This window comes from Culex pipiens, chromosome 2, assembly GCF_016801865.2.
Source record: "Culex pipiens pallens isolate TS chromosome 2, TS_CPP_V2, whole genome shotgun sequence".
Classification (NCBI taxonomy): Eukaryota; Metazoa; Arthropoda; class Insecta; order Diptera; family Culicidae; genus Culex; species Culex pipiens.
Genome location: NC_068938.1, coordinates 63447776 through 63501356, shown reverse-complemented (window position 1 = coordinate 63501356; position 53581 = coordinate 63447776). Strand labels below are relative to the sequence as shown.

Genomic DNA, 53581 nt, shown 5'->3' with positions numbered 1-53581 from the left:
GTCTGGCTTTAACTGGGCTGGAAAAGAAGCGCTGTATTGATCGAATGAAAGCGAAAGTGCGCGTTATAACGATTGAGAATCCAACCAGTCAAGAGCAATTTGTCTCAATTGACACGAGTCGGACACAATCTGGTTGATGGCGGAAGGAGTTACAGCAAGTGGCGCTAAACCCAAAGTCATGGACATCTGGTTATCAATTACATGAATTTAAGATCTTTCGATTTTTAGAGACAATCATAGTGAAATTTTGGAATTAATTAAAATAATCAATCAAATTTACCAATAAACTACAATTATAAATAATGCTATACATAATTCAAATGTTTATTCCCAACTCATACGATCATGCCGTAGCACCTGCGTGAAACATTCCACTCTCACGTGAGAAATTCCGCGCAGAAGCGAGTGCAACATTTTCAGTTCTGCGCTGCGATATGTGCGAATGAAAAATTTCCATGACGTCACGTTTGAAAATCACACACATCCATTGCGGCTGAAGCATGAATGAGAGGTGTCTAGGTATGTGCAACATAAACATTGATTTATTTCCCATGTGTGAGTATGAAATACGAATTGATCGAATTATGAATATTTTCCTGTAAGAAAAAAATACATTTTGATTAGAATCTACGATGGTTTTACTCTGAGTACTTAAATTTAATCTGATAAAGTGAGCAAACTTAAATTTAATACTGTCTCACGTTATCGAAAAAAAAGATCATCGGTCGTAGCATGTGCTGATCAGCGTAAAGCTCTCCATTACATTCAGTTTGCGATGAATGAAAAGCTGGCCCGTCTCATTGAGAAATTGTGTGGGGAGAGCAAGAAAAATATCACCCGCTAGCTTTTTTAGAACAACGCAATACCCCGTAAAGTAGGCAACAAGCATTCGTAGAGATGAGTGAAAAAGCTTCACACAGAAAAAATCGAGCAGTTGAAATGAGAGCAGCAGCAAAGCAGCAGAAGACTTGGAGGAAAGCGTGTGATTGTGTGCTGAAAACTGCTTACAAAATAATGTTATTTGTTCTATAAAATAAATTATGTAAGTGGAACTGGAATAAACTAAATTTTAAATAAACTACTTTGGTCGTAACAAATTTTGAGTACTTTTTTGCAAAATTAAAAAAAAAATAATTCACAATTAAAAAAATCCCGGTCATTTTATATCAATAAAGTTATCGTACCCAATAAATCAACAAATTACAAATAAATTTGTTGAAACTCTAGTAGCGTCTTTTTAACCTTGAGTGCCCCAAGATACTTTGTTTCCTAACCATCTGTTAAATCAATAAGAACTGTACAAACTCACAGAGTGTTCAAGTAAGAAAATCAGAATATTTTTTTTATAGTTTATAGTTTAGCAAAGGAAACTGCATGAATACTAGAAAAAAATATCAAGCGATCGTAATTTTAGCAGTAAATGGCTTCTTTATTTATATTGTTCATTTGATTTTTTGTTTATTATATTTGATATTTCATTGTGGCATTTTTCAGATGATATGTTATGGCATTTGAGATCTGAATTCAAAAGTCTGCAAAAAAATTATAGGAAAATTTCTCAGAGATTTAATTTTTTAACATTGAAACCCGATCAATATCGTCTGTTCAAAAATTAAGGCAAACAAAATAAAATAGAAAAATATTTACAGAAATTAAAAAATAAAAGAAATCTAATTATTTATTTAATTGCTGTGTGCTGGGAACACTTAATTGCCTAAAAATCCCTTCGTAAGATACCGTTTTTATTAATATTAACATAAAATTTATTAAAGCGGCCAAAACTATAAAGAGATTTGAATGGATAAACCAATGATGCAAAATACTTTCTTTGGACATAGAAAATCCCACCAAACAGGTTCAGCTAAACCAAAAAACTAATTAATCCACCTATGTGGTTGATGCCTTCCTCACTCTATACCAACAATTGGCGGTTCGATGGGATTGGACCACATTTTTATCTAGTTTTTCTTAAGAATATCAATAAAAAGTGCATAAATATCACTTAAGTGGCCAAAACTTGAGACAAGATTGCCATATTCTCAATGTTTTGGACTCATTGAAGAGGTCTTTTGATTACCTAACCAACGGTGGGTCGGATGATGGATCCGGACATAGCTTAAACACATTTTAGTGAGATCTGGCATCAAAAAAGCACATAAATATCACTTAAGTTACCATAACTTAAGACAGGGTTGCCAGATTCTCAATGTTTTGGATTCATTGGAAAGGTCTTTCGATTACCTAACCAACGGTGGGTCAGATGAATGATTCGGATATAGTTTAAATACATTTAAGTGAGATCCACATAAATATCATATAAGTGGCCATAACTTAAGACAGGGTTGCCAGATTCTCAATGTTTTGTACTCGTTAGAAAGGTCTTTCGATTACCTAACCAACGATGTACAACATGATGGTATTTGAATCGATTTCCGATCACTTATCTATCATCCGGATAAATACAAAAACTAACTTAATCCACCTATGTAGTTGATGCCTTCCTCACTTTTTACCAACAATGAGTAATATGAATGGTTTGGACACATATTTCAGTTATTTTTTTTAGATCTAGAAAAATAAGTACACAGATATAACTTAAGTGGTCATAACTTGAGACAGGGTTGCCAGATCTTCAATGTTGTGGACTCGTTGGAAAGGTCTCTTGATTACCTAACCAACAATGGGTCGGATGATGGATCCGGACATCGTTTACATGCATATAAATGAGATCCGGATATATGTGAAAACACATATTTATACATAACGTTTGAACTAGTTATCGAAACTTCAAACAATTCAATAGCGTTGTAAGGGACCCTATACTAAGTCGATTGCAACTGGTTTGATCAAAATCGGTTCAGCCAGTACTAACAAAACTCAGTGAGAATTTTTGTCACATACATACATACTAAGTCGCACATACACACACACAGACATTTGCTCAGTTTTCGATTCTGAGTCGATATGTATACATGAAGGTGGGTCTTTGAGCTTTTAATAAAAAGTTCATTTTTAGAGCAGGATTATAGCCTTACCTCAGTGAGGAAGGCAAAACACATTTTTATACATAACTTTTGAAATACTTATCAAAACTTTATAAAAATCAATAGGTACTTATGGGACCTCGGTTCAGCCAGTGCTGAGAAAACTCAGTGAGAATTTTGGTCACATATACACACATACACACACACACACACACACACACACACACACACACAGACATTTGTTCAGTTTTCGATTCTGAGTCGATAGGTATACATGAAGGTGGGTCTACGAGCATTCTGAGAAAAGTTCATTTTTAGAGCAGGATTATAGCCTAACCTCAGTGAGGAACGCAAAAATATAACAATTATGACTAAGCCAAATTTTTTTTTTACATTTATGGGTTGAAGATTTTTCGCAAAAAAAAATACGAATATAATACGAATGCAATGGTATGAGTCATACTTAGTGGTAGTGAAGTGCTCAAAGTACCGCAAGAAGCAGTTTTCAACAAGTTTTTGGAAGTTTAAAAAGTTAGTTAACTATAATCATGAAAACACTTATGAATATGATTAATTCGGTTCTCCCTAGAGTCAATACTTTCTCTATGAAAATTAATTCGAATCGGAAATCGGACTGCATTATCTGATTTTTGGACTTTGGCACAATAAAATCAATTGAAATTTGTTTTTAAGTTATAAGTTAAATGTGTAATTGAAACAGAATTCAGAATTATCTTCGTATTTATAGGATTGTTCAGTAACAAATAATTATATTTTTATGCAAAAATCTATTTTTAATGATTTTGATGCATATTTGGAACCCTAAGAGCAAGTTTTTCGCCAATTAGAACAGGTCGTATCGATGTGCTCCACTATGAGCTATGAGAAAAAATCAAACCAATCCCGAATGTCTCTGGCACATTTTAAAGTACTTCAAAAAACCTTTCGAATTTACTTAAGGAATTAGAATTGATAATTTTTTACGAAAATGCAAGCAATTTTAGGATTTTTCATGTTTTTTGGACCTTAAACTTCAATGCTCTTTTTATCCCACTTCCCTTTGTCGTAGAGGGCTCATATTTCGCATGAGTTCATCTTATGTATAGACAAACAAACGCTGAAAGTTCCATCAAAATCGGAGCACCTCGATAAGACCTCTAGAACAAACCGAGTAAAATCTACAAAAACTGCCTCTTAAATATTCTACATAATACAATCCCGGCTCACTTTGATGCATTTTTGGAGTCATATTTGAGCTTATTGACCCAAAATAAGATATCATTAAAAATGTGATTCGATTAACTCGATTAAAATAAATACAACATTTTCACATGCACAGTAAAAAAAAATCATGGTAACAGTACATCTGGGAAGGGGTACATCTTTTATGTCAGAAAAAATGTATTGAGGTAAAATTACTTCATAAAAGAGGTGATATTAAACCTTCCAAAATCACACCTTCAAACATACATTATTTTTTACTGTGTGCACATTAGTAAACTTGCTAAAATATTTATTACAATAACATTATAACTCACCTGCAGATCGGTAGGTTTCGCCTGTTGCTGCTGTTGTTGCACATTTCCAGCAGGCTCCACCTTCGCTGGCTTTTTTTTTTTTTTTTTTCATAAAATTATTTTTATTAGGTCCTTTTCGGTACTGGGACCTGGTTAGGACCGAGTCGGCTTTTGTAATTACATTTGACTTAATAATTACAGAGGATCTTGTGTGTAAATGTTAGTGGGAGGGGAGCCGATTACCCGCGGCCTACTCGGGGTTAGTAGGGAAGGGATTGATGTTAAAGACAAGGCGTGGGATGGGAAGGGGGATTGTGTAACCTTCGCTGGCTTTGCTTGGTCCGTTTTTGTCTTCATCGTAACCCAAATAAACTATTACACTATTTTAAAGAAGTCAAAACGAAGCCCCGGTCCCAAAATTAATTCACACTCAATTCACTCAACCAAGCATCGATTCATCCGTCCAACTAAATAATAACACTCCACTAACCAGCGATCGTCACGGTTAAGGCCAAGGTCTTTTGGGCAGTTTTGCGCACACTTTTTTTTTCGTTCAGTCTCGATCAACACCAAAGACCGGTCCGCGGCCAAGTGTCCTTGGAAAAGGTGCCCAGTTTATGACGGTGTGGTGGCGCCCCCTCAGAGTAAATGAATTTGCACTAAACTGGGCACAAGCTAGTTGGGTGTTGCTAACTAGAACAATTTCTCACTAATCGCCGCTTGTGCTGCTGACTGGATCACGTTCCGAGAGGTACTGCCCGGGGTTGTTTGTACGGTTGGACAATGTAACCCCCCTTTTTCGATCAGTCAGTCAGTATTCGTCAGGAGTGCACAGTCGAGTGTGCATAACCCAGTAAGAGGTAGAGGTGGAGGATCGTTAAAACGTGAGACCTCATAAGCTGACGAGAGCCTTACCATGGCCGGACGACCAGTCGGCAGCTGATCCGCCAAAAATGTCCAACGACGAACAGTGCTGGTCACCGCGGCAACGCAAAACATAAAAGGAGGGTAATTGCATTGATTTTGAACGCAAAAAGCAAAAAGCAAAAAGCAAAAAGCAAAAAGCAAAAAGCAAAAAGCAAAAAGCAAAAAGCAAAAAGCAAAAAGCAAAAAGCAAAAAGCAAAAAGCAAAAAGCAAAAAGCAAAAAGCAAAAAGCAAAAAGCAAAAAGCAAAAAGCAAAAAGCAAAAAGCAAAAAGCAAAAAGCAAAAAGCAAAAAGCAAAAAGCAAAAAGCAAAAAGCAAAAAGCAAAAAGCAAAAAGCAAAAAGCAAAAAGCAAAAAGCAAAAAGCAAAAAGCAAAAAGCAAAAAGCAAAAAGCAAAAAGCAAAAAGCAAAAAGCAAAAAGCAAAAAGCAAAAAGCAAAAAGCAAAAAGCAAAAAGCAAAAAGCAAAAAGCAAAAAGCAAAAAGCAAAAAGCAAAAAGCAAAAAGCAAAAAGCAAAAAGCAAAATGCAAAATGCAAAAAGCAAAAAGCAAAAAGCTGACGAAACATAGCTAACAAACCAATTATCGAGCCCATTACCATCGCAAAAATGTTGCGCCGGGTATTGCGCATTCCAGCTGCTCGTTGAATTGGCAATCCTTTTTCCTCTCCCCATTTTGTGTGACCGACCAACCAAGTGGCATCCCCGGCGGTTGGTGGCAGCGCTGCAATGTTGTTTACCTTCATGCCCATTTGGAGGAGATGTACGAAAATTTACATTTTAGATCACACTAAACTAAAGGTCTCACTTTTGTGAATGAAACCCGGCCCGGTCGCGGTGCTGCCGGTTCGCTCGATGGGTTTCGATTCTAATCCACGACTGTAAATCCATGCTGAATCGCAAATAAAAATCGTCAAAATTACAGATTATACATTGTCATGTATTTTTTTTTTCAAATAAATAATGTATTTATTTATTTTCTAATCATGCAATTACTTTGATCTTAGAATAATGTTGAGGAAAGATCAATTATTTTCAATTTTGGATTTTTTGTCGTCTGTTCTGGACTAACTAGTTTATTTTTCGCAAACAGTGCCCGCAGCGCAAAATCATGGGAATAGTTATGTTACAAAATGTTTTTGTTTATCAGCGATGTCACACTGGTCAACGCTGGCTGCAGAGCTTTATGATTCGCGATAATTCACCGGCCGGCACGGCATAACGCGGTCGGTGGCCAAATAGTCATTCAATAAAAAAACGTAATGGAATGAGGAAAGGCTTTAATGGGAGGAGATTTATTCAGTCCATTTCTGGCGATGATCATCGCTATCGCGTTCAGGGCCAGTACCTACTTTAGTGCAACGAGAGAGTATATGTAAATTTGTCACTGAAAGTGGTGATAATGTTGACGAATGGTCGTTTTTACTTCCGTAATTTTGAAAGGTTGTTTCTGGATGGTTATTTAGAATTGTTTGCAAGACTATGTTTTGCGTATTTAAATTGAGTTGAAAATATATGAAAATGTTCTAAGAAAGCTATATTTTAACATTCGAAAAATATATGTTTTACAAAAATGCAACTTGCAATGGTGATGATTTGGAAATTTAAGGTCAAATCAACAATAAACCAAAAAAGTCATTTTTGAATTTCGAACAGAACTTTTCATTTCAAAATTTATTTTGAAGTAACTTCTCAGGATAATTTTTTAACAGTGTAGTAATGATCTACAAAGTTGCAGAATAGACAATAACCTTACCTGTTACCATCACGAGTTATTGAAAAATCGATTGTTAAAAAATGATCGTAAACGGACAAAGTTTCACACAAATCGAAGAGGTGTCGGGGCATCTCTTGCTGATTTCGTGTAAGTTGGCAAGGGACCATTCATAAACAACGTGGACACTTTTTTCGAAATCTCAGGCGTCCCCCTCCCCCCTCTCGTGGATAATTTCCATACAACACAAATCTGTTTTGTGTGGAGCGTTGACAATTGCTAAAACCCCCTCCCCCCTAAGGTGTCCACGTGGTTTAAGGATGGTACCCAAAGAAAGACTAAGGGTTCAAGAAAAAGAAAAGAGAAAGAGAGAGAGAGAGAGAGAGAGAGAGAGAGAGAGAGAGAGAGAGAGAGAGAATGCTATCGCTGGGAATCAGAAGACACAAGAAGAGATCTCACAAGTTGTAGTGACGGTCGCTATACTCTTTGATGTTTTGGTGCAGAGATTATCAAAAGATCGCTTCTTCTATCTCTTATCTGCTACACTGCCCAGTGGGATGGCTCGAGATGTTCGCAATTTAATTATGTATGGGAAAAAATATTAATCCTCTTTATTTTCCACCAAATTTTTAAAAACCAACACAATAGCGTTAAAAGTGACAAAATTCTCTGAAACTTCCCCGAAGAAAGTTGGATTGAAAATTCAATTCAAAATTAAAACTACAAAAAAGTAGGTTTTCCCATGATAATTTCCTAGTGTGACCATCCCGGGAATTCCCGGGACAAAAATCCCGGGATTTTTCCAAAACCGAGAATTCCCGAATCCCGGGATTTTCTATCATTTGTCCCGAGAATTCCCGAAATTGAAAAAAAACCATATTTTGGTCTGGAAATTCAAATTTGGTTGTGAAAATAGTAGAACAATAAAATCAATAAAAAAAAATTGAATTCAGCAAATATCAGCATTAAATTGGCTTTTTAGGAAAAAATATTATAATTTTAATTAGCAGGTCCTCAAAATGCCTAGTGCTTTAAATGTTTTCTCTTTTATTTTATTTTTTTTAAAGACTATATTTTAAAGGATATATTTACGTATATTTTTGATTTAAAATTAAAAAAAACAATCTCATATCAAATTATTTATAATCAAAAACTGGCATCTAGGGCAAATAAATACAAATGTAACGAATAAAGACAGCTATTAAAGCAAAAAAAATAATTGCATGACGTTTTGGATGACTTCGGTTAAAACAGGAACAGAACAAAACAATTTGTACTTCCAAATGTATTGCTCTAAATCTCCTGTACCTATTTAGACTGTAATTCTTATTTTCCCTCGGTTGGCGGTAGTAATTTTGTTTTTTAGATTTAAAATAATTTTTTTTAAGCTGTTTAAGTCATGTCCTATAAAAAAGACAAAAAAAAATTTCTTTTAGGCTATTTTAAAACTGTCGTCTTTGTTTAGATTGAAGTGAGGATTATCACCATTTGATATTATTAAGCTAATTCTATGATTTTAAGCTTGAAAACATAACAAAAATATAATGAAACATAGATTTTATTACTCATTCAAAAATTTCCCGGAATCCCGGGAATTCCCGGGATTCCAAAAATATTTTTCCCGTTTCCCGGGAAATCCAAAACCCGGGAAAATTGGACGCCCTAGTGTGGACGCAACCAATCGATTACAAATGTTGAGTGGCTATTTTGTGGCCCAAAACGCACAAAAAAAAATTGTTCTGGTTTGATTTGATCTTTTTTTAAATTATTCATATGATGACGAGTAGCATTGTTCACGGATATATGAAAAAGACAAAAGTGTTTAGTTTCGATTGCATCAACCGGAATTTTCAAGATTAATAGTCACAGAAGCTAGCCTGAACATTTGAGCTTATTTGGATAAGGTTTATTTACTCCAGTTTTGATCTGCAGTTAGAATAGAATTTTTATCATTTATTTTTCACTTTTTAACGTTATTTCTAGAAAGTTTTCCTCAACCCGAAAAAAATTTCTCGTCTTAGAGATTTCTGATAGGTTTTGATCTGGGGAACAACTTTGTAGAACATTGTATGTAGCTCAAATTTTCAGACTTGCTTTTGGGACTATAGCGCTAGAAAATTCCGGTTGATGCATATATTTTTCATATATCCGTGAACCACTCTGATGACGAGCCAGTCTAATACTCAGTGACATTTTTCAGAACTTTTAGATGATAATTGAGCGATATTTGTACCTATTTTATCGTGGTTACATTATTTAAATATACGTATAAGTATACTTTTCACAGGATTTGCCTATTAAATTTGTAAAGAAAAAAAAGTAAGTTTGTGCTTTTTCTTTTCTTTATTCAATAGTTTTGGTGCAAAACTATTTCAAGCAGGGAATAAAAACATTACAAACTGTGTAAACTATAGATAGTTACATCGTGGTAGTACCAATAGCGACGTGTCGTGTATTCTAAGTAGGGTACAATTAATCGCTGTCACATCCGTGTGGTTTTCCATTTACAGCTAAAGTTACAACTATTAGGTCATCTTACTTGTTTGCTCTATCGATTAAATATCAAATTTAGATTCTTGATTTATTGGTACCATCAGTACCTTTAGAAATATCTACGTTTATAATTGATTAAAGTATTTAAAAAAACAAACACTGTTACTAATAAAAATCTTTTCAACTCCTCAAAAAAAAAACACATTGGAAAAAAAAGGTTCATCTATAATTGTGTTTTAACGAAAGTGTTTTGTTTTCAGTAGAATTTGTTTCTGTCTTTATTATTCATTCTTTTTTATGGAGGTTAATTATATCTATATTTGATATATTTGATAATAATATTTTTATAGATCTATTAATTGTTTTGATAGTGTAACTTCATGATGCAAAGTGAATATGAAATACCGTGAGATCATACTTTCCACAGAGCGCTGAATTTGTGCAAATTTTAACAAACAAGCAAAATTGACTAAACCTGTAGCAGTTTGACACAGAAGCTCTTCCTCGCCAGAACATGCCGAGTGCAGATCCCCGGAGGAGCACGTGATCTTGCCTTGTTGTTGTCGCTGTCGCGAAAATTGGCCAGAATTATTAGATAATAAGATGATCGCGGCCGAGGACGATAATGAGATCGCCTTTCAGTGCGGACAGCTAGAAGTCATATTCATTTGATCAGGAGAACGAACGCGGGCCTGAAGGAAGAATCTCCAACTGGAAAGTGTATGACCCTGGCGAAATTTCACTCCAAAATAGCTGAGTTTTTTTCTCGAGAGAGTGACATTCAAGTGTCGCAAATTTGGTTTATGGTCCGGGAGGAAATCCTTATTAACGGATAAGGGTGTTTTGGCTGCATGAGTTATGGTGCACTTTGGGAAATTTGTCTATTTTTAGTTTTAGGAAAGAAAATGTACTCTATAAAAAAATTATTTTACTGAAACGAATGGTTTCGTACCAAGAAATTTATCAAAATATTTCAACATGTTTTAAGATATCAACAAATACTCACAGTGCCTACAGAGTTATCCAAGTGCGTTTATTCAATTGGGATAAACGCGTTGGAAATTGAAATTGCCTTCGAGTTACTGGCTGTCCTCAGCATCAGTTGCCAAGGCAAGTATGACTTGGACATCGCACAACATTTTGTGCAAGTCCAAGCCGGTAGGATTTATTTTTAGCTTAACAATTTGATCTACTTGAATCTGGATATGTTGTTTATCTTCTGTTTGATATCCAGATTTCACGGAAATTCTCCAGGAATTTTCTTGGAGATGAACGTGTTTTAAAGCTGTTACAGATATCACGTACTGATTACAGCGAATAGTTTCCGAATACGTCAGTTTCACTTGCTGATGAACTCTTTCTCTGGAAACATGTGCTTTAATGCACTCAACCCAAGAGAATGCAATGTAGGAAGCACGTGTCTAACCGATAATGCACTTTGGAGGGGTGACGATGCACTTGAGTTGGATCTGGATTTCCAGCTGAGAATCCCTGCCAACTAATAACGTTTTGATAAAGACAAGACACCTTATTGATTCCCGAGCAGACGGAAATAACTTGGGAACAACATTTTTTGATATTTGAAAATACTAGGCCAGTACCATTTTATGTTATTTATAACAAGATTTGTTATTCGTCTTTATGATTTTTTTGTTATTGGATTGTTATTGTAATAACAGACTAATAACAATTTTAGTTATTCTTCGAACAAATCTTTGTTATTATTTTTTGTTATTTTAACAACTATTCCGACCATCCCAATAACAGTTGGAGGTATTCATAACATTAAATGTTATTCCAAGGTTGTTTTGGCTTTCAACCAATATCAGACCAATAACAAATTTTGTTATGATATCATAAACTGTTATTAAACCCTTACGCAAAATTGAATTTTTCAAGATGATTCCATAACACTTTCTGTTATTTTAACAGTATTTGTTATTGAAATGGCATGAATTTTGTTATTACCGTCTGCCCGGGTTGGCTCTTCAAGCTTTCGTTTTATATTTAGTCCAGAGAAGTAAGAAAAGCTCATTAAGGGCCCTGAATTCCCAGGTTTACAGTTTAAATAATTTGTTTTGAAACGCAAATTTGATCTCTGTTGTGTTGATTGATATTGTTTAAATACTTTGAAGAGAATTTCAGTTTCTTCAAACATCAAGCTTGTTTTAACTTCTGATAACGACAGTCTGTATCTTATTTTTGTTATCAAATATGCTTAAAAACGTGCTTTCAATTTCACTTCACGGAAGCAAATTGATTGTTTATTTTAATCACATGTTGTATCACTCCTATCCACTAGGCATTTTCTCTGGGAGCATGTGCTTGGTACAAGAAAACAATCGAATAAAATGCAGCAAACAATCCACTTATCTTTCAAGTGGACGATAAAAGAAAGTCTAAGGATGCCAGCAAAAATTATTATTTGGATAAATATTTAGGTCGGTGACGATCATAGAAAAATGCAGCATCATGAAATAAAGTTTGAAAACACTTGAACACAATGTTCGGTTTCAGTTCATCGATATTGTTTTGAGCGCATTTCTCGAATCATTCCGGTCAATAACAGATTAATTTTTATATAAGTTAAGCTTTGAATGAGTTCTTCTCACATATTGTTTTCGAAAAACCTATCCTATAATATGTTTTTGCTGATTATATGAAAGTTCAAATGTAAGAAATCAGATTTTTTTCCATCAAATCTATCAAAAAATCTCTATTATCTATTATCTTTAATTTTCATTAATATAGAATTATGTATAAGGACCATTAAATCAGTTTTCTTATCTGTACCTAATATTTTATATTTTTCATAATGTTTAATGCAATCAATGCAATTACAAACTTTTTTCATAACTTTTTTTTCCACTGTATCAATGTAGAGTTAGACGCATCTGGCAGTAACAATGAGGCGATTTTTTTTGGTAATGAATACCTACCTATATTGCCTAGAAATAATCATATTTTGGTAATGTTGAATTAACAATAGTTAGTTATGCTGAATGTTATTACATTTCATAAAACCTTTTATTTCAACCATACAATTTTTATTATTGATTATTTCAGTAAAAACATAATTCCTCAGACAATTTATATTTTGAATGATTTACAATGTATTATAAAACATCAAAGTGTCTCAACAAACTTGAAAAAAGCGTATTTTCTGCAATTGTTTTGTATTTACACTCTAAAATCAAACTAATATGAATAGTTTTGCAAGGGAACGTCCAAATTTGCTTTTTGCTTTTTGCTTTTTGCTTTTTGCTTTTTGCTTTTTGCTTTTTGCTTTTTGCTTTTTGCTTTTTGCTTTTTGCTTTTTGCTTTTTGCTTTTTGCTTTTTGCTTTTTGCTTTTTGCTTTTTGCTTTTTGCTTTTTGCTTTTTGCTTTTTGTCAAAAGCTGCTTTGAAGCTTAAAATTTCATACAAATGTTGGCTATGACGGGCATTTTTATTGGAGAAAAACCTAGTTCATCATACTACATTTTTAATACGTGAGCAATTCTCTGAGATTTCGGTCATTCGATTTTTTCTGTATTTTTTTAAATCCGACTGAAACTTTTTTGGTGCCTTTGGTATGCCCAAAGAAGCCATTTTGCATCATTGGTTTGTCCATATAATTTTCCATACAAATTTTGCAGCTGTCCATACAAAAATGATATGTGAAAATTCAAAAATCTGTGTCTTTTAAGGAGTAGTACCCTAGTGAAATTTTGATAAAGTGCACCGTTTTCAAGTTATAGCCATTTTTATGTAACTTTTTTCAAAATAGTCGCAGTTTTTTATTTTTAAAAATAGTGCAAATGTTTGCCCACTTTTGAAAAAAAATATTTTTGAAAAGCTGAGAAAATTCTCTATATTCTGCTTTTTCGGACTTTGTTGATACGACCCTTAGTTGCTAAGATATTGCCATGCAAATGTTTAAAAACAAGAAAATTGATGTTTTCTAAGACTCACCCAAACAACCCACAATTTTTAATGTCGATATCTCAGCATTAAAAGTGCATAATATTGAATGTTTGGTCTTTTTGAAATGTTAGTCTCGATTTAAAAATTCTGAAATTTTTTTTTTCGAAAAGATCTGAAAATTTTACGAATGTTTCATATATTAACATTGAAACTCGGACCATTTGTTGCTGAGATATCGACATTAGAAAATGTTGGGTTGTTTGGGTGAGTCTTAGAAAACATAAATTTTCTTGTTTTTAAACATTTGCATGGCAATATCTTAGCAACTAAGGGTCGTATCAACAAAGTCCGAAAAAGCAGAATATAGAGAATTTTCTCAGCTTTTCAAATTTTTTTTATTCAAAAGTGGGCAAACATTGGCATTATTTTAAAATAATCAATAACTGCGACTATTTTGAAAAAAAGTTACATAAAAATGGCTATAACTTGAAAACGGTGCACTTTATCAAAATTTCACCAAAGTACTTTTTGATTGCAAATTCAATTTTACATCAAAAAATGAAATTGAAAATTTTTTGCGACCAATATTTCAGTTTTTTATTAATTGTATTGATTCAAAAAATCATAACTCGGTCAAAGAGTTTTTGCCCATTCTGGAAATTTCTGAAAAGTTGGCGTTTGATGCCCTCTAAAACATATCAAAAAATAAAAAATAAATTAAAAATAGTGTTTTTTTGCAAATCAAGTTTTAGTGACAAAAAGTTAAATAAAAAATCACCAAAATTTTTTTTACCCTGTATCATTTTTTTTCAGTATATGCCATATCTATACCTACAACTTTTCCGAAGACACCAAATAGATCAAAAAAATCCTTCAAAAGATACAGATTTTTGAGTTTTCACATATCATTTTTGTATGGACAGCTGCCAAATTTGTATGGAAAATTATATGGACAAACCAATGATGCAAAATGGCTTCTTTGGGCATACCGAAGGCACCAAAAAAGTTTCAGCCGGATTAAAAAAATACAAAAATTAAAATTAAAGAAAAAAGACCGATTCCGTAGAGAACTGCTCACGTATCATATAGTTTGATAAACTGGCTTGATGTCGATAGCGTTTTCAAATCAGAGAATCCTTGAAGTAAAATGTTGGATTTTGTAAGTACAGTAGCTCTGCAGTTGTTCTATAACCTGATGCCTCCTTTACTCGGCGGTCCCTTCGATACCACCGCATGGAGAGTCGTACATTTCTAGATTTTCCCAACATTTTTCCCGGCTAGGGGAAAAGATTTATTCCCGTGATCAAAAAGGGTTTCTCTCTCACCAAAACCCAATCAAACGGTGCATTTGAACCACCCAATACAATATCTTCCATTCATTGCTGCTATCTTTTCCCAATCCACAACCACTCCGCACCGCCGATCCAGATAAAGAGTTACTGAAGCTATTAGCAACCAGGCCTCAAGTACCAAGCGCCAGCACCTGCCGTGCGTCGTCGGCGCTGGATGTCGCAGTCAGTCGGTGAGTGTGTATCATAACATAAAACAAACTATCGCGTCCGGTCGCAACATCAGTCGACCAAGTGCAGTCGACCAGTTCGGAAGCAACACGAGTCGATCTTGCGATTTGCGCGCGCGCTTGGATTTTGATTTGAACCTTGTTTTTTGGCACTAAAACTGTATACTAGTTGATTTAGTTGTTGACGAAGGATTTTGTTTGTGGTCGTGAATTTTGCACACTTTAGTATTGGTTTAGTAGCACCTTAGATCGGCAACACCGTGCTGGTTGTCGCTAGTGTTTGCAGTCGGCTTGTGGTGCAGTTCTGAGTGTACCTCCGTCAGGACTGGCCGCGTGACAATTTTGGCCACCTTTAGTCAGTCATCTCGTACCCGTCAGTTGGCCGCAGATCGTCGTTGCGGTCGGATCGTACACCTCGCTAAGCTTAAAGGTTCCCGGGACTATCCTACCGTATAAATATCTCGCAGTACTCGTGCTCGCTCAAGTGTATCCCCTTAAAGTTGCAAGAAATTAAGTGGAAAAGTACCAAACCGTCAAAGGTCTCCAAATTCAACCGGAGAAGTGTTTCATACCAGTTGCTGCAAGTAGTCGTCCTTAAAGGTTCAAACGTTAAACTACGGTTCTAGGGTGAACCAATCTTGATCGTTCGTTACCCCCGAGGAGTTTCAACCAAGTTCAACAAAACGGCACCCGTTCCGGCATCACCACCGGTCGTTACCTCAGTACGGAACAGAAATCGAGCATCGGGCTGAGCCTAAACGCCGAATTTCAAGGTGAGTTTTGTTTTGGTTTCGAAGTTACTTATATCGTGAGGTGAGCTGATTGATGGCTCAAGTTCATGCTCAGAACTGGTGGCAGTTGAACTTGTTTTGAACAGCTGACGGTGATGGTGACGATGATGCTTGGTGGTTAGCCAGACTTGCCGGACCTGTGTCGGTAGTGACGAATTAGATGCTCGAGATCTAATCGCGGGGTGTTGTATTTTTTTTTTTTTTGCTGTAGTGTTTTGCTCGTGGGAAGCTGGTTGGGTTAGTGGGGTTTTAAAGTGTTTTATATCTTTGAATACATTTGCAAATGCAGTTTTGCATACCGACATTCCTCGAAAAGAGGTTCTATAAGCAAAGTAAACATTTTATTCTGATTAGTTCAGAAGTTCAATCGTAACGTTGAGTAAGCTGATACCAAGAATTTTAGTGAACTAATTCGTAACGTTGTATTGAAATGTTAACGCCATACGTTTTAAAGTGGTACTACTCTTCTCCCTATGTAAAACAGCAAACCAGCGTCAATTTAACGTCTTTTTGAGAGATTTGAAACAAACGAACATTAACTTAAACTTGATAATGATAATTTTAATTAAATCAAAGAGATGGAGCAACCAGTTTTCATTTCCTATACATTTTTACAAATTTTGAATTCATGTTTTTTTTGTTTTTGATTGAATTTATTTTCTTAAATAGATGGAGTTATCTATTTATAAGTTACATTTTTTGCTAGTGAACTTCTCTATTCCATCAACGGGAGAGGAAGGAGAGGAGGAGAGGAAAGAAAATCACTCTCGAACTTACGAAACAACCTCAACCAGTAAACCAGCAAATTGATGCTCGTGTGCTCTCTTGTACTATATTGATAGAAATCTCCGCAAACTTAGCACAAGAAAGAACACGGGCATTGAAATGTAGACATCTAGAAGTGAAGGAATATTCTAGGGTGTCTAACATATTTTTTAAATCCCGGGAATTCCCGGGATCCCGAAATATTTTAGGAATAATTATTGCAACTTTTTTCAATAATCATGGAAATAGCAAATTACTATTCACTGATGATAATTTAGACAGCAATCTCAACAAGTACAGCAGTTTTTGAATATCATAAAATCATGTAATTGTATAATAATTTTGGAAATTTTTGTGTACTTTTTGTGCTTTGCATTTTAAATCTTCCACAGTTCTTTATCAAACATGATTTGGATTTAGTTTAATTATTATAAATAGATTTCTTTTATTAATTTTTTTATGACTAGGAAGGCTCAAATTTATTTGACATTAGTCTTTAAAATTGTCTAAAAAAGCCAAAAAACTAAAAGAAACGTTGGCAGATGTTAAATTTCATTAAAGTTTAGAATTTAGTTTTCCTGTAAAACAAGTTTTTTTTGATAATCTTTAATCTCCATTTAAGACATTACGACCAACTGGAGCAAATTGTGACTACAGTCTGAATAGAGACAGTGGATTTTACAGCAAAATTGAAATTCGGTGTTCTAATTTTGATATTCTGGTAATATTATAACCGAAATTGTTCAAAAATATGACTTTAACGAATGTCCCAATTCGTTACATTTGTCTTGGTTCTCCCCAAATGCCGGTAACTTGAGCAAATGATAACATAGGAAAAGTATATTGAATTAAAAACTTTATCACACATAATAAACATAAATAAAATACCCTTTTAAAAAAATAAATTATAGAGAATATATTCAAAGAAGACCTTTTACTGATCTCTTTAAAAGAATTTAACAAATTTTCCTTAAATTGGCCAATTCATGCTGATATGAGCAAATTAAAATTAAAATGCTTTAAAAACCTGTCGATTACTAGGAATTCATGTGTTGAACTGTTTTCATGTCCATATCACAACCATACCGAGAAAAAATATAAAAATTCTTTGGATTCGGGAATTCTCGAATAGACGCACCACGGATTCTTCTCGATTATACTGATTTTTTTACACTTATTTCATGCATGAGAAAGAAGACCCAAGTAGCAAAAATTTTCTTTAAACCTTCTTTAAGAGTTTGAAAGAGTATTTTATTTTGCCGCGGTCCAAATTGCTATGCTGTGGCTATCTTGAAGAGCCATTGTAGAATTTCTGAAAGTTTGTGTGACTTGGGAGAGACAAGATCTCTTTTGAGTTGCATTTTTAGATTCTTAATCATTTTCTTTACATATGAGCAATTCTTTGAGATTTCGGTCATTCGATTTTTGTTTGTATTTTTTAATCCGGCTGAAACTTTTTTGGTGCCTTCGGTATGCCCAAAGAAGCCATTTTGCATTATTAGTTTGTCCATATAATTTCCATACAAATTTGGCAGCTGTCCATGCAAAAATGATATATGAAAACTCAAAAATCTGTATCTTTTGAAGGAATTTTTTGATCGATTTGGTGTCTTCGGGAAAGTTGTAGGTATGGATATGGACTACACTGAAAAAAATGATACACGGTAAAAAAAAATTGGTGATTTTTAATTTAACTTTTTGTCACAAAAACTTGATTTGCAAAAAAACACTATTTTTAATTTTTTTTTATTTTTTGATTTGTTTTAGGGGACATAAAATGCCAACTTTTCAGAAATTTCCAGGTTGTGCATAAAATCTTTGACCGAGTTATGAATTAAAATCAAATTTGCAACCAAAAAGTACTTTAGTGAAATTTTCATAAAGTGCACCGTTTTCAAGTTCTAGCCATTTTAGGTGACTTTTTTTGAAAATAGTCGCAGTTTTAAATTTTTTTAAATAAGTGCACATGTTTGCCCACTTTTGAAAAAAATATTTTTGAAAAGCTGAGAAAATTCTCTATATTTTGCATTTTTGAACTTTGTTGATACAACCTTTAGTTGCTGAGATATTTCCATGCAAAGAATTAAAAACAGAAATTTTTTTGTTTTCTAAGTCTCACCCAAACAACCCACCATTTTCTAATGTCAGCAACTATTGGTCCGATTTACAATGATAAAATATGAAGCATTCGTAAAATTTTCCGATCTTTCCGAAAAAAATATTTTTATTTTTTTGAAATCAAGACTAACATTTCAAAAAGGCGTAATATTGGATGTTTGGCCCTTTTGAAATGTTAGTCTTGATTTGAAAATTTTAAAAGTATTGTTTTCGGAAAGATCGGAAAATTTCACGAATGTTTCATTTTTTAACATTGAAAATCGGACCATTAGTTGTTAGGTTATTTGGGTGAGGTCTCAGCTTTTCAAAAATATTTTTTTCAAGAGTGGGCAAACATGTGCACTAATTTCAAAAAATGGAAAACTGCGACTATTTTTAAAACAAATTTCCTAAATATAGCTATATCTTGAAAACGGTGCACTTTATGAAAATTTCACTAAAGTACTTTTTGATTGCAAATTTGATTTTACATCGAAAAATGAAGTTGAAAAATTTTTGCGACCAATATTTCGATTTTTTGAAAAAAATAGTGTTGATTCGAAAATTCATAACTCGGTCAAAGATTTTTTGCACAACCTGGAAATTTCTGAAAAGTTGGCATTTTATGTCCCCTAAAACATATCAAAAAATAAAAAAAAATTGAAAATAGTGTTTTTTTGCAAATCAAGTTTTAGTGACAAAAAGTTAAATAAAAAATCACCAAATTTTTTTTACGTTGTATCATTTTTTTCAGTGTATTCCTTATCCATACCTACAACTTTGCCGAAGACACCAAATCGATCAAAAAATTCCTTCAAAAGATACAGATTTTTGAATTTTCATATATCATTTTTGTATGGACAGCTGCCAAATTTGTATGGAAAATTATATGGACAAACTAATGATGCAAAATGGCTTCTTTGGGCATACCAAAGGCACCAAAAAAGTTTCAGCCGGATTAAAAAATATAAAAATTAAAATTCAAAAAAAAAAAAAGATCGATATCTCATATTTTAAAATATTTATTTTATTTTTATGTCAATTTAAATGCATTTGGAACGTAAAGTTTTTTTAAAGTTATTTCCGTTGTTTTTCGGAAATTTTGAGTCTACAAGCAGATCTTACCCATTTATCAAAACCATGAAAAATATGTTTTCTACAAAAATATCTTTTCGGGCTAAATTTTTAAAAGTACTTTCAAAAACAAAATAATTATCAACCGAGATTTACAGGACCCTAAACCGAAATGAATGGACAAAAAAATCGCTGTGTGTTTGAAAAGAAGGCTTTATGGGGCATTTCAAAATGCACTTAATTTATGTGAAATGTCCCAGGAATCCAGTTTAAATAACTACTTGCACTGCAAAAATCATCTGAGATTTGGACCTTATTAGTATTGAAACTTATGAGATTTTATAATAAATACTTAAGTGCTCATAACTTTTGATCCTGAATTATCTATTTAAAATCTATGAGCATGTTTTGATATTTTATTTAAAAAAATGATTTTTAGTTATCTAAAATGAAAATGTCGCATGCGAAAAATAAAAAAAAAATAAAAAAATCTTATTGAGGTATCTGAAGAAGGAATTCCACTGTGCAACACACGAAATACATATTTTCTTACCAGACCAGTTTAATTGACGTCATTACGAGTGACTTGTTCTGTTCAGCTTAAATACACATTCATTCTTGTTAGACTTTGAATTCTGTTGATTAATTTTTTGGTGGAAAATCATTTTGTCATTTGCATTAAATTTCAATATTACGTGCTCTCTTGCCTTATAGCTTTCACCTAAAAATAATATTTTTTTAAATTCAAGAATTTCCTAAACAATCTCCCATGTAACTTCACAAAATGACCAAATTGTGTTTGGATTTCTTATTATTTGACCTGATAGATGGGTTTGTTCAATTATTCAAATCACTTATTTCAACTTTAATTTTGGAACACTGAGATATTTGTCAGGTGATGGACTCGGTGTCAGAAAGCCAACATTAGGTGTTCAATGCAATCATATGCTGGACCCTTTTGTGGGATTTTATGCACAAATTCAAATCAAAACTGATGACTCACAATTCTCAGCCAAATTTCTCTCGCCAACTGCATGATTTTATGATTTCTCTCTTTACCGGCTCTTAAAAACAAAAATAATAAAAACTTGCCAAAATGCCAACCAGCAGAGACCACATTTGCATATCATCCAACTTTGTAAAAACGGAAGACGATACTAACACACAATCAAGCGGTACTTCTGCCTTGTTATCTTCATCTGTGTCTGAAATAAGAAGAAGTAGATAATGGATTTTATTGTTTTTAACCCACAGCCGAGATGAAAGAACTCACTGAAAATGTTTATTATCTGACAGTTGCCACTGGTGTTATTTTCCACCTCAACAGAGGAGCAGCAGCAGCGAACCTTATCTCGGAATTGTTTTGATGAACGCATGACCGACCACCTCTATTCAGGCTCAGTTCGATAAAACTGATAAAGTGATGGAAACTAATATGTTTAATTTTCATCCAGATTCGCCCTTCAACAGCTGCTGCTACCGATACGTCAACAGCGCACGTGGTATGCAATGCTGACACCTTATAACAGGTAGAAAGGCCTTTATTTGTCCTTTTGCAGTGGGTTTAGCTGAAAAAGCGTACATGGTGTTATTAAGCGTCAATTACCCTATTTGTGGTTAGTCGGAACGAGTGCACCGTTCAGGAGTACTGCACAGTGTTTGTGACCTTATCGGAATCCAATCAGGTGGAAAATCGTTTTATACAACAGTGGCATCAGCTTGACATTATGATACAAGTAACTTTTCAAGCATTTTTTGAAGAAAATTTTAGTTTTCGTAAAAAAAAGAATGTTTTTTTCATGTCTCGATTATCCATAGTTTCTTTGAAGACCTTGGGATAATCGAACTTTGGAAATGGTCTGAACTGTGTTGCATTCAAAATTCCGAGGACATTCCACTTCTGAGCCGTTCATGGCAACATGTAAATAATGATAAGAACCACACTTGATAAAGTTTCCACTGTGGAAATTTCAAGCAGTTCACCCCCTTGGAAGCCACTTGTGGCAATCAATCTGGAGTACCGTCTAACTGTAAGTACCCATCAATATCAACAGGTGATAAACTGCTCCTTGGAGTTCAACGATGCCTGAACTGCATTGAACCCCTCCCGGTACGATCGCTCTTTCCCACGACGATTAGCACCTGACCGTGCCAAGTTTAGCAATCGCTCAATAATTCATATCGTTATTATGACAAGTTGTGCAAACTTGTGACCAGTTGAGTTCTACCTGAGGCACATCGGATCACTGGCAGATGACATCAATCGTGGTTTGGGATTTTATGGGCATCCTCGGTCGGCACGTGCTGATCGCCAAGAGCACACGAAACGCTACCTGAGCTCGTATTGTGGTTGCTCGTTAAAGTGGGGGATCATTAGATATTATATACTTGTTTTAATTTATGAATTTTTAATTCGGGATGCCTGCCAAGGTCGGAGTGCCAAAATTTTCTTGTGACCAATGGGCGGTATGGTTCCGCACGAGGGATGCTTTAAATTTACTTACTTATAATGAAATTTGAAGGTTAAGCAATTGTGGGTTAAGCGGTTTATTACCTTTAAATCAACGAGTTTATGGTCAAACCAGTGGCGAGATGGTCGTAAATGTTTGCTGTTGCAAAATTGTTCGTGACTATCAAAGGATTTCACTCAGAAGATCGTCTTGAGGGTTGTTGTGAAACATATACACCACGATTTGTCCTTATGAATACTAGGAAGCGAGAAGTTGGAATTTTGCAAATGTCTTTAGTTATTTAAATAAAAATTAATTTGAAAATAAATCATTAGATGTCCTCATTTGAAATTAAATGCTGGAAGTCTTCAAAAGACTTAAATAGTCTTCAAACGTCTTCAATTGTCTTCAATCATCTTCAAATATTTTAAGACGTTTTCAAACGTTTTAAAATTTCTTCATATGTCTTCAAATTGAGGTCTGTGGAGTCGAGTCTTTTTAAGAACTCGTAGTAGGAGTCACAACATTTTAAGATGTCGCAGTCAGAGTTGGCTAATTTTTAACAAGTTTGTAGTTGTCTTTGGAGTTGAAGTCGAAGTTTATGTAGTCGGATCTTTTTACAAAGCTAGAGTTGGAGTCGCTGAATTTCGATAAGCCGGAGTCAGAGTCACTATTTTTTGAAAGCCGGAGTCGAAGTTGGAATTTATAAAAGCGTCCAATTTCTCGTCCCGGGAAAAAAATTCCCGGGAATTCCCGGGATTTCCCGAAAAATTATAAATTCCCGGGAAACGTAATATCCCGGGAATTCCCGAAATTCAAGCGAAAGTATACATTTTCCTTACTTTTTGGTCAAAATCTTTTTAAAATTTTCATAAAAAATAATGAGAGAACCTAACTTAATTTTATTCATTTTAATCTACTGTGCATATTGAACTGATAAGAAAAAAATCAGGTTTATTTCAGGTGTATTTCAGATAATATTTATTGTAAAACGGGGTAACAATGATAGGATTTCATTTTGTTTTTATATTTTTTTTAACTGGTAAGGCTTGTCTCAAGATTGTTATTTTGTAAAACATGTACTGGGGTAGGCCACACAAGGTCCATGCACTATTGTTGGAAAGAAATGTTTTTCAATAGTATTTGAAAAATAGTGGCGTTGGAAATTGTGTTTAGCATTTTGGGGTGACTTTGTAAAAATTATTTGTTGATAAAATCAGATTTAAAGTGTTCAAATTTTACACAATCACTTAGGTTGCTGATAAGTTTTTAAGAAAAAAAAAATCAATGTGTATATTTACTCAACTTAGTTTGTAAGCTTTTTAACAATATACATATTAATTTTAGGTGAAATTGATAAAAAAAATCAAAATTTTGCCTAAAAATCGTTAAAATGAGTTTTGTTGATAAAATTGCTGTCTAGAACAAGTTATTTGCCATGAAAAATATAATTTCTGCATGATTTTATTTTTTTGCTTTATGAGTCAACGTTATTCTTAAACATATTTCCTTGAAATGGTAACAGAGACAAATTTAAAAGCATTTTTATGGTTGATAAGCATGGATTTTACTCACTGATTCAAAATTTGATTTAAAAAATAATAGTTCAACAAAAAAATTCAATTGATTTTTTTTATTTGATAGGAGTTGAAAGACAGCATATAAAATTAGAAAACTTCAATATTTTTATAAAGTTGTATGATTTTTAAAAGCAGTCAAGCCATTAATTGACCCCCACATTTTTAACATTGAAGTTGCTGTTCTAAACAATTTTGTTGCAAAATATAATCAGAAGCAGGATAAGATAAATTTTCGATGGATTTCAAATTTCCCCTGGATTTCCCGGGAAATATGTTAAAAATTTCCCGTTTCCCGGGAATTTTGTAACCCCGGGAAATTGGACGCTCTAGAATTTATTCAAAAGTTAACCAATTCCAGTTCTGTTGAAATGAACATGACAGACTTGATTTTCCAGTCTAGAAAATATTTTTACCGGAAAGCTCGTCCAATTTCCCATAAGTTTGTCTTTGACCACTTTTCAGTCGGAAGTATGAGCTTACAGATATAAGCTAATTACATTGCTCATAACTGAAAACATAATATTTTTTTCAGTGTAGTTCAGTGGATGGTAGTAACATGGAATGTAAATTAGCTTAAATCATAAAGAACGAGTAATTTAGAAAAATGGTCAAAGAAAAACATATGGGAAATTGCACGAACTTTCCGGTAAAAATATTTTCGAGACAAAAAAAAATCAAGTCTGTCATATAGAAATTGGTCAAAAACCATCATAAAACCTATATTTTCAACATTTTTATTTTTAAAACCGCTGTAAATTCACAAGGATTGGACTTAGGACAGTGGTCAATATGCAGACTTTTATGTAAAATTGTCTGGAGGGTCGATTCCCGTATTGGGTATTTGAAAATTTTTACGTATAGAGCACTTTCAAAAACAATTTTAGTAAATGGTTTTTGTATTTTTTAGGTGGTTTGCTCCATCCCGCATTTTTTGTGAGACTTTTCGTAACATCCCGCCCGTGTGGATCAATCGGACCACGCACTGGACTCACAATCCAGAGGTCGCCAGTTCGAATCCCGCGGCGGGCGCTCTAAAATTCTTTATGTAAATAAAGGTATTCGGCGCCGTCGCTCCGTGCCATACTTTCATACACTTAGGAGCCCAGGGCGGCGAAGTCCTTGTAGATAAAAAGGAAGACACTAGTGGTTGGTACTAGCAATGGTGGCCGACAGCTATAAAGTCAACTTCGTTTTTTTTGTAACATCTTAGAATATTTTCATAAAAATTTTGAACGAAAAAAAATCGTTGGCTTGCCTTCAAATTTGACTTTTAAACTTAAAAATCAAAAATTGCTTTAAAGTGGATTTTTTTTTCTTTCAATGTATTTTATTCGGAAAGCCCGTCAAATATCCTAAAGCTTGTCCTTGTCAATGAATTCCGAATTACAAAAATATTGAAAACACTTACGCCCTTCTTAAATGTTATTATCGAGTGAAACTGGCTCCATATACACAAAAATGGCTTACATAAGCGTAGGATAACATGTCTACAAAGTTTCATTGAAATCGGAGAGGGTCGACAAAAAAGTTCCGAAAAAAAACCTGTTTTGGGTTACAAATGTCTTCAAACGTCTTTAATCGTATTTAAAATAATTTAAAAACGTCTTCAAAAAAATCGCTTCAAATGATTTATTATTATCCAAGCAATTTAGTCTGAATTTCCGCACCTGCAAGCGGAAGCGCCGTTTACAAGGCAGGTTCTAGCCTCGGCAATACCCGACAGATTCTGGATCGCACCTGCACCCACGTGCACCGCTCAAATGTTAATGGATGCAATTCCGATCGGTGAGATTATACCAGATTGTCAGCTTCCCTTATGTCAAATGAATTCGTTTGACATGTGCTGCGCGGAAAACTGCTTTTTGCTGCACTTGCAGCGCAACAATAGAGTTGCTGGAAGTGATTAGGGCATTTAGGGAAGTGATTGAGTAAAAAATTAAATTCAAATGAAAGCTTCTTCCACTGTCATTTTAGATTTCAACGTTGAACACATAAAAAATGTCAACTTGGAACTGACAAAAATCATATAGGTACTTTTTGAAATGCAGATGTCGAGCAATTTGCACAACAAAGTTTTTTATGTCATTTAAACCTTATTATAAATTTGATTTTTTCTATTTTAAAGATATTGATTACTATTCAAAGACATCAACTCGTTCAAGGTGTTTTGTTGTTGAATATGATTAAATGTTGCAAATTGATTTCGCAAACCAAAAGGTAGACTGCTTTTATGGTTATTAATCATACCTCAACCCCAGCTTGCTTGACGACTGAACTACATTGGTCATCGTGCAACAAAAAAAATATTGTTGTTTTCAGCCCATCCCAAAATGGCAAGTGCTAAAAGACACTGCAAACATCAATTTGCGGGGCAATCTTACGCATCTTAAAAGTCGGAACCAGCCAAATAAAAAAAAAACATTTTACGAAACGTAAACAACTCGTGAAAAATTCCACTCAGACGTGGTGAAATTTCGGTTTTTACCCACAGACCTGTTGGGACCCACTGACCGAGAAGTTGGGGAATTCCTTCTGGTGGACCCCTGTTTGATTGGTACTAAAACAAACCGACAATGCTAATGCAACGGATAAACAGAGACCATGCTCGAGTTGACGGGGAATTCCCATGTTCGAACGGTGCGGTCCAACGGTGTGTCGAGCAAGATCGGTGACGTACTTTGGAGCACGCACGTCAACTGGACAGAATCAGAACAAATTAATCGCTGGGGGGCTCATTTGGTATGCCGGTCGAGTATTTGTAAATGGTTTGAAGTCACTTCACAGGAACTGATGGAATCTGTAAAACATTTTAAATGAAAAATAATATTTAATAATCACAAATCGAAGAGAAAAGATGTAATTTTCAAAAAAATATTTCATTTCATTCCCTTTGGCTCCAAATTTCCAAATCATCACCATTTCAAGCTGCAAATTATTGAAAAACATGTCTTTTTTCGAATGTTCAAAATTGAAATGAGTCGTACGTCCTCCGTCACGAGATATCTTAAAATAAAACTCGGATTCGTGATCAGGGACCAAAATCGAAAAGGGCTCGGGGCAAGTACTGTTTGGGTTGACGGAGAATAATCAAAATATTTTGAAAAAGCAATCATATTTTTCTGTAAAACTGAGCAAAAACTTCTCAACTTCCCTTTACGTCCCAGTTCATCGACATGATGTCAGCCCCGGTTCCGATTCCCTTCCTGCATGAGTAATGTCTGGAAGCAAGTTCTTCCGGCATCGCCACGGAGGTGGCATTACCGACATCCAACACTCTCGCAACCGCACAGATCGCGCCGTCTGAATTCTTAATGTACGATCTCCTTGACAGTGCGGCGCGCTAGCTTCTCATATAGCAGTAAACTGCATGCCATAAATTCACCGCCGCAAAGCTCCGTGTCATCATGTGGTTGAGCACGGTGAGTTGGTTGAAGAGTGGAGTTGAAGAGAGACGTAGCAACAACCTTCGGAGGACGCGGCGATGTGGACGAAGAAGATAGCTCGCTGTGCGAAAAATGCCAACAACACGCGGCAAGGACATCGCCGCCGTTGATGATGATCTCCGCAGGACATGGTGAAGAGAGAGAGAAACGAAGAAAAAACCCGTTTCTGAAATATTCGCATCGGACATGCTAATGAGACAAGCCCCCAAAGATCGGACCCTCTTTTGTCGATACTGAAGAAAGATGATGAGAAGACATTTGGTAAACACAGAAGTTGAAAGGAATCAGACGGTTGGTCAGAAAAAAGGAACCCCTGATGATAGCTGTGGCGTGGTCAGTTTTCTGCATCTTCAAGATTTGACCTTTTGAGCGAGTGAGATACCTTCGGGGAAGACGGTACTGAGATATAAAGGACGTGTAGAGTAGACAAAGACTGGTAGACGTTTGAAAAAAAAAAATGTCAAAAACTTATATGTTGAACGATCCTCCTAGAAGACGTCTTTTGCATACAATCCTTGCTCTGTGAATCTGACAATTTATATCTGTTTTTTTAAGTTTGAGCGCAAAGTTAAGCTAGAAAAAAGTCAGATGTTCCGCATCCGTCACTTGTCACACAATTATCAAAATAATTTTCTGAAAGAAAGTTTGTACATAGAGCACGTTACTTTTTAAAGTACAAAAAATGACCTATTATAAAACAACCAAATAGTCAGAATATTGCGCAAAAACATGGTTATCAAAGTTCCCAATTTGGCCAAATTAACAATAATTTGTTGAAATAAAAAAAAAATCAAAAATCTTTAACTATGATTTGCTAGACACATTTTTTCAATTTAAAATTGAACATTCTTTAAAGCTGTGAACTTTTATCAACAAAACTGCCTTATTACTAAACAAAAAAGTTGTATGAATCAAAAATCAATGGATTTTTGACACTTTTTACCAAATACTACCAAAAACAAACATAAACTAAACAAGACAAATGCAAATTAAAATACTGAAAATGAAACAAGAAAAACATAAAACAAGAGAAGAAAAGTTTTTCGTAAAACAAAAGTTGCTCAAAATGACCTCCAGAACACAGGAAAAATTAAAATTTTCGAAAAAAAATTGGGCATTAGAGGGTTAAGAAAATCGGTTGCCTCCCCTTTCAAAATTGGGCCGAAAAGGAGAGGGCGAATTTTTTTCGAGAAACTTCAAAATGTTTATTTTAAAATAGGAGTCTATCAAACTGATAACAATTTTCAATGCATTTTTTTATCGTTTAGCATATTAAAAAAAATTAGATTAGATTAGATTAGTTTAGCATATTTAAAAAAAATGTATTCGTTATTCTGAGATTCCAATGTACAGTACTGAAAAAAGTATTTTATTCGCGAGAAAAAATATTGTCGTCAATTCTTAAATATTTTAAGAACCAATGATTAAGAAACAACTGGCCTGGTGTAGAGTGCATTTTAAAATACTTTTTTTCATCCAAATGTTGAAGCCATGGCTTTTAGTTTATATTTTCATAGTTTTTAGTTTTTTTTTTGGTTTTTTAAGATACATACTTTTTTATACGTTTTAAGTGCATCTCCAGCGCTGGGTGCAAACATCGAAGCAAAGCTAATTTGCACCCGACGTCAACCCCATCGCGGTACCTGTCGCGGTAGCAAATCTGCTCTCAGTTCTTCGGAATTTCACTTTGCTACCCGGTATTCAGCCTGTTTGCTACCGCATCAAATGGAATTATGCACGGAAAAATCGAAACAAGCACGAAATTTTTTTTTAAATTTAAAAAATTTAATTTTTTTTTAATTTAAAAAAATTAATTTTTTTTTAAATTTAAAAAATTTAAAAAAAATTAATTTTTATTTTTTTTTAAATTTTAAAAAATTAAAAAGGTTAAAAAAAATTAAAAAAAAATAAAAAAAAATTAAAAAAAAATTAAAAAAATTTAAAAAATATAAAAAATTTAAAAAATCTAAAAAAAAATTAAAATTCAAATTTTTAATTTTTTTTTTAATTTTGAATTGTTGACTTGTTAAATTTTTGAATTTTTGAATTTTTGAATTTTTGAATTTTTGAATTTTTGATTTTTTTAATATTTGATTTTTAAATTTTTAAATTTTTGAATTTTTAAATTTTTGATTTTTTTAAACATTAGAATTTTTGAATTTTTGAATTTTTGAATTTTTGAATTTTTGAATTTTTGAATTTTTGAATTTTTGATTTTTTTAATTTTTGATTTTTGAATTTTTGAATTTTTAAATTTTTGAATTTTTGAATTTTTAAATTTTTGAATTTTTAAATTTTTGAATTTTTGAATTTTTGAATTTTTAAATTTTTGAATTTTTTAAATTTTTGAATTTTTGATTTTTTTAAATTTTTGAAGTTTTGAATTTTTGAATTTTTGAATTTTTGAATTTTTGAATTTTTGAATTTTTGAATTTTTGAATTTTTGAATTTTTGAATTTTTGAATTTTTGAATTTTTGAATTTTTGAATCATTTACAAGAGCAGACATACAAAAATCTCCGAAACACGCATTCAAAACTTTGCCCTCGGCTTGCCGGTACTTGTCGGGTATCAGAAAATGAGTACCCGACAGGTACCGACACATATTTTTCTTTTACAGATAAACTTGAGATCAAATTTGATACTTGCTTTGCTACGCGCGGTGGGAGACTCGGGGGCAAACTCGAGAGCAAATTTGGTGGGAATCAAATCGGGTAGCAAATGGTTTAACTCGACATTTTCGAAAAATGAAATTCTTTGAAATTTTCAATAGGATTAAAAAGTTTAATAAACTTTTAGCATTTCTAAACATGAATCAACACATAATTATTGATTTTGAAGGTAAACGAGAGCAAAAAATGATAAAAACCCATATTTGCCCCCCGCGGTGGGCTTGTTTCGGTGGCAAATTTGCTACCCTAGCGGTGGGGATGACGGAGTTTTTTCAAGTTGGCAAATTTGATCTCGGTATTCATGAGCCGGGTGCAAATTTGATTTGCACCCCAGCGCTGGAGATGCCCTAATGGACTTTAAAATGCATCTTTTGAGGTAACGATGTTGCAAAATTTGGTATTGGAGATAAGAATGTTTAAAAATAGATGCTATTTATAAAATCGTATTACCAAACAAAAATTAAAAAAAAATATTTTGAGATTCATAATCAAATTTGTAATAATAAATGACTGAGCTCAATCTCTTAGACTAATTAGTTAGGAAATGAGAACCAACTTCCTCAGTTTGTAACATTTTAAAAGACTTTTCTTACGTTACTTATATAACTAAACAAATAAATAAATAAATATATAAATAACACATTTTTTGGTAAAAGGCACCGTTTTCGAGTGATAGGCATATTAATCTGAAATTTGTCGAAACGTGTTCAGTTTGTTGCTGTTTAAAAACGTTGAATAAAGGAAAAGTTCCTCTGCAAATCAGGGGCCTACTGCCTTCTGAAGTTTAAATTTAGATTTTTTTTTGTGAATTTCCGTTGTTTCTTTTTTTAATATTAAAATATGAAGATTTTGTGATTATTTTTGCTCTTTTCAACGAAATTAAAAAATTGTGCTCATTTTATAAAAGTTTCCAAAATAAGTGAAGTCTGCTTTTTTAAAATGTTATATTCATAAAAAAAACTTCAAACAAAAATTTTACAAAAGAAACACAAAAAAAATTTATGATTTTCTTTCAACATTTCGAGAATACTTTTTCCCATGGTGCTTTCCATATTTGAAAGATTTTCAAATTCCATAAAGAACATTTTTCAATCAATTACAAATTAAGATTACTTCGAAATTTTGTTTGACATTTGCATTTATTTCCAAATATCATCAATTTTCAAAATTTCATACCAGCGGTACTAGATTTTAACAATCATAAACAGTAGCGCAAAAGATGCATTCTTTGTTCATTTAAATTAACTTTTAGCAGTTAATAGTCAAATTCAACAAATCGGGAATTTTAGTTTTCCAAGTACCTATTTTTATTTGGAAAAGTCAACCCATATCAAAAACTTTGCTGAAGACACCATAACGATAAGAAAATCCCGCTTGATGATTTTATTTTTATTTTTGAACATCACCTGCATAACTTTAAAAGCGTGAAAATCAAAATATGAACATAATAGAAAAAAAAAAACAAACAAAATTTCTTCTTCTCTTTTCAAAAGTTTTAATTAAATTTGTTAATCATTATAAGGTAATGGTTACTAGTTACTTTTTCATCGATGGATTAAAAAAAAACTTTTTCATTCCTTTTTTCGATGAAGAATGTTCGATTCGATCAGTACAAAAAATTGCAATATTAACAACTACATCACTATTCTCTACCAAAATTTGCTAAACTTGTCATCCCTCTACCTGCCAGCTGTAGTCCACCAGGTTGGATATGCATTTACAACGTATTATTTCACCCCAAAAAGAGTGGGCCAAATTAGTCCCCGCGGTAGCCAATCATCGCCCAGCACAGGTTGGCCAGGTCGACGAGCCAGGAGCTGAGATCGGACCACTTTTTACAACCCTTTCATTTTGGCGCGCGATCTTTCCATTCTGCTGCGCAAAATCTTCGACGCAGAAACAAAAAAAAGCGATGCCGAATAAGGCGAAATGATTATGATTTCCCCGGGCATGGGGGGGAAACTGTCGTGGCAAAATATTGAACTTTTGCGATGTCAGTGTGCGATTTTGACGAAGCTTACGAAATTTTGCAAAAGTGGTTTTTCAGAAGGACCGGGGTGGTCAGCTTGGTTGAGTCGTAAAAAAACTCAATGAATTGTAGTCGTAAAAGCTGCTGCAGGTTTTGGCTTTGGGTGGAAGAGAGGCTGAAAGCTCACGTTGTTGAGATTTCAACAACTTTCGACTTCTTTTGATGTGTGGAGTGTGGGAGTTGCAGGCATATTTAGTTGCAATTAAAAGTATTGTTAAACAAGTATCTTAAACACTGTTCCACAGTTTTAATTTTCTGTGTGACTTTCCTACAGCGTAACTCCAAATCTCTCATCATTTCCCATGTTTAACTTCAACCTGCGCAATTTAAAGCAATGTCAATGTCAGCCGTAGACCCCACACTTCCTAATGCATTATTCACAACTCCCATAAAGATCAGACCTGCCCCGACACCGGTAATTAGCGCGCACGTTACGTCACTACGACAGCTGAGATGCCAGATTTAGATTCGGATCACCATGGCTTCAGCTGCTTTGACTACAAGTGCAGTTGCTTCCAGTTGTGTCGTCGTCGTCGGTCACACGCACAATGCTTATTATTCAATTGAAGAAATTGCACTCTTCCTCAAAGTTACTGACTTTGTGCTCATAAACGGTGTATGGCTTGAAGTTCAGGCGTATCCACAATTTGTGGATCTGAAACGACGCGAATTTGCATCAGCTAATGAACTCTAATCTCAGGTTGAAATCCTGGACAAAACAACAATTTGCCGGGACTATTAAGCGAAGGGGTTGACGATCACTTTTTTGTGCACTGGGCAGAGTTTGATCAACTCTGAGCAATAATTGCCGCAGAAGTTGAAGTCTTTGTTTCGAATACCTGGATCGGCTTGGGAGTAGGCCCAGATCCTGGTTCAGAGAATAAAATTGCACCACTTCCTGGAATGACAAACCTGTTTCAGTTCAACTTCTAGGGCCCCACTATAGTTGGGAGTTTACAAATGGGAAGGTAAATATCTGGTTCTAAAACCAGTAATAAAATCACCCAACCAGAATTGATTCTTGATATCTCGCCTATTCCAGTGGATGGGGGTAGCAGATTTGCCGGCAATTTAATGACAGCCGCCGTACCATTAGTGAGCAGTTTTAGTCGTGAAGGTCGTTCTAACATGCGGGGATTTCCTACTTCTGTCGTCGTAGATCCTTCACCAAAAAGAAGAATCCATCAGCACGCAGAAGGCCAGAGTTGGTTTTTTTGCTCGGATGTCAAAAACCTGTTGCCTCCAATTGTTTGGCCCGTCGGTTAGTAGTTTGTGCTAAAGTGTAGCCCAGAGCAGCTCCACAACGCCGGTTAGTACTTCTATAATAACAATGCATGCCACCGGAATTATAATGACTTGATGATGATGTAGGGCTAATATAGCTATCAACGTGCGGTCTGCTCGCCACAAGTCCAACTGTTTTGATAAATGTTTTTTGAGCAGCTTTGTCATGACCACTTCAAACAGGTTTAACCTTCTCAACGTGAGTTCCACTAGCAAACCCACAAATTTCAAACACTGTATGAATGAATTGATCCAGTTCCACCTCCGAAAGTAACCAGAGATATTCAAGGTTACGCGCTTGATCCAATCATACAGCTTCGTAATGAGAGTAGGTGGCAGCAGCCACTTTATCACCTTCCATTCAGCTGTTGGCTGGTCCACCCCGGTGAGTCCACAACTGCTGTGCAAGCTCGTGTACAATCTGTTGTATGTCAATGGCTTGTCAGATCCGTGAATCAGATTTTTTTTTTGCTCTCCACCCTCAAGATCTAAAACGAGCGTGTTGCGGCTACGGAAACGTTATCGTTTGATTGGTGATTGTGGTATGATTTGAATGAAAGTTGTTCTGATATGGGATATTACATTGGTTGATTTGCTGCGCAAATATCGAACATTGTGACTGCCGACGATATGATGTTTTTCAAGCAGAGCTGTTTCATTTCAGTTGGGTCATATTGAACGATTTACCCATTTTAAAAAGTAGATAAGTTTTTTTTTATAATTTTCTTTCTTTGAAAACAAGCCAGTGACGCCGGATCTCCAGAAGCCTTCACAGTTAAAAAAAAATATGGTTATATTACATCTGGTAAAGGTGACAGATTTTGTGTCAATAAATGAAATGTAATGTAACATCAGGAAGTTGTGAATTTACATCAGTTTTTATTGTATTTTACTTTTTATTATATTTTTTCTCTTAATTTAAGTAAATTTATTTAAAAAAGAGGTATTATTCAACCACATTTTCAACTTCCTAATTCAACTTTTTTTACTGTGTTGCTTGGAATTTCAAACACCAGAAGTTGGATATACCAGGTAAATATTTACAATAGCTGTACTCTAGAATTTCGCAGCGGGGAGCGGTCAGAAAAGTGCTATACAAAAATTCGAAAATCTGTATTTTGAGAAGAGACTTTCTAACCGATTTGGTGTCTCGGGCAAGTTATAAGTTTAGGTGTAGGTTATGATAAGGACTATTCGGGAAAAATAGGTGCACGGAAAAAAAGCTTTTTGTCGCAAAAACTCGATTTTGATAAACTTTACCCCTTGGATTTTTATTTAGATTTTTGAAAAACAGTAATTTAAGAAAGTAACGAAAAAGTTTTCAATAGTAATTAAAACAAATTGTATCTGGGATAAAAAAGTACTAAAATGACTTTTAGATTAAGGGGTTACATACATGTAGAAAAACACAAAATTTCGTATTACAGAAAATTTATTGAATCCACTAACAAGATGATGTTCAATCACTCCTGAAAGTTTCATGAAGATATTGCATGATTAAACTGAGTTAGAGACGATTTTAAGCTCAACATTTTGCCGTGCGCAAAGCGGACTGTCACACTTTTTGCCTTCCTCACCTTACTGAGGAAAGGCTATAAAATCACTTGAAAAACGAAATTCTTAATTTGACTTCCTAGACCCACCTTCACGTATACCTATCGACTCAGAATCAAATTCTGAGCAAATGTCTGTGTGTGTGGAGCGATGTTGATCAAAATCTCGGCACTGGCTGAACCGATTTGGACCGTTTTGGTCTCATTCGATCCGTCTTGGGGTCCCATAAGTCGCTATTGAAAATTATAGAGTTTAGTTAAGTACTTCAAAAGTTATGCTAAAAAAACGATTTTAACAAAAGTCTGGAAGATTGTAAAAAGGGTGGTTTTTGTAAGAAACCCCGTCGTGTTATACATTTTTAGAAAGGTAATCAAAAGACCTTTCCAACGAGTTCAATAGATTGCAAATCTGACAAGACCCATCAAAAGTTATAAGTACTTAAGTGTTATTTATGACCTTTTTTAGGCCGGATCTCAGATAATTTGATGAAAACGTTGCCCGGATCTATCATGCGACCTGTCGTTGAACAGGTAATCAAAAAACCTTTCCAACGAGTTCAAAAGATTGCAGATCTGACAACCCTGTAAAAAGTTATAAGCACGTAAGTGCCCTGAATTATGAAGATCTGACTAACCAATCTGATGGTATGAATAATGAATCAAGTTGATAGAACACTGAAAGGTCCGCCCTTTTGTATCTATTTTGGATAGCATTACCCTCTAAATGTGAGGAAGGCACCAATTACCTAAGTGTGGATTAAGTAACGTTTTTTTTCTCGAAACACCGAGTTGATTTACGGGTGCCACGATATCTCGAGATAGGATGGACCAAATTGGCTGAAATTTGGGGTGAAGACATATCCCGTGTGCATGAAGAAGCCCGATTTTGAAATTTTACTTTAAAAAAAAAATTAAAAAAATCAAAAACTGACGATTTTTATATGAAAATCACAAAAATATTTTTATCTTTTTTTAAACTTTTTGAAAATCGGCCTTCGTCATGCTTACAGGACCAGTTTAACGAGTCTTCACCAACATTTTGAGCCGATTTGGTCAAGGCAGTGTTAAGATATCGTGGCACCCGTTTTTGAAACTGCTTATTTCAATTAGCTATATATCGGCAATGATACCCCCAAATGTCTTCAAATTTGTTTTGATAATAGATGAAAATGTATATTTCAATGCCCTGAAAACAGATTTTGAATAAAATTGAGCGTGTGCTCACATCAACCTCTAACTTTATTGTCGAGTTACATGTATGTAACCCCTTAATATTTTCAAAAAGGGTTAATAGTTTTTCTGAGTGTTAAAAAAAAGGAATTATTTTTTAAGCTGAGAAATTGTCCAACAAGTTTCATGTTTACATAATCAACCGGATTAATAGATTCAAAGATATCATCGATTGAAAATTGAAAAAAAAAACTTTCTTTTCAAAATTTTAATTCTTTGTAAGGCTACATCTCAGCAATTCAAAAATGGTTCAACAATCGCACTAAAAATGGTTCAACAATATCCAAAAAATGTATAAAAAAAATTTGCTTTAAAAAACTGCCAGGGATGGACGAGAATGGACACTGTTTCTAAAAATAACGTTTCTGGATAAAAAGTTTATTTAAAGATTGGGTTTTTTTACTGTGTACCTTTTTTACGTATATTCCTAAACCATGGGGTTTGATTTCAAACATAAATCTTTATTTTCGATTTTTTTTTAAATAAAATTGTAGCTATAATTGTATGATTTCATGAATAGTATGTGAACTTTAAAGTATAATTAAATTGCAAAGCAACAAGATCTTTATGATTTGTTTAAAAATATCTATAAAATTTAAATACTTAAAAACGATAAAAAAGCATCTAAACTTTAAAAAAAAATGGAATGTTTTAGTTACAAATGTATTTAACATTCAATTCCGTGTTAAAAAGAAATAACATTGAATAGTTACATGGTTTATTTTATTTAACTGTACATGAATATTGCAATATTGCATATTTTTTCACAATTTCTTATAGCTACTCAAATTTCTCTTCTGATAATAACTGATGATACATTTATCTTTAAAGTTGTTCTGCATATTGGATATATTTTCCTCATTATTCTGAAAACGAAATTGAAATTTTTGAACATTTTACTTCTATTGAACGGTTATTTTAGCTGATTAACATTCTGCACAATTTGACAAGATTTACTACATTTAATAGACTATAATGGATTTTTGCGCAAGGGGTTTTTTTTTGTTGTGGTCTTCTAATGTTTAATGATAAAAAATCATGTTCTCAATCTAAATAACACATTTTTGCATTAATTTCATACAGTTTCAAAGTGCCATGAAATTCATTTTTTTTCATGCAGCAAAATTAAGGATAAATTTGTTTGTCAATTCTTTTAATAAAACTCCATAGCCTAACAAGGCTTTTTTTTATTTTTCATAACTTTTAATAGTAACCATAACCATTTATGGACCATCCATAAGCCACGTGGACCCTTTATGCGAATGAAAAAAAGTTTTAACGTGGTTCTGTGTTGCTCAAATTTTTAATTTATTATTTTATTTATTTTCATTAACACCTAAACTCCCAAGCTCGAGAAAAAGGGGGAATTTAGGTGTTACAAAACAAGGTAATAAAAAAAAGTTTGCTTCGCTAAATTGAACTCGCTCCCATTTGGCCATTCCATGGCGCCTGTAGAATATTGGGAATATTTATTTGAGGGTGTAATAGCCATTCAACCACTCAAATCTAACTGATCTAACAGATGTTTCAATTATTGTTTCGAAAGGTTTTATTTTGTGTAACAAATATTTGATAATATTTTTATTTGTGATAGGAAACTTAGTTTTAAAATAAAACTACATAACTTTATTGTTTTAAATTTACCTTTTTTAGATTTTCTTAGACAACATTGAACGTTAAATGATCAATGCTTTTATCTCTCCAAAACGTAAACAAACAAGCCACTTTCAACCGCCGAAAAAAACAAGAAGGTAAAACTCAGAATCAAACCCACACCTCGCAACGTTTGCCACCTTCTCCGGATTTCCCAAACCAGTTTCAAAGCCCGCTTCTATTTTCAAGTTTATAATCTACTGACCCACAGCCTCTACTGATCAGCAATAGCATCCTGCTTGTCTGTAAAGTTCGCCACTCGATACGCAATACGCTTCAAGCGAAAATTATCGCACAGGCTTGAAGTGTGCGCTTAAGCAGTTCAAGGTGATCCGCAAAAATTGACCGACTCCACACACCGGGAGAGTTAGTCAGAGCGTTTTGCGACTAATTAGCGTACTGCTGATAAATGGTTTGTTTTAGTTTCGTTTGGAAGCGATTTTTTATGTGTTTTGCGAACTTTGTATGGAACAGGTTTTTGAATTGATCTTCGGACAGGATGCTCGTAGATTTGAAGATTTTGTTTACATTTTCGAACTGGCTCTTAATTGCACTCACAATTTTCCACCACACTTTTTCCCAGATGGCAAATGGTCGCAGAAATCGAAATTTATTACTAGGCTTAGTGATTTTTCACGCTCGAAAATAGCTAATTTCACGGGGACCTCGATTTCAAAACACTAAATTTCACGCAAATTTCGCGGAACGTGAAAAATGCTAAAATAACTCTGAAAATCTTTTGTTTTAATCACAGAAATTACTATTTATACTTCATTCAATAAACTAAATAAATCTTCACTAAATTTGAACCTGACACAAAAAAAAATTAGTAATTTTCAAAAATATTTCCACCTGGTCAATAGATGAGCTTTATTTAAATTTTAAAACAAAATGTCATTTAATGAACTACTTTTTTAATATTCGACTAATAAAGCAAAAACGTTTTCGCTGATTTGCTTCTGTTATATCAGTTTACAGTTTATTGAATTTCATATCACAGCAAGATTCAACAATCTTGTCCAGCCAAAATGAGTAAAATAGTTTGAATTTTCTGCGACATTCAGCCCATTCAAAATAATTTTTAAGGATTTCATCTCTCTCTTCAAAAACTAAATTTAACATCAATAGGCAAAAAAATATAATTTGTAAATGAGAACAGAAAACAAATAACAGGTGGCATATTGAACTTTCACGGGAATTATCCACCAAAATAATCAAATATCGTTAAAATTAAACAGGGCTTCGAAAAAAAATCTGAAATGCTTTCAAAAATAAAAAATACTCTTCCTATAATTTTGGATAAAACAAAGCTTATTTCTTCTAATTTTTTTTATGAAATTTTACATTTTAAATAAAATTGTAGTAAAATTTTACTAAAGCGAAAAAATATTACTATATTTTGTTTGTTTCTAAAAAACTGAAAAATCTAAACAATTCTTCAAATGGTTCATATTAAGCTTTTCAATTGAAAAAAAATTACAGAAATAGTCTTTATGGATGAAATATTGAAAATGATTTGAAATTTTTTATAAATTCATCGAAATTCACTAACCCTGTATTAGTAATTGAACAAGGGTATTCGCTCGCTCAATTCTACAGTAGTTCTTAAAATTATGTTTATTCCTATTTAAGTATAATAAAATATTTTGAGATAAATCGTTACAGTTTCACACAAACATAAAATTTCACGGGATTTCGCGGAAAAAGACTAATTTCGCGGATTTCACGCTGTCCGCGAAATCGTGAAATTTCACTAACCCTATTTATTACCATCTGTGCCACTCAAAGTTAGCGTCAAAAAATCGCATCGCTCTCAAAATATCAGATTTTGTTTGTTTTTCTAATCATGACGATCTTTTCGCTCGAAATGCTCCTTTCACCGTCACCGTCGCGAGATCTCCACGCCAGCCAACGTCATCTGGCTTTGGCAGCTGGCCATCACCAGCCCGAGCGCGAATCTTCGGTCTAAAAACAAAAAAAAAAGTATAAATATTCATGAGAGTTGGTCCAAACTGACTGGTAATTTAGTAGCTCGACGACAAGTATTCTTCCACCCCTTCTTGGTTCCAGCTGGGTGGAGAGGCTCGTCATCTGCTGCTCTCGCCAAGAAGAGTCCCAGAACCGGCTTAAGCCGGTTACACTGCGACGATTACGATGAAATTGATACGTTCACGTGCTGGTCGGCAGCGCCACACTTGGTCATGGTCCGCCGATCTACCCTTTGGGTTCGGTTTCGTTTTTCACGGAACACGTGCATTTTGGGTAGTGACGCGATAGTCATTTGAAGAAGTTCTGTAGTAGGTTTTGAGGATGTCGTATGCGTATTTTGAAATCAGATGATATCATGTGCTGAAGTCAGTAGATTGTATTTGTTAAAAAAAAAACGCATACGATCATTTTAAAGTTGATTCTAGAATTAAAGAAGGTAAGATTTTATTGTTGCAGTGAAACAATGTACAAGGCAGCCTGATTATGCTAATTTGGACATGTAAAATTACATAAGAGCAGGAACATGGCGTCATCCCAATTATTTATGCAAATAAGTTTTTTTTTACTATCAGTGTAGCTTATTCCAACAATTAAGTTTTACATTCATCGTGAATGGAACAACGGATGGATGGAATGGGCACCTTTGAAATTAACTTCAGTAGTTATAAGTAGTTGAGATAGACAAGTGATTCACCATAGAGCAATTCCATGTCAAATAGGGAATCGGTTGTACCCGACCATCTCCGATTTCAATGAAACTTTGTAGACATGTTATCCTAGGCATATATAAGCCATTTTTGTGTATATGGAGCCAGTTACACTCGATAATGACATTTGAGAAGGGCGTAAGTGTTTTAAATATTTTTGTAATTCGTAATTTAAATATTGCTGTATCTCGAAGCCGTTGCATCGTTTCAAAAAGTGGCCAAAGACAAACTTGTAGGAAATTTGACGAGCTTTCCGAAAAAAATACACTGAAAGAAAAAAACACTCCACTTTTATGAGATTTTTTGATTTTTAAGTTTAAAAGTCAAATTTGAAGGTGAGCCCACGATTTTTTTTCGTTCAAAATTTTTGTGAAGATAGCCTAAGATGTTACAAAAAGACTCACGAAAAATGCAGGATGGAGCAACTCACCTAAAAAAATACAAAAATCATTTACTGAAACTGTTTTTTTGAAAAGTGCTCTAAACGTCAAAATTTTCAAAATCCGAGTACGGGAATCGATTTCCCAGACAATTTTACATAGAAGTCTCCATATTGACCATTGTCCTAAGTCCAATCCTTGTGAAGTTACAGCGGTTTTAAAAATAAAAATGTTGAAAAAATAGGTTTTTTGATGGTTTTTGGCAATTTCTATATGACAGACTTGATTATTCAGTCTCGAAAATATTTTTACCGAAAAGCTCGTCTAATTTCCCAAAAGTTTGTCTTTGACCACATTTCAATTGGATGTATGGGCTTACAGATATAAGCTAATTTACTATCCAGGTTACTATACTACACTGAAAAAATATTATGTTTTCAGTTATGAGCAATGTAATTAGCTTGTATCTGTAAGCCCATACATCCAATTGAAATGTGGTCAAAGACAAACTTATGGGAAATTGGACGAGCTTTCCGGTAAAAATATTTTCGAGACTGAATAATCAAGTCTGTCATATAGAAATTGCCAAAAACCATCAAAAGACCTATTTTTTCAACATTTTTATTTTTAAAACCGCTGTAACTTCACAAGGATTGTACTTTGGACAATGGTCAATATGGAGACTTTTATGTAAAATTGTCTGGAAAATCGATTCCCGTACTCGGATTTTGAAAATTTTGACGTTTAGAGCACTTTTCAAAAAAGCAGTTTCAGTAAATGATTTTTGTATTTTTTTAGGTGAGTTGCTCCAGCCTGCATTTTTCGTGAGTCTTTTTGTAACATCTTAGGCTATTTTCACAAAAAAATTGAACGAAAAAAAAATCGTGGGTTCACCTTCAAATTTGACTTTTAAACTTAAAAATCGAAAAATCTCTAAAAAGTGGTGTGTTTTTTTCTTTCAGTGTATTTTTTTCGGAAAGCCCGTCAAATTTCCTACAAGTTTGTCTTTGACCACTTTTTGATACGATGCAACGGCTTCGAGATATAGCATTATTTAAATTACGAAATACAAAAATATTTAAAACACTTACGCCCTTCTCAAATGTTATTATCGAGTGTAACTGGCTCCATACACACAAAAATGGCTTATATATGCCTAGGATAACATGTCTACAAAGTTTCATTGAAATCGGAGAGGGTCGAGAAAAAAGTACCTAAAAAATTACTGTTTTGGGCTGGAATTGCTCCATAACAAATTAATAAACTTAAACTTTAAAAGTAGCATACAAAAAATCAAGGTGTAAAAGCGAGCACCATTGCTAATCGTCTGTTCATTCCGTTCATTTCAGATTAAAGCATCACAATGACGGTGGATAAAGGTCACACCAATACAGCGTTCGTTGCAGATGATGGTCTCAACAGGTAAGATTAAATACCAATGATTGAATGAAGCCACGGGTATGAATCTTTAAGCAATTTCAATATGGCGACTTGTATCAGAAGAAAGTGAGGCATTTTCGATAGTTCTCACTGTTCTGTGTTCTGCGTGCACGTCCGCAAACATCGACCACACACATACTAACACAAAGCGCCACCAAGAGGCAAAAGGTGATTACGAATATTTTTGGCACTTTCGTTAAAAATATGCGGTTTTGCAAAAACAAATAACAAAACCAACTTTTAAGTGTAGTTCGACTTACAAACTTGTAATTCGTTGCTGATTTGTTCGAAAATTTATTAAAAAAACAGTTTTTTTGCTGCACCCCATTTGGACGGGCATTTCTGTTGTCACCTTCTGGTTCCTTGGATTGGCCATGGATAATTTCACAGTGTAATAAACAGGGCAGCTACCACCACGTGGCGCCACTGTTTCGAATGAGAAAATGATACAGGTTTTTCAGACGAGTTTCATTCCCGTGATGAAGCGTAGCATATTGAAGAATAATTAATTTAATATTAATTTTTATATCATTTTTTTTTTGACAAATTTATTCACTGATAATCAGCAAATCATTTAAAAAAGATAATTATTTTTCAATTAATTATATATTTTTTGCAGTAAGCAGACTCCCAAATTTTATTCTTTAAATAACAATTTAATTTTTTTTTAATTAAAACGTCATGAATGAATACAAAATTAAGAAAGTGTTATGTTCCCTAGTTGTGGTTCTAAAATTGTTTTCGAATACAAAGTTCTCAAAATCTCTACATTTAAAATAATGTATTCTGAAACAGAATGGTTGAATCTAAAAGAAAATAAATTTATAAATTAAAAACAAGTTTCGGAATAAGGTTAGTCATGTATATTCAAAAAGTCATGCTTTCATTTACTTTTTCATATCTTAAAAATTACATCATTTTACAAGAGATATTTCATACAAGAGCAGTTCTCTCAGTAATTATCCTTTTAGGGAAATTAGTTATTGTATTATTTTTTATTCTTTTCTCACATTGTAGGAACCTTTCCTGTGACCAAAGAAGCCTTTTTGCGTCGTTAATTTGTCCGTACAAGTTTCAATACAAAAAAAACATTCTGATCAATTTGGTTTCTTCTTGGTATTTTACGTTTTACGTTATTATTATCGTTATCGTTATTTCGATAATACTATCGGCGATAATCTTATAATAAATCAAATTTCCAAAATCTGCTATATGTGTATCAAACGAAGCGAAATTTTGTATATGTTTTCACTTTATTAGAGTTATTTTTGTTGAAAACTAAAATTTTCACAACATTTTAAAAATTTAAGTATTTTCGAAACTATGGTATTTTGTGAAAATTTTAGTATTTTTCAGAAAAAAAAACTACAAAAAAGTGAAAAAGCATACAAAATTTCGGTTCGTTAAATGCCCGTATTTCAAATTATGAAAATTTGAGTACATTCGAAGAAATATGGCATTTTGCGAAAATTTTAGTATTTACCAAAAAAGACTCCAATAATTTGAAAATGCCTAACAAAGTTCGTTTCGTTTATAGCCATATTGCAAATTTTGAAAATTTAAGTATTTGCGAAAAAACACAGAATTTTGTGAACATTTCAGTTTTCAACAATAAAAACTCTTATAAAGTAAAATGCATACAACATTTTGCTTCGTTTGGTACCCATTCTGCAAATTTTGAAAATTTGGGTACAGAATTTTGTGAAAATTTTTAGTTTTCAACAAAAAAAACTCTAATAAAGTATAATCTCATAAAAAATTTCGGTTCGTTTGATATCATATCGAAAATTTTGAAAATTTATGTTTTTTTTAATACGGTATTTTGTGAAAATTTCAGTATTTTTCGAAAACAATATTAAAATGTGAAAAAGCATACAAAATTTTGCTTCATTTGATACCCATATTGCAAATTCTGATAATTTTATTACTTTCAAAAAATATGGTATTTTGTGAACAATTTTGAGTTTTTATACTTTGAAACTTACGACATTTTCAAAAAATATATTATAAGTAAAAGCATTGAAAATATAACTTGATGCGGCTTAATTAAGTCAATTTAAAAAAGATTTTGAAAATAAGTTATCGTCTATTATCGGCCTTTTTTTGTACATTTTCTTTTTTTTATCTGTTTTTGTTTTATTATTTTTCATATTTGATTAGATGATTATCAACTTTTTTGACATTTAAATTTTTTTATCTGTTATCTGAACCTCAAGTTCAAAATAGAAAAAAATATTTGAGTGGTTCGTCAATTTATTGTTTTTGTAAATATTTGAAAATGAGGTCGACAAATAATTTAATCAGTTATAATTGTAAACTTGGATTAGAACACAAAAACTACTAATATGCACTGATTTCAAGTTAAATGTATCTTAAGTTTGATATCTATGGACATTTTGCATTTTTTTTTTTGAATTATGTTATATTCCTTGGTTGCCTTAGTCTTAAAATATTCCTATTTTGAAGATTGGATTCTATTTGCTGAGCTAAAGTCAAAAAAGAAACAGGAAATATACTGTTTTTTTACTTTATCCCAAAAAGCACTAAATTTTCAAATGTCCCATCTATCTTATCAAAAAAAATATCAAAATCTGAACAAAATTAAAAAGTTTTTGAAATTTATCTTAAGAATTTATGCAAATCCTAGTAAATAAAATTTAAATTCATTTTTTTACAGTCTTTCATGTGTTGAATATGTTTAAAATACGATGTCGCTTTGATCTCTTAAGCTAACTAGATAAGTATCTTAGCAATTTAAGTAAAAAAGAGCACTGAAGCATTGATTTGTTACCAAACTAACCACTTGCTTAAAAATCTGATCAAATATTAATAATCTTCTCTATATATATAAAAAATTTCGACGGTTTTGTTCGAACGCGAATCAGTTGAACACGGAACGTCGGATCGAGGCGCTTTTTGTTGCGTTAGGTTCGTGTAAGCTCAAGGAAGGTTTATATGCTAAAAAGTTACAACATTGGCCACTCTGGAACCGATTCCGGAAAATCTGCAGATTGTATGGGAAAAGTTACGTAAAATCAAATTTTGATCACAGGAGGCTGTATAAGCAAAAAAGATAAAAACGTCAGCAAACGAAAAAAAAGGCAGAACGAAGTTTGTCCGGTAAGGCTTGGATTTGAACACTTTTACCATTTGATGAATCGGCCTTTCAATAAATCAGCTCTTACTTAAAAAAAAAAATCTCATTGCAAACGCTTTCGCAAACAAATTCCTTGTTAAACCTCTCATTTTTGTGAAATATTTTCCCATGTTAAATTATGTGTTTTTTTTCTTTTGAAAATTAAAAGTATAAAAAAATCCTTGAGAAAATCTATCAAAACAATTCTTTGTTTTGAATTCAATTAATAGATGATCTAGCCAAATTATCCTATTACAATCCCAAAAGTGCCTTATTGTTTACCATTTATAAACTAAAGCGTGCAGGAAAAGTTTGTGTTTATGATAAATTATTGTTGGAAAATCCTTCAAACGCGCTTGCTTAATTTGCTTAACAAGTAAGCAGTAAAGTGCTGACGTCGATACAAACAAAATTGTTCGTCAAAACAAACCAAATTGCTTCGCAATCTTCGACAATGTTGTTCGCAGAATCGCGAACAAAAATCGTTAAAAGAGACTCAAAAATGTGAAAACAACAGCACAGATCTTTTGGGTTTATTTCGTTATAACTTGATTTATTTCATTATCAAAGAAGGCCACCTTACTAAAGTTATTTATGTCAAAATAAAAATCATAATATTTATTTATAATATGTCATCATTTGATGTAAATTGAATTGCACTCATCCATACAATGGCAGACCCTCCTTTTAACCCTTTTGGATATGGAGAACAAAGGTATTTCTAGCAAAACAATGTTATTGGACCAATGTCGAAGTGTAACCAAAGAGTCTATCTTGCTCGTTCCTAATGTGAACATCAACTGACGTGGGCACTGACGTCTTTGTTTATACTTTGGCGATGGCTTATTTACATTGTTTTGCTTGATTTTTTTAAAATAAACCACACAAGTTGTCCTTGATCGACAAGCACGAAGATTGATAAAAATATTTTTTGCTCCTTTCATCTTCCCCCGCTTGCAGCAAAAAGGCCCACCATGGCACGAAGAACATCGCCAACAGCTTCGCGCTGGAGATCCAGGACAAGAAGCCGGGCCTCGAGACGGACTACAACCCGTACGAGCACCGGCACGTCGAGCATCCCACGACGAACAACGAAACGCTGATCCACCTGCTGAAGGGCTCGCTCGGGACTGGGATCTTGGCCATGCCGAACGCATTCCACCACGCTGGGTGGCTGGTCGGTGGCGTTGGAACGCTGCTGATCGGCATCCTGTGCACGTACTGCATCCACCTGCTCATCAAGGCCGAGTTCGAGCTGTGCCGGCGGAAACGGGTGCCGAGTCTGAACTACCCGGCGGTCACGCAGACGGCGCTGCTCGAGGGACCGGAAACGCTGAAACCGCTGTCCAAAGTCATTATGTGAGTTTGGTGGGTGACGCTTGGGCCTTAGACCTTTAGTAACGGAACATCCTTTCGACAGCCACATCATCAACACCTTCTTGCTGATCTATCAGCTGGGCACGTGCTGCGTTTACGTGGTGTTTGTGTCGTCCAACATTAAGGCCATCGCGGACTACTACACGGAGAACGATACCGACGTGCGGATATACATGCTGATCATCCTGTTGCCACTTATCCTGATCAACTGGGTTAGTATTCGGGTTGTCTGTAGTTATTTTAGTCGTCTTAATTTACGAGTTCTGCCACGATGCAAATGTGCCAAAAATGGGCGCCAGCATCCATTGCAATGAACAAAACAAATTTTAACACTAATGTGAGAATGCACTCACTCACACAAAGAAAGGGCACGAAATTGGCGTCAAAATTGTTTGTTTTAAATTTAGATCTTAACCCGTCCCGCCCCAAGTCGCGTCTTTATTGTTATGATAACTGGCGTGCACATTCGGGGAAGATTGCAATCCGATGTGATCGTGCTATCTTGTCGCACGTGCATCTTGGGCCAAGTTAAGTTTGAGATTATTTGCGAGTGGTCACTTTCACTTCGTGAACCCGACTTTGACATTCTTCTTTCGTTCGTTCACACACGCGCAACGCAACGTCAATCACACAGTCATTTGACTCTCACCGCCTCTCTCAATTCTGATCACCTTCCCCATGACTGCACTCAAATGATAGCTATCACCACGCAGCACCGCAGCATGGAGGATAGAGAGTAAAAGGAAGAAAGAGAAAAAGCGTTCATGTCGCGCGGCTGATTGAGTGTCGAGTTCGCATTCGTTCGTTTCAACTTCGTGTGCGTTCACTGACGGTCACTTTGTGATGACTGTTATAACAGGCACGCTCAGTAATCATTCAACGATCGAGTCGATGGTGAAAGCTGACTGACTAGCTGTATCAAATTTTGGGCAAACCTGAAATATTTGATCAAACGGGAAATATAAAAAGTTTTTGGAACAATAAATTTATATTCATATTTTATGAATTAAATGAATCTCTGAGGCGTTTTTTACAATTTTAGCTTTTTATGCAATATTTTTGGTCGATGTCAAATCATCACTCTGACAATTTTACTTGTACTAACGCTATATTTCTCCCTCAATTTCTCTTTCCCCATGTGCGATCATCTTTCATCGTGGATCAACGACTGCCCTGTTGCCATCAACCCCCACCACTCCACAAAACTTGCAGGTTCGCAATCTCAAATTCTTGGCACCGTTCTCGACGCTCGCTAATTTTATCACCCTGGTCTCGTTCGGCATCATCCTGTACTACATCTTCCGCGAGCCGATCTCGTTCGAGGGTCGGGAAGCGGTCGGCAACGTGGCCGAGTTCCCGCTCTTCTTCGGCACGGTCCTGTTCGCGTTGGAGGCCATCGGTGTGGTAGGTTCCCGATGAGTTGCTTTCTTACGCAGGTTTGACATGTTTGCTTAATCGATTCGCAGATTCTACCGTTGGAGAATGAGATGAAAACGCCGAAGAAGTTTGGCGGAAACTTTGGAGTGCTCAACAAGGCTATGCTTCTGATCGTGACGCTTTACATCGGAATGGGATTCTTCGGATACCTGAACTACGGAATGGATGCCAAGGGTTCGATCACGCTGAATCTTCCCGAGGATGAGATGTGAGTTTGCTGTTTTTAATATTCTTCAAATTGAAAATTAACGTTCAAATTATCCTCTTCTAGTTTGGCTCAGTGCGTTAAGGGAATGCTGGCCTTTGCCATCTACATTACCCACGGGCTGGCCTGTTACGTGGCCATCGACATCACCTGGAACGATTACATGAAGAAGCACATTGGGGACTCGCCGCGGGCCACCATCTACGAGTATCTCGTGCGGACGGTGCTGGTGCTGGTCACATGTAAGTCAACATGCTGCCGTATCTTTGAGATTTTTTAAATTTAGTAAATTCTGTAATCTAATATTTGTTCAAAAATTATCATTTTAAACATAAAGGTAGGGTAGCGTAGTCATCAATGAGACACTTTTGGTTTTCAACTTTCAATGATTTTTGTCACTTTTTCAAAAGCTTTTTTAATGAGCTTTTTGTTGCATTTTCATTTTATTCAATCATTCTAACATTGATCAAAATATGAGATCGATCCGACCTCTACAGCCAGAGTTTTTCAACTGTCTCATTGTAGACGCACTTGGCAGGAACAATGAGACACTCTACGGAAATCAATATAATTCTAGCTTAACATCATGTTTTTGTGTTGTTTCATTGCAGGTGACTTGTCTTGGACATTTGAAGGCATTTTTTCAAACTTAAAACTTCAATTGACAAAAGTTATACTAAATGTATAACTTTATATCTTTGGTTAAATAATGTAAAAACTTAATAATTGTGCCAAAAATCAAATCCCCTTCATTTTTTGTAAGATTGCCAAGGATTTTAAAAAGTTTAATGAAGAAAAATTAAAGTGTCTCATTGTTACCCATGGGCTGAAAAAAGAGGGGAACAATGAGACAGCTCTGGATTCTGGGTGTATTCTCAAATTTGGTTAAATCTAATTAAATGACATTGTAGCCCAACTCATGCTTCACGAAACGACGAAAGAAATTGGAAGAAATTTGAGTTTTGGTGTTAATGGCAGCATTAAAGCGAAAATGCAATTTTTGGCCCTAAATTAATTTTTTCATCCCAGAAACAAATATTTATGAATAACTTTGCAAGGGAGCGTCCATATTCGAAGCAACTCTGATGCCAGAAGGGTATCCAGTAGACACGTCTTTCCCTCAAATATGAGCCTGATTGGTTGAAACTACGATTTGTGAGAGCCATTTTATCATTCTTCCACGTATCGTAATGATGACTAGTCTATCCTACACATTAATTGAGAATGTTGAGATATTCTGTTTCCAAATACAATGACTCAGTGTTGGAACAATCTGATTGTAAAAATAATCTTAATTTGTTGTCAATCTTTTGCAGACCGTACTTTAGATATTATATAAATTTAAATAAAATACGGTTTAGACTATTTGTTTATTTACACCGTTGAATGTCACGGACAAATAAAATATACAAAAAAAAATATTCTGAAATTGACGATTTTAATGTAAGATTTAAAAAAAAATGTTCAAGAGGTCCATCTTATGTGAGACAAGCTATTTTTTGATATTAGATACTACAGAAAGAATCCTTATTTAGTTCATGGGAAAATTAATCATAACTCTAAAAAGCTCTGTATTTCATTCTGTTTAACGAATATATGCACCAAAATTAATCATCATTTGCCAGATGTTCCCTTCTTCGAGGCACTGAAGGAATTAAATCAAATTTGTCTCAAAAATTTATATAAATGTGTGATTCAATCATTGACATCCTAGTTGAACTGTTCAGCACTCCAATGGTTTTTTTAAGCTGAAATCATTTCAGAACTTTTTTTGCGATGAAAAGTAAGAAGTTTCGTCTTCCAAAATAACAGATAAAAGAAATAATTGTAAAACTCATTTACAAACAGCTTTTTAACATTTCTGATCCGATTTATGGTTACAAAGATAAGGAGCAGTAAGCTACAAAATCGGCCGATTTTGTGGATTTTTATTTTTTTATTTGGATTATACTTTGTGGGAGCCTTTCCAATCACTTTACAATTTTGACAGCTACATAAATAATCAAAAATCTGTATCTTTAAAAGAAATAATCTATTCGGTTTGGTGACTTCGAAAAAGTTGAAGGTATTGATGAGGACTTATCAGAAAAAATAGGGACACGGAATAAATTACAATTATTATTAACTTTTTTTCACAAACAATTTCCTAGTATTTTTGAATTTTAGAGTCTTTAGAGCTTTTGAAGCTTTTAAAATAAGGCCGTTGCAAAATTTTTTCAAAGTTTATGTCGCCCCCCTTCATAATTAATCCGAAAAATCAGGGGGCAAAAAAATATTTTTTCAAAAAAATATCAAAATTTCAATGGAAATAGAAGTCTAATCCACTGAGAACAATCTCAAATGCCTTTTTCTGCATTGATAATCATATTTAACATGTTTGGACTCGTTTAAAAATATGTTGAACTTTTATGAAATTACAATGTACAGCACCACAAAAACTTTTTTTTTTCTCGCAAAAATAAAATGTTCGTCAGTACTTAGAAATTTTGTAAATCAATGATTGCAAAACAACAGAACAGGTGTATGATGCATTTTTAAACACTTTTTTTATTCAAATGTTGACACCGTGGCCTTTAATTTCAATTTTTAACTTTTTTTATTTTTTTTCGGACTTCGGATATATGAACTGCGGATAATGGAAATTTCGGAAAATTGGGGCTTCGTATAATCGAGTATAAACTGTATTTTCAGAAATGATGAGTGCATGAGCAAGGTTGCCAGATCAAAAGTGAAAAAATCTGGTCAAATACCAAAAAAAAAAATCTGGAAAAATTAAGCAGATGAAAATCTAACAATTATGAATGGAGAACAAATTAATAAATACAAATTCTTGTAATATTCTGATGGTTGAGTTGATTTTCATTTTTATTAAAATAATTGTTTACTTTAATTTAAGACATTCAATTTAATCAAAAAAATGTTTTAAAATGGCAGAAAATGTAAAATTTGTCGAAGTCGGTCAAAATCTGGCACAGACAATGATAACCTTTTATTCTGGCTGACACTTAAAAAATCTGGCAGCGATCTCAAAAAATCAGAAAATTGTTTCAATCTGCATCATATCTCGAAAAAAGTTTACTTTATCAAAATTTCTTTGCAGTACTTTTCTATTGAAAAATTGTTTTAATTTTACAAACTGAAGTCAAAAAAATTGGATAAAATTTCTAGTGAATGTAAAAAAATACTAATTTTGGGAATCCATTTTTTATAAAAAAAAGCCAATTTAAAAATCAGCAAGACAGTAAATCTATCCGGAAAAATATACAATATAAAGCCATTCCGGGAAATCGAAGAGAATTGAAGTTGTTGCCAAAGATGCTGGCATAAATCGTAAAAAATGGCAAACGTGCTTAAAAATGGCCATAACTGAAAAAGTGAATTCCCTCATACAAAATCGTGTTGTTAAAGTATGGCTTTTGCAGCTACAGTTTTCTTCCAATCGAGCTCATATTTTGTATTTAAGCTAAGAACGATCCATGCTAGGAGAAAACAGGCTTGGTTTTGTTTTTTACGACGAACCAAACTATTAGATGGGTAATTCTCCGCAAACTCAGAACGAAGTCGAAAAAAGTTGCCCCGAGCCTTCTTCGATTTGAATGAAACTTTTGTCCCTGATCACGAACCTGAGCTCCATTTTTGATATCTCGTGACGGAGGGGCGGTACGACCCAATCGATTTTTGAAAATTGGAAAAAGAGGTGTTTTTCAATAATTTGCAACCCTGGAAACAAACCCTGCAATGTAAGAAAAACCACGAAATTTTAAAGTGAAAATTTTTGTTTTAAAAGGGACTTGAAAAGTACATTAAATTTCTCATAAAATGACATGTCTCAAAATTCCTTACAAAATAGCAGAAATATTGAAATTATTTTTGTATTTTTTTCGATGAAAGTTACGTTATTCCGGAATTCTGAGTACGCCTTCAAATCAGGCGTCTAATTTTACATTAAAGTCCCTTTGACACCAAATTTCCAAACCATTACCATTTCAGGCTGCAAATTATTGAAAAACACGTATTTTTTCACATGTTCAAAAATGGAAGGAGCCGTACCGCCCCTCCGTCACGAGCTATCAGTAAATGGAGCTCGGATTCGTGATCAAGAACAAAAAAAACCTTAACAACGCAAATCGAAGGGGGTTCGGGGCAATCACAGTTATCTTAAAAGATTGGGACAACTTTGCTTGGCACTGGTTTTTAGAACAAAGGTTTTATTTAATCTACTTCAAAGTAGAACCAATTAATTTCCCAAACAAATATACTTCAAATTCCTAACTAAATTCCTTATTTCTCCTCTCTTCCAGTCCTGCTCGCCGTGGCCATCCCGAACCTGGAGCTGTTCATCTCGCTGTTCGGGGCGCTCTGTCTGTCCGCCCTGGGTATCGCCTTCCCGGCGCTCATTCAAACGTGCACGTACTGGCACGAAACGCACGGACTCGCCAAGGCCTGGATGATTGTGAAGAACAGCGTCATCGGAGTGATTGCCGTGATTGGGCTGCTCGTCGGAACCAGCACCAGCCTGAAGGAGATTATTCAAACCTTTGGGGATCACGAGTAGAGGGTTGAAGAAGACGGGGAAGTGGAGATTTTCCAGGAAAATCCATCCAGTTTGAAATTTTTAAGGTCGTTGCGACACGACGCAATAATTGCATTCCTATTGGTTTTAAAAACTGTTTTTGTGTAGATACTATCGAAGTTGTGTATTTTACCTATAAGTATTTAGAGCTAGCGACAGGAGCGACCCCACAGACAACTATTTTATTGTGATTAAGATAATACGCAATCGTTGTATCGATTAGAGAGTGAGATGAATATTTTGTGCCAACCATATCTAATAGTATTTTGTATGACGATAGCACCGTGCAAAGAGCTATTGAAGTAACGATAGACGATATTTTGATGTTTTATACATTGTCGAAAGTAGTGTTAACAAATTGAAAGAGAAAATTCATATTGTAAAGACGACAGTTACACTTTTAGCAAAATGTTGAAATGATCAATAAAGTATTATGAGAATATTTCTCCTTTTGTTTTTATTACGGTCTTCGAACGTTCCTCAAATCAACGGTTTAACACGTGTTCACAAATTTTCATACAACTATACTGCCCATGATCGCATAAATGTCCCATATGCATTTTCGTCACTTTTGAGTTATTGATGCAGTTTGGTTCAAAATCGTTTGCTCTTTCAAAAGAGCCTATAACATCCAGTACTTTGTTCTAGAAATCAGGAGGAAATC

The 53581-nt window shown here is 34.0% G+C and overlaps 1 protein-coding gene across 1 annotated transcript; it reads left to right on the top strand.

The window, feature by feature from the left end:
- The first annotated feature begins 15103 nt into the window (after positions 1 to 15103).
- On the top strand, positions 15104 to 53359 carry LOC120420810 (proton-coupled amino acid transporter-like protein CG1139). Its single transcript, XM_039583931.2, has 8 exons — positions 15104 to 15826; positions 42099 to 42171; positions 46286 to 46684; positions 46746 to 46914; positions 47915 to 48106; positions 48169 to 48347; positions 48411 to 48586; positions 52646 to 53359. The coding sequence occupies exons 2-8, from the start codon at positions 42113 to 42115 to the stop codon at positions 52897 to 52899; spliced, it is 1428 nt and encodes a 475-aa protein (XP_039439865.1). The 5' UTR covers positions 15104 to 15826; positions 42099 to 42112; the 3' UTR covers positions 52900 to 53359.
- Positions 53360 to 53581: the final 222 nt, after the last annotated feature.

Excerpts from the sequence above, each read along its gene's own strand:
- LOC120420810 (XM_039583931.2), top strand. The coding sequence starts at position 42,113 with ATGACGGTGGATAAAGGTCACACCAATACAGCGTTCGTTGCAGATGAT. Across the intron at positions 42,172-46,285 it reads GCAGATGATGGTCTCAACAG|CAAAAAGGCCCACCATGGCA; the intron begins GTAAGATTAAAT and ends CCCCGCTTGCAG. Across the intron at positions 48,348-48,410 it reads AATCTTCCCGAGGATGAGAT|TTTGGCTCAGTGCGTTAAGG; the intron begins GTGAGTTTGCTG and ends ATCCTCTTCTAG.